Here is a 72,089-nt window from a genome sequence, read left to right on the forward strand (position 1 = left end):
TGGGTATTTTGTTTTCATCATCCTCCCTCAAATCTTTGCTAAAACAAAAGTTATGATAAAGAAAAGTGAATGGGAGAAATAATGATGTATTTTTTGTTTTTGATATAAGAGAAGAAAAATGAGCGAATGCGAGATAATTAATTCAAAACATGCATCATTACTTCATCAATATTACCATTAAAAACAACAATGTTTAAACACAAGCAACTTTTAACAACAAAGAAACTACAAATGCAAAAATAGAAACAAATCAGTCCAACGATTGCCAGTGTTGAGGATGTCTTCCTTTCTGAACAGTATAGTACAGTAGAGTTATCAACTGGGGTTTGCACAAGCTGAGGTTGGGTAAGACCATTTACTGTAGCTAGCATAACATTCTCAACAACTGCAGTCTGCTGAATGTTGTCTTCCTTCTTTGCTAAAACTATCATAGCTTCCACAAGTTGGTCTAGCTGGTTTTTCATCGAGTCAACATCTCCTCTTAATGCAATGTGACTTTGCTCCAATGGATCCATAATCTTTCAAGAGCTACTTCAAGTCTGATATGAGTACCGGGAAATCAACTTTAGGTTATAGACGAAGGATGGATGAGTTTTTTTTGTATTTATTTTTGGGTGAAAAATGATATGAAATGTATGATGATGAATGCAAATGCAATGATATGTGTATGAAGGTAGTGACATGTTCAGGATCACAGGTTCAAAGTGTTTTCAGATATATCAAAATAACGGGTAAATGACAGGTATCTCTGATTAATGGAACCCCATGGGTAGGCTCTACAGTTGGTAGGTTCCCAGAGTCATGGATATTTCTTGAGGACGTCACTGCCGTGACGAAAACTCGTCGGATAATAATATCCTTAAGAAGATCTCGTCTAGGTGAGGTCTTCGTATTATCCAAACAAGGAAAACTCCATGAGGATTCTACTACACGACTCTCGAGTCCAGGGTTCTAACAAGGTTCTCAGAGTCATAGATCGAGGTTGGAAATATTACTGTAAGATAGTAATACGTCCAAGGGATCTCATCTGATTGGGGCTTTCGTATTAACCCAACAAGTCTGACACTTCGTAGGTTAATACTACATAACCGCCGGATATAGTGGGTTAAAAGGTCCCTAGAGTCATTGATCCAACTTGGGAATACTATAGTCGTGACGAAGACTCGTCGGGCAACAATATCTCAAGAGAATCTCCTCTAGGCGGGGTCTTCGTTTCTTCCCAACAAGGAAGACTCCTTGCGGGCGCCCACTACGCAACCACCAACTTAATCTTATGGTTTTTCTCAGACTCGGGTGGAGAGCCTATCTCACAAAGTATTATCAGCCAGAGAATCCCAAATAAGATATAGTCAATAAATCACAATATAATAATTATGACAGAATAATAATAGAAAAATAAAAAATAACAAATAAACAAACAAGATTAACACACAATACAGAAACTGAACTAAATTAGGCTTCACTCTCTTTTGCTTGGAGCTAGTCCCCAGCAGAGTCGCCATCTGTCGCATCTCGAAAAATACGATTCCTCGCGATGGTCGCGGAAAAAATTAATGTTCGAACAGAGTCGCCACCGAACTTTATTTATCCCAATGAAGGGATAGGAAAATATCGATAAAACCTTTAGGAAATGGAATAATGGTCGTCGCAACCATATTCGGGTTCGGGAGTGGATTACGCAAGAGGAAGGTATTAGCACCCCTCGCGTCCGTTGTACTCAACGGGAACCTTTTAGTTCTAATTTGCGTTTCGAGTGTTAATTTATGTTTGTTTGTTATCTTTGAGTTATAAGATAATTAAAAATAGAAATGGATGAGAACCTCAGAAAGGGAAAGGGGAGGTTTTTTAATAGTGTGCTCGCGAAGATACAACAATCTCCTGCCTACGTATCCTTAAATAAGGAAATCAGAGCATTCGAAGTTCGGGGAACTACGGTTGGTTGGTGTTTTTTAATGAACAACTGTTTAGATCGCATCCTAAAGGCTAAACGTTGGCTTGTCTACTCTCGGCGGAGGCTTAAGCATTGGTTTGTTATGCGCATTAGAAAGGATTAAATAGTGTTCTTTTGAAAAGAGTTTTGATCATACGAGGGTGATAAGTTGGATTAATATGTTGGATATTTTTATTGGTTTCGATCGCACGAGGGCGAGAAAAGATAGATTTGATGTGTTAAGGTATTTTGGTTGGATGACGATTACTCGGATAGTCGAGTAAGAAAACTCGTATCCTAATAACCGGGAAAGGGAATAGAAGACTCTAGACCACCTCCCTTTTTCATCCTTAATTATAGAAAGGATTTGATAATAGTTAAGGTGTTTTGAACGGATGACGAATACTCGGATAATCGAGTAAGACAACTCGTATCCTAATAATCGGGAAAAGGAATAGAAGACTCTAGACCGTTTTCTGTTTCATCTGAATATTTATGAAAATAAGGTTGTATATGGTTGACGTATTTTAGAATGAACGACAAGTACTTGAATGGCCGAGTAAGACTACTCATATCCAAGCATTTGAGAAGAGGAATTGAAAACTCAAGACCATCTCCCTTTTCGTATAGTTTTGATTGAGAATGATTTGACTTATGGTATAAGTTGGTGGAAAAATGACAATTGTTCGACTGACCGAGTAAGAGAACTCGTATTCAAACAATTGGGGAGAGAAGTTGAAGACTCAAAGTCATCTCTTTTTTTCATTTCGTTATTATGAAGGTGTTTTTGATTTAATCGGGGTTTGGAAGTTTGTAGAGGAACGACAATTATTTGACTAACCAAGTAAGAGAACTTATATTCAAATAATCGAGGAGAGAAATTGAAGACTCAAAGTCATCTCCCTTTTCGTTTCTTATTATGAAATGATTCGATTTGTTTGTGCTTAGGTGGATAGAAATGACGACTATTTGACTAACCGAGTAAGAGAACTCGTATTCAAATAATCGAGGAGAGGAGTTGAAAACTCAAAACCATCCCCCTTTTTATTTCTAAGTGAAATAGTATTTGATTGTGATTGCATACTTTAATTTGATTTGAATAGAAATACTCGATATTGGATCGAGGTTTTAAATTCGTGTTTTTGTGAATAAATTGGATTTTATTTAGTGAATCAATCATCTACTCAATTAATTAAAATCGAATAGGTCTCATTGTAAGAAAGCCCAAGAGTAAGCTATGTGAGGTTGATGGTGATGCTAAAAGCGATCGATTTACAAAGGTATGAAAAATGGACTTGATGTTAAATCAAGAATTGTATGATTTATAGTGGTTTGTGGTTTGGAAATAATTGTGAAATTGCGAGAAAGCAAAGGTAGGGTGTAATATTAAAAACACTTGGACTCAAAGGTCAATCACACAAAAATTCACCAAATAAAAACTTGAATGGACTCAAAGGCCCACTAATCCTAGTAAATTCGAAAATGTAAAAATAATGAAAAAAGTAGAATTGTTTGTGTAAACTAAATCATACACCAAAACATTATTGGATACACAATCGCACCTAGGACCCATAACACTAACTAGTCATCTTTTTAATAATAATAATAATAAAAAAAATTCATCCCTACTTTCTCAAATGATATCTTTCTCCTATGACAAAAAGAGGGCTAAAGATCTATCATTTAACACTAAAAGAAACTCAGTATTTAGTCCAGGACCAAGTTCTCAGGAGGATACATATGATATAAACAAAACCTGCAATATTTAGGCTAGGCCCTCATCTATATTTATTTACACACTAAACAATCAATAACAAAGAATTTAAAACAAATAATGTCCTTACTACATCTACAGCCAAACATCATTATTTTGCCATTTTAACTACGTGAGATTAAAGAACACGTCCGTAGCCTCATGGCCTAGCAAATGAGAATCGATTTCAATTGAAAATAAATAAATGAATTAAATATGAATTAATCCAAACAATTAACATAATAGTGAGAGTCAAGAAGTAGTACCTAGCTACCATCTCACAAAGTCCAAGTAATAATGGCAAATATAAAACCATGTGCAATTAGGAATCCTTGGTGAGAAATGGTGCAACGTTTCTGTTTCTATTAAGGTCATGGACTTTCTTTTCATCATCCATTAAGCCATTCACTTAATATCCAGATAATATTTAAAATTATAACAAAGCAACACCTAAACATTAAGTAACTCACTAATAAACAATATTCAAGCACACAAAGAAAACATAAATCCAGAACCATCCCTGCAACATACATAATTTAAATCCAAAAAAAAACAGACAACAACATCCTGTACAATATCAAAACTAGTAGAAACAAACAAAAAAACTCCAAAACAAATTGAAAATCGGACAACTTGACTTTGTCAGGACCTCCATAGAAGAGTTAATTTGATGATTACGGTGATAACTAAAGAAGTGCATTGAGAAATTTACCGAGCTAAAACCGAATTATTGTGCGTGGTGATAGAGTTTGCCGGAAAAGTTACTGTGAAAGTGGAAGTGATGTCGAGCGGTAATGATAGTGAGCTAGGAAGTTGCTCGGTTGGAACAGTGGCGGCGGACAAGTTCAGATCGCGGTTGTTGATGGGTTGAAGGTAGTGGGTTATGGAGTCGTGAGTGGGCTAGAGTTGTAGATCTGGTGTGTTTCACCGCCGGAATGGTGGAAGATGTTTTGGAGGTGGAAATGGTGATGTAGCCGGTGGAAGGAGTTTGAAGGAAGGTGGATGGATGGTTTGTGATGCTGACGACGGAAGATTGCTGTGATAGGAGGATTCGTCGGCGGAGGATTTTGTAGGAGGAGTTAGGGTTGGTTCGCCGGTGATGGCGGAGGAGATGTGGTGGGAGGATGATGAACAGTGAGAAAGTGTGGATTCTTTTTATTATCCTCTCTTTTTAGTTTTTCTTTTTCTGTTTTATTTTAGTGTGTAGAGAGAGAAGAGATATTTGTGAGGATTAAGTGTGTGAGCCTGAGAGAGAGTTATGAAAGGTGATTTCCAGCAGAGAGAAATGAATAGAGTTCCGTGTGTGTGTGTCCTTGGAAGAAGGAGAGGGAGAGAGTACTGTATAGTGAGGTGAGTGCCTTTAATGAGAAAGGAAACGTGTGAGAGATAGGAAACGTGAGGGAGAGTGATGAGAGAGACATGAGCTGTAAAGATAGGAATCCAATGTTAAAATATTTATTAAAAATTCCTAAACAGTAATTTTATTTAAATAATAATAATAATAATAAAACAAACTCTAATTTTAATACTAGAACAAAGAAATAAAAGGATCGATTATAAATAGGAGTCGGATGAAAATTTGCTCGAAAAATTAAATCAGACACATTAAAATGATCAGCACAAAATATACTTATTGAAAAAATACAGCGTTTCTTCAAATGTTGAAATAAATTTTCACTAGTTAAAAGGCTCAAGCGGGCCAAAATGCAACTGAAGCAGCCACTGAAAAATACAACGAGCACACCAGGTTAAACTACGTGAATCGTAGATTAATAATACTAGCGTCTGCAATTTTAATTTCGAAACTTTTTATCTGCTTATTTTGTCCGTACTTGAGAAAAGATTCAACCGATTTGTCTATATTTTTAATAAGTTTATCCTGACTGATATTTCAGGTATTATTAATGATAAAATGCATATTATGCTGTACATATGTTGTAAACTGAAAATTAAATTGAATTTATGAAAATTTAAAATGCCCGGACAAAATTGGGGTATGACAAGAAGGAATCGACTTTGACGAAGTTTTTGAACCTGTTGCAAGGATCGAAACAATCAGGTTAGTTGTTGGTCTAGCAAACATGAACAACTGGCAGATGTGTCAGATGGATGTGAAATATGCATTCATGAATGTCCCCTTAGAAGAAGAAGTTTATGTTGCACATCCAATTGGGTCTGTGAAACAAGGCAAAGAAAGAAAGGTGTTCAGGCTGCATAAAGTCATGTACATACTTAAACAAGCTCCAAGAGCTTGGAACAAGAAGATAGATGGCTTCATAAGGGAAAAGGAATTTGTGAAGTGCACAACTGAACATGAAGTATATGTAAAAAGAAGCAAGAGTGAATTGCTTATACTATGTCTCTATGTCGATGACTTGTTGATAATAGGTAGCTGCAAGAAGGAGATCGAAGACTTCAAAGGTGATCTCAACAAGGAATTCGAAATGTCAGATCTGGGTGACATTTCATATTTTCTTGACATCGAATTCTACAAGAGTGATAGAGGTTCGATGATGAATCAAAGAAGGTATACAGGTGAAATTCTCAAGAGATTTGAGATGCAAGATTGCAACCCAACTTCAACTCCAACCGAGCCCAAATTACAATTGTCGAAAGATTCAGATGAAGATGATGTTGACCCAACCCAATATAGAAGATTTATTGGGTCACTTCGATACCTTTGCCACATAAGGTCTGACTTAGCATACAATGTAGGTAGGTGAGTAAATTCATGCAGAAGCCAAAGGTATTACATCTAGCAGTGACGAAGAGGATACTAAGGTATCTGAAAGGAACTCTCGATTATGGAATTTTGTTTCCTGTAGCTGATGAAGGAAAAGAATGCAAACTAGTGGGATACACCGAATCAAGTTGGTGTAGTGATGCTAAGGATAAAAAGTTCACAGTTGGCTATGTGTTTATGTTAGGTGGTGCACCAGTTGCCTGAAGTTCGAGAAAGGAACTAGTAGTGGCATTATCTTTATGCGAAGCAGAATATATAGTTGCTTCCCTTTGTGCATATCAAGCAACATGGATGATGAATCTGGCCGAAGAGATAACAACAAAGAGTCATGGAGCAATTACCATGAGGACCGACAGCATGCCAACTATCGATATGGCGAAGAATCCGATATCACATGGCTGAAGCAAGCACATTGAGATGAGGTTGCATTATCTTCGAGAGCATGTAACATATGGGAAGATGAATGTGGAATACTGCAGAACTAAGAATCAGATGCAGACATCATGACGAAGGGAGTGCAGGTCAAAGTGTTCAGAAGACTAAGAACTGTGATGAATGTAGATAGCTTAGACACAATGAATTAGGTGGTATGTTGAATTGTAATTTCTTGTGTCGAAGCAGGTTGCTCGACAAAAGCAAGGAAGTGTCGAATCACCTAGTGTGTTGAGTTGTATTAATGTTTCGAAGTGTCAAAGCATATTGCTTCACACATGATTTGGACTTAGGCCTATTTTTAATAGTGTTAACTATTTTGGACTTTTATAGTTTTGGGCTTTGGCTTAGGGAGTAAGCTAACCCAAATCTATAAATAGAGGGATTAACCCTTATTCTTGTATGAAGAGAAGAAAGAAATCATAACATTATATTCACATAATTTTCCAATTGCAAAGTGAATAAAGAAGTTTTCCACAAGTTGTGGGCAGAGAGAAAACTCTGCAGAAAATATTTTTCTTCTTCTCCAACATTATTTTCTTTCTTTCTCAATCGTTCTTTTCTTTTCATTGTCATTGCATGGTTGATATCAATCTTGTTCATCAAGATTGATTAAAATTATCCATAGGTTGTGGTGAATTTCTAAGGTTTTGGATGAATATGTGGTGTGTCTCTCACAAAGGTGTTGCTCTAAAAGAAGAAGTCCCACAATGTTCAATGCTCCCTAATGAAAAACTCCCCCAACAATGGTATCATGAGCCTTTGGTTCAAGAAAGGGAACGACTTACTTGTATCGAAAGTCAACGGCGCCACAAGGATGGTGAATAAGAAACGTTTCGTTGAAGAGTGTCAATAGCGCCAGGGTGGTGAATAAGAAACGTTTCATGCGGTACAATAGTTTGTGGAAGTAAAAAGAGCTTCCACTTGAGGGGGAGTGTTGAGAATGTATCAAGTGTGAGTAGTGTGAGTAACAGTCCCGCATTGGTTGAAAATGTGGATACTTGAGCATTTATAAGTGAGAGAACTCACCCACCTATTATCTTAAGGTTTTGGGTGAATATGTAGTGTGTCTCTCACAAAGGTGTTACTCTAAAAGAAGAAGTCTCACAATGTTCAATGCTCCTTAGTGAAAAACTCCCCCATCAATATTCATTAGGTTCTTCATCCCTTACTCAAATACATTAAATTTTCATACACCCTCATCAACTTCCCCAGAAAACCTTCAAACATTCAACATCTCCTTCAAACACCAAACATTAACCTTCACTCACCTCTAAATTAGTTCATAAAAAAATTCGAAAAAATAAATAGCAACGTCAAATTAAGTGCATTGTGAGAAACAAATTACAGCATGAGTCAATCTAAAGAAGAAGAGAAATTTACATGCTAATGAATGACCAAGAAATCACCGTTCATTAACTCATAAACTTTCAACGCCTCATATAACTTTTCAAACCCTAATCGACACCTTTCTTTTCTCTCTTTTCCCGTTTAATCTCCAAAATTACACTATCAGACCACCATCATCACAAGCTATATAGAAAAACGTAATAACAAAGAAATAGAATCTTTATACCTTCAGCATATTTCCCAATTGTTAGGCCATCATGAGGATCATCCACATTAGGTCAAGAGCAACACATTAGTGAGAGACACCATATATTCATCCAAAATCTTAAGATGATAGGTATACAGATCCTCTCACTTATAAAATGTTCAACCTCCATTTTTCTAAACAATGTGGGATTTCCAACTCAAACAACACCAATAACTTTCATACAAATCTTCATACCTTCAATCTAATTTCCAGAAACATTCATATCAATCCCCATAAGTTCAACTCGTTTTCCAAAAATCTTCATACCTTCAACCCCTTTTATGGTAATCCAATTTTTACGCAAATGAGAGAAGAGAAGATAGATGGTCTTGGTGAACATACGATTATGCATAAGAGAGAAGTAGTTGTAGTAGAGTTGAAGTTAACATTGGAGACACAAAAAGTGATTCAGAAAGTTAAATCTTATAAAAATTGGACAAATTTTTTCTCAAATTAAAAGTGTCATCTATCAGAATTTTAACCTTTATTGGTTAGACATTTGGTTGGATGTCAACCAGGAAAATGAAAGTAACAAATTTGATGCCAAAATTGTAATTGGGTGAGCCACCAAGTTAGAATTTTAAAAAATTAAACACAATCTGCCCCCTTTTAATGTAGTAGCAGAAAATTGTAGATTTTTTCACATAACATCTAATTTTTTATATTATAAATATTAAAAATAGTAATTGATCATAACCAAATAACACATGAGTTTAGTGTTGAATTGTAATTCATTGTGTTGAAGCAGGTTGCTCGACAGAGTAAGGAAGTATCGAACCACCTAATATGTTAAGTTGTGTTAGTGTGTCGAAGTGTCGAAGCATATTGCTTTACACAGAACTTCGACTTAGGTCTATTTTACTAGTGTTAGTTATTTTGGGCTTTTATAGATTTGGGATTTGGCTTGAGGTCCAGGTTAACCTAAATCTATAAATAGAGGGAGTAACCCTTATTTGTGTAAGGAGGTGAATAAATCATTCATAACATTGTATTCACAGTATTTTGCAGTTGCAAAGTGAATAAGAAGTTTTCAACAGTTTGTGGGCAGAGAGAAACTCTGTAGAATTATATTTCTCTTCTCCTTCATCGTTCTTTACTTTCTTTCCTTCTCCATTGTTCTTCTCTTTTCATTGCTATTGTGTGGGTAATAACAATCTTGTTCATCAAAATTGATTGAAATTCTCCATAGATTTTGGGGGATTTCCAACATCTGGTATCAAGAGCAACGGTTTAATCGATTCGTGGAAAGAAAATCACCATGGCAACGAATCATCCAAACAGTCATTTTCCAGTAAATCTCCCGATTCTCAAGAACAACAATTATGAGAATTGGTGCAAGCAGATAAAGGTTGTGTTCTATTATCAAGATCTTTGGGAACTTGTGAAGGAAGGAGTAGCAACGCTTGCAGAAGCCGCGAAAGATCAAGAAAAGGATGCATATAAAGAATTGAAGAAGAAAGATTATAAAGCTCTCTTTATAATCCATCAATGTGTTGATGCATATAACTTTGAAAAGGTTAGTGATGCAGAGTCAGCGAAAGAAACATGGGAAATTCTAGAGAAGTCGTTTAGGGGCGCGGAGAAGGTGAAAGAGGTAAGGTTACAAACTCACAAAAGAACGTATGAATTGCTTCAGATGGAAGACATAACTGATTTCTTCACCAAGGTTACGAAATTGGTGAATCAAATGAAGGTATGTGGAGAAGTGTTAACATCAAGATCTGTTGTTGGAAAGATCTTGAGGTCTTTGGCTCCAAAGTTCGACCACGTGGTAGTAGCCATAAAAGAGTCGAAAGATTTGTCAAAATTGACAAAGGAAGAGCCTCAAGAGACGCTTGAATCTCATGAATAAAGAATAGCTGAAAGAGCTGCAGGAAAGTCCAAGAGTGATATGGCTTTGCAGGCTCAATCAGCAAAAGAAAGAAAAGGCAAAGGAAGTTGGAACGACAACAAAGGCAGAGGAAGTTACAACAATTCGACTGGTCGAAATCAGCAAGAAGGAAACTAGTCGAATCATAAAAAACCCTGGAACCAAGGCAACCAAAGAGGTGGTGTTACAGGTAGAGGAAGAGGTGGTGGTCAAAAGTCAGGCAAGAGTCATATTCAGTGTTACAATTGTCAGAAGTATGGTCATTATTCTAGTGATTATCCTGGAAAATTAGAAGAATCAAGAAACTTTTGCAAAGCTGGCGAAACATGAAGAAGAAGAGATGTTGCCGATGGTTACAATAAGAGATGAAGAGAGATTCAATGACCAGTGGTACTTGGACTCAAGATGTTCATCACACATGTTTGGAAGAAAATATTGGTTTGTCAACATAAAACCCTCAATGAAGAACATGGTGAAATTTGAAAATGACAACACTCTAGCAGCTGAAGGTGTTGGTGATGTTCTGATTATGAGGAAAGATGGCAAGAGGTCAGAAATTTCAAATGTGTTATACATACCAGGCATGAAGAGCAATTTGCTCAGTATAGGGCAGTTAGTCCAAAAGAACTACAAGGTGTCGGTCGAAGACAAGATGATGAGAGTTCTCGACTCAAATGGAAGGTTGATCTTGAAGGCTTCAATGTCTCAGAATAGAACCTTCAAGATTGAGCTTAATGTGATGGAGCATAAGTGCCTTGAAACAGCAGCCGGTAGAGATGAATGGATATGGCATTATAGACTTGGTCATCTCAATTTCAAAGACATTAGAGATTTGAAGAGAAGAAATATGGTTTCAGGATTACCAGAAATCGACATTCCAAACGAAGTGTGTGAAGAATGTGTGCAGGAAAAGCAACATAAGAACAACTTCAGTAAGGATGCAGAAAGCATGTCGAAGGCAATTCTTGAAGTCATATACTCTGATGTATGTGGTCCTCTCCAGGTGGATCCGATTGGAGGTAACAAATACTTTGTTATATTCATAGATGATTTCGGTCGAAAACTGTGATCTTACCTGATCTAGAAGAAAAGTGAAGTGATTGAGGTATTTTCCAAGTTTAAATCTATGGTCGAAAGACAGAGCGGTTGAAAGATCAAGATTTTGAGGACTGATGGTGATGGAGAATATATGTCGAAAGACTTTGACGTATTATGTGTGAAAGAAGATATTGTGCATGAGGTGGTGCAACCCTACACTCCACAGTAGAATGGAGTCGCGGAAAGGAAGAATAGAACCATTATGAATATGGTTAGAAGTATGTTGAAAGGCAAGCATCTATCCAAAGAATTATGGGGAGAAGCTGTGTCGACTGCGACATATATCCTGAACAGATATCCGACGAAGAAGCTAGAAGGAATCACGCCAAAAGAATATTGGTCTGGTGTCAAGCCTAACTTGAGTCATCTGAGGGTGTTTGGCTTTATAACACATAGATAAGTGCCAGATCAGTTGAGAAGAAAACTTGATGACAAGTCGAGTCAGATGATCTTGATATGATATCATTAGATTGGAGGATACAAGTTGTTCGACCTAGAGAATAAGCAAGTAGTGATCAACAGAGACGTGATCATAGATGAGCTTAAGGAGTGGGATTGGACTGAGAATGTCAAGAAAGATTCAGTGAGAATATTTTGTGATGAACCGGCTACTGAAGTCGAAAGAGAAGTTAGACAGGACGAAGTTAAAGGTGAAGCAGGCCCAAACAGACCTCAGAGAACAAGACACATGCCTGCAAGATTGCAAGAATGTGTGATTACATCAGATGATGTGGTCGATGAAGAAGGTGAGTTGGTACATTATGCTTTCTATGCAGATGTCGAACCTGTCAATGCAGCTGGGGCATTGAAAGTTTCGAAGTAGATGAAAGTAATGGACGAAGAACTGAAGTCAATCAAAGTCAACAACACTTGGTCACTTGTCAAATTGCCCCAAGACAAGAAGGCAATCAATGTGAAGTGGGTATACAAGGTGAAGTTGAATCCCAAAGGAGAAGTGACTCGACACAAGGCGAGACTTGTGGCGAAAGGATTTCTTCAGAAAGAAGGAATCGACTTCGATGAGGTTTTTGCACCTGTTGCTAGGATCGAAACAATCAGGTTGGTTGTTGGTCTATCAAACATGAACAACTAGAAGATGTGTCAGATGGATATGAAATGTGAAATCCTTAATGGCCCCTTAGAAGAAGAAGTTTATGTTGCACAAACAGCTGGGTTTGTGAAACATAGCGAAGAAAGAAAGGTGTACAGGTTGCATAAAACCCTATACGGACTTAAACAAGCTCCAAGAGCTTGGAACAAGAAGATAGATGGTTTTCTAAGGGAGAAGGAATTTTTGAAGTGCAAATCTTAACATGGAGTATATGTAAGAAGAAACAATAGTTAATTGCTTATACTATGCCTCTATGTCGATGACCTGTTGATAACAGGTAGTTGTAAAAAGGAGATCAAAGATTTCAAAGGTGATCTCAATAAGGAATTCGAAATGTCAGATCTGGGTGACATTTCATATTTCCTTGGCATCAAATTCTACAAGAGTGGTAGAGGTCCGATGATGCATCAAAGAAGGTATGTAGGTGAAATTCTCAAGAGATTTGAGATGCAAGATTGCAACCCAACTTCGACTCAAGTTGAGCCCATATTACAAGTGTCGAAAGATTCAGATTCAGATGATGTCGATCCAACCCAATACAAAAGCCAAAGGTAGGTATGGTGAGTAGGTTCATGCAAAAGTCAAAGGTATCACATCTAGCAGCGACGAAGAGGATACTAAGGTATCTGAAAGGAACTCTAGACTATGGCATTTTGTTTCCTGCAGCTGATGAAGGAAAATAATGCAAATTAGTGGGATACACCGACTCAAGTTGGTGTAGTGATATTGAGGATCGAAAATCCACAATTGCCTATGTGTTTATGCTAGGTGGTGCACCAGTTGTTTGAAGTTCGAGAAAGGAGCCAGTAGTGGCATTATCGTCATGCGAAGCAGAATACATAGTTGCTTCTCTCTGTGCATGTCAAGCAACGTGGATGGTGAATCTGGTCGAAGAGATAACAGCGAAGAGTCATGGAGCAATTACCATGAGAGTCGACAACATGTCAGCTATCAATCTGGCGAAGAATCCGATAGCACATGGTCGAAGCAAGCATATCGAAATGAGGTTCCATTATCTTCGAGAGCACGTAGCATGTGGGAAGATGAATGTGGAACACTGTAGAACTGAAAATCAGATTGCAGACATCATGATGAAGGGAGTGCAGGTCGAAGTGTTCAGAAGGCTAAGAGTTATGATGAATGTAGATAGCTTAGACATAGTGAATTAGGTGGTGTGTTGAATTGTAATTCCTTGTGTTGAAGCAGGTTGCTCGACAGAGTAAGAAGTATTGAACCACCTAATATGTTAAGTTGTGTTAGTGTGTCGAAGTGTCAAAGCATGTTACTTCACACAGAATTTCGACTTAGGTTTATTTTAGTAGTGTTAGCTATTTTGCCTTTTATAGTTTTGGGTTTTGGCTTGAAGTCCAAGTTAATCTAAGTATATAAATAGATAGAGTAATTCTTATTTTTGTAAGGATGTGAATAGAGCATTCATAACATTGTATTCATAGTATTTTGCAGTTGTAAAGTGAGTAAGAAGTTTTCCACAGTTTGTGGACAAAGAGAAACTATGCAGAATTGAAGTTTTCCACCGTTTGTGGGCAGAGAGAAACTCTGTAGAATTATATTTCTCTTCTCCTTTATCGTTCTTTACTTTCTTTCCTTCTCCATTGTTGTTCTCTTTTCATTACTATTATATTGCTATTGTGTGGGTAATAACAATCTTGTTCATCAAGATGGATTGAAATTCTATATAAATTTTAGGAGATTTTCAACATTTAGTTAGTCTCAATTTTTTTTAATCGAATTGATTGGTTGTTTAGTGCTTAAATTCCTCAGTCTTGAATAGGTTTCAGTAGTGGCCTCTTGTTCCATCTAGTTCGGTGGTTTTTAGTTGTTTATGCTACTTTTCTGGTGTGTTTTGCAGCGTTATATCTGCTGTTTGATCGGTTCCGGGCAGCACTTCTTGTGCTTTACAACTTCAAATGCATTTTGACCTTTAAAAAAATTTTAAAAAATAATAACAACGAAAATTGCTACAATTGCAACCGATTCATCAAAATCATTCATTAAATAAACATTACATCAAACGGTTTAGAATATAGATGCACCGAATAGTCCACCTACCACGTTAATAGAATTACCTAGCCACAATGAAAAAACATACAAACCTAATTAAGGGGTAGGCTTGTTGGAGCAGGCAAATTGGAAACTTGTTTTTGAAGTTTTTTTTTGTCCTGTTGTTCCACAACAACTCTCCACATAGTCCCTTTCCCTCTCACAACAACCCCTCTTCTGATTTCCACTAACTATGTTCCTATATCACTTTAACTTGAAAACAATTGGCATCTCCTTTCCATTAGTCTACACCTAACAACAAAGGAAAATAACTATATCTGATTGTATTTTCTAACTCCAATATTATGGAATAAAATAACACATTAAATCCACCAATTACTAGGATCAGTGCTTGTACAACTTTGGTCTCTCATTTTCTTCTTAGGTATTTTAGGTGAGAATCTTGTTTATCCCATTTTTAATTAGTCATTATAGATAGTAATTGGTATTGGCATGGCCCATAGTCAACATAGTTCAACACAAAAAAAACTACTAAGTCTTGCTTTACATATGCATTCTACAATAGTCAACATAGTTCTGACTCAACCACATTTTAATATTTTACTTAGTTGTCTGCTAAAATAAAAATATTTTACCTAGTAGTATACATTTGATTTTAGGATAACATAAATTAAAGTTTAATAAATTAATTATAATTAAAGTGAATTGAATATTAATTTATATTTAAATATATTTATATAAAAGTCAATTCAACAATAAATTTAAGGTTAAAAATCAATTATAACAGAAAAGCTTAAAAGGTTAAAATCAATTTTAAAAATAAAAACTTTTTTTAAATAGCAAAATCAATCCTTTTAAAATTATAATCAACGAGACAACATTGTCATGCATGAACATTCAGACTCTATAAAATATCAATTGTCTCATATATTAAGAAACCAAAAGTGTGAAAGACAAATAGTAAATATTAATTATCAGAACACGTTTTTTCATGTTTGACCACTTTACTTGAAGCAGTTTTGAGAGATGTCCGTGGCACAATAAAACTTCCACTTTAATTGCAATGGAAAAATTTCAATCAAGTTCACATATGCATGTTTTTCCTACCCAAACGTACACTAGAACATACGTTGGTCTAAGTGTCGATATCCCTTCATTTGAGGCAGTCAAGAAATTCGCATGCATCTCTTTCTTTACAAGACATCTTTAAGAAAATCATGTCAGTATTTTAATATTGGAAGTTCCTTACAATGAATCACATATTCCCTAAATGTGTCCAAGCATGTCTTGCGACAAACAGGACAAACTTCATTAATAGAATCATAAGGTGATATCTAAGGATAGTACGATACTCTATAAGTGACATGAGTTGTTGATCTAACTCATAAATAGGAATAACAAAGAGAAAATTATGAGCATATGTTGCTTGCAATCAGTCAAAAAATTGTTTTCTATCTTGTGGTCATATCAAATTTTACATTCATGTCGTGAACATATTTACTAAAAATGACACTCGCCAAAACAAAACAAGTATTTAAAAAAGGACAATGTTCTTGCTAGTAAAACTGGTAAGTTCAAAATTTATAATTGCAAAACTATGACCATTTAAAACTCTGTCAAAATTAGAGTTCATATCATATGTATCACTGTCTCTCAATATATAATCATGTAACATTCAAGATTGGCTCAATGAATCCACAAAATTGTATGAGATAGTCTCTAGTGACGTGTACAATCCTAATCTCTGCCTCTAATGGACAAAGAAGCCACCATCTATCGAAGGTCCCTAAAAAAGGACATTCAGCAACTACAATGTCTTCAACCGTCATTCAAAACTCTTTATCAAACCAAATATTCACTTCCTCTATATGACTAGGCACACTCTTACACACACACAAAAATTGACAATACTCATGCAAGATCGAAGTAGAAGAAACTCACTCAAAAAAAATTTTAATTGTAACAGAGACGCATTAACTCAATAGTCTTGACAAACTCTTTCATGGACAACCCTTTAATAAAATCTTCACCTTGAAATATGTAGCTTAACTATATTTTTAATCTTCATATTTTAATTAATTCACGAAATTAATTTTTATATTGTAAATTCAAATCAATTTGATTTGATTTATATATTTTTTATATTGAAAAAAATAATATATTATTTTTTTAATGACGTGTTACCTATATTATTAATATGTTAATGTAATATTTTTACAAAATAAATGTCAGAAACACAAATAATTAATTATTAAAAATAGACCGGTTTTCAATTTTAAATGTCAAAAATATGAAAGTGATTAAAAATAATCTAAATTTAAAATAGAAGAATTAGTTTTAATAATACGTAAACAAGAAATTGAATAAATTAAAATAGAAGACCAAACTGTAATTAAGTTAAAATATTCAAACATGTAAAAAATTATACCTCTAGGATTAATTTAGACTCATCCAAAAATACTGTAATTTAGAGATAGAGTAATTTAGACCCACCTTTGAGATAACCAACTCTCACACGCCTTAGTCCAGACACAAAGACCCTCACTCACCTGACTTCACCAACCCCAAACCCATTTGGGTAATTTCCACCACATCTGTGGGACCGTATCATCCAACTAACCTTTTGTAGATCACCTACATCCCACCGTCCAATCCCGTTTGTGTATTGTGCATGCTAGTGTGTCAAAGAGTTACAAAAGTTAGAAATATAAATTAACTATTTAAAAATAAATATAAAAATATCAATTTCAGAAAATCACTTTACTAGTAACGATTTAATTAACTTTTTTTTAAATACAATGATGAGAATATTAATTTTGCAAATAATCCATATATGAAAAAAATATCCATCTTATTGCATAAATGACAATTGTGTTTGGAATATTCTGAAGTTTTAAATTATTTTAAAAAGTCTAAATTTAAAATATTTCATTTTTTTATGATTTAATTAAAATACTTTAAAGATATTTTATATCATAAATTAATTACTATAACAGTTGATTTATTTAAAATGTTTTACTTTAATTTTAATTTTTTTTAAATAATATATTTAAATAATTATAATTTATTGATGGTGTAAAAATATCTAGATAACAATTAAGCTCTTTAATTTTAGAATTTACAACTAAATAATTTAAATATGATAATAATTATGTATGAATTTTTCTGTCACGTTATTTTAAAAAAATAAAATTTACTAGTGTTAAAATAAAATGTACAAAGTATACATATACAGGCTTATATTTTCTACCCAGAAAAAAAAAACTTATATTTTCTATAAATACACAAAATCTCTACTAATTCTATTAAAAGAAAAAAGAAAAATCCTACTAAAAACATGAAAAAACAAATACACAAAATCCCTACTAATTCTACCAAAAGAAGAAAAGTAACATATGTCAAAAAAGAAAAGAATAAATAACATCCATAGTAGTCTGGCCCACACTCATTCCTTTGCTTTAGTATAATAAGACCTCACCAACCACGGACCGCACGCCAACCGGTTCAACCAAACACCACAGCATTTTTTCCTCAACCAACCCGGTTCGAACCGGTTTTTTCCTCCCTTATATAACCCTTCTTCTTATCTCCTTCTCAAACAGGCTCCAATTATCTCTTCAACACATAGCAGAAGCTGAAAAGTGTGAAGAAATAAGAAAAGGAAACAAAAACAGTAGAAGAATATAACAATGGCAACCAACGAGGATCAAAAGCAAACTGAATCTGGAAGACACCAAGAGGTTGGTCACAAGAGTCTTCTCCAAAGTGATGCTCTTTACCAGGTACACCCAAATTCACTTCTTTTGAATTTTTCCCCTAAAAAATTGATTATTTAGAATGAATTAAAATTTAAGTTCTTAAAAAATTAATATTTTTTTTAATTATGAACAGTATATTCTAGAGACCAGTGTTTTCCCAAGAGAACATGAAGCCATGAAAGAATTGAGAGAGATCACAGCAAAACACCCATGGTAAAGAAAACTCATTAAATTTTTTTTAATTTGTTTAGTTTCTATGTTTTTTATTACTGATTAATTGAACAAAAAAACACAGGAACCTCATGACAACCTCTGCAGACGAAGGACAATTTTTGAGCATGCTCCTTAAACTCATCAATGCCAAGAACACCATGGAAATTGGTGTCTACACTGGCTACTCCCTCCTTGCCACTGCCCTCGCCATTCCTGAAGATGGAAAGGTAGTATCAGTTAGAGAGATTAGTCTATTCAGTTATGCATGCAGATGATATCTGGTTTATATTAAAAATTAGTTATTAATTATTTATTCTGTAACAGATTTTGGCTATGGATATTAACAAGGAAAATTACGAGTTGGGTCTTCCTGTGATAAAAAAAGCTGGTGTTGACCACAAAATTGATTTCAGAGAAGGTCCTGCTCTACCAGTTCTTGATGAACTAGTTAAAGATGTAAGCTTTACCATTATTTTTTCTAACCCATTTGAAGAAATAAATAAGAAGGTAAAAAACATTAATGGAAAAATTAATGATTAATTTAATTTGTGTGTTATAAATTTTAGGAAAAAAATCATGGGAGCTACGATTTTATTTTTGTTGATGCGGATAAGGACAATTACATCAACTACCATAAGAGGTTGATTGATCTTGTTAAAGTGGGAGGTGTGATCGGCTACGACAACACCCTATGGAATGGATCTGTGGTGGCACCTCCTGATGCTCCTCTCAGGAAGTATGTTAGGTACTACAGAGATTTCGTGTTGGAGCTTAACAAGGCTTTGGCTGTGGACCCTAGGATTGAAATCTGTATGCTTCCGGTTGGTGATGGAATCACTATCTGCCGTCGGATCAAGTGATTCATTTGCGTGTGCATGCACCGCTCCACATTATTGACAATTATTGTGTGGGAATTTATGCATTTATTAAAAAGTCATCAAATTTTAATTTCTTTTTCTTCAAAATATTTGTGTTTGTAATTTTCTCTTCTCATTGACATTGAGATGGCGAATAATTGGAATTATATATATGTTTGGCCTTTTATACTACTAGCTTCATTTCAAAAAACATGTTATGTTTTTATTTTGAAGCCAATTATTCTCCCAGTCGAATTACATTGTAAATTTTGCTATTCTCTCAAAATAGAGGCAAATGGAGGGGTGGCAAACGGAACGGGATCCGTCTCGTTTAGGTCTGTCCCGCAAAAACCCCAAAAAAACGGGACGAGACGGTCATAGTTGAGGATGTGGACCTAAAATTGAGGATTTGGACCTAAAACGGGACGAAACGACACATTAGAGAATGAATATCTAAATCCTTAGTCTGCCCCGTACTAAAGTGCGATCAAAACGAACATGTCCAACGGATCGGATCCGTTTTGCCACTCTAGACCTATGTGAGAAATACAACTTAAATTCTTAATCGTGACGATAACAACATTATGTAGTAGTTGCAACTTGCAACAAATTAGTAGTAGCATCTTTTGTGCTAACAAATTTCTACTTTTTTTCTTCTTCTTGTCACGGTTGATTTGCCTACACTGAATCCCACCCATCAAATTTCAATTTGGTCCATAAAGACTTCTCAACTGCTCCCACTGCATATCTGTTTTGTTATACGAAATGTTAGATTCGGAGAATCGCCGTGAAGGAGGGAATCTCTTCGGCAAATTTTTATGATACTGATATCTATGAATGTTGGAATATTTAATTTAAATATTATAATTTTAATAGTAATATGAACGCTATTATAAAATGAATGATTATGAATCAATTATCAGATTATATATATATATATATATATATATATATATATATATATATATATATATATATATATATATATATATATATATATATATATATATATATATATATATATATATATATATATATATATATATATATATAAACTCTAAAACATCTCCGCTTAATATGATTTCATAAAATATCTCATTAACAACTTTCCATTAATATTCGTACTCTACATCTCATTCACTTCATTCATTTCCTTTATTCATTTTCCGTGGACAAATTTCTTGATTATTTTGATATTTAATCGTCTCCTACCATAAATGTTTGAAAGTCGTTGCTATTCATATCTTCAGGTCCGAGAAGATTAAATATGGGCAGTTGTCATACCTCAAAATTTATCCTTCCTTTTTTCTTTTCATTTGACCTATAACTTGGTTCATTTAATCTCATCCATGTCCCATTCATATTCATTCATTCTTGATTAACAACTGCTAACAGGTATCATGGATTCAGAGTTGTGGTTGATAAAATCAGGGTTTGATTGAAGATTATGGTATTGCACATCATATGGTTTGAAACCCTAGTTGCTGACTATGACATCCTCAGTGGGGTATATATTCAATATTGAGGTTTCATCTGACTCATTTGGTCCATTATGGATGATTCATGTGCTTAGAAGATTTATGGTCTTAATTCATGGAGTAGGGTTCAGTTAAAATTTCATATGTGCATGATCTTTTGTTTGGTTAACATACATCTGGTTTGATTCATAGCATTAACCTAAGTCATTTGGTTCAGGAGATTGTAGTCCACACTCAATTGTCCATACAAAAGTACACATTTTTCACTAGAGTTGACTTTTTGGTCAATCAGTTAACCAAAGTCAATCATCTGACCAAGATCAATTTCCTAGCCCTAACTCATGTTCGTATTCATGCTCACCTGTAAGCTTTGTTAAACCATGCTCATTATCCATTCATATTTCATTTTGAACCGTTTTTTGAACCGTGCTGATTAGTTGAAACCGTTAACGACCATTACATCCATCATTGTGTCTTGACCTTCTTTTCGAATTGAGTTTAAATTCAAATTTGGTTTTAATTGCAATCTAATCCCGGAGGTTCAAATTGACTTTTGGAGGCTCGAATTGATCTTTGGGAATTAAATTGATTTTAAAAGTCATTGCGTCTTCGTTTTAACAAATTAGTTGTAGAGATCATTGATCTTTAGATTTCAAATTGATTTTGATTCCAAGTTGATTTTCGAAATTTGAAGATGAATTAACTTTAGAGGTCATTTACCTTTCAATTTTGAATTTTGGAATTCCATGTTTAATCGGTTAGAATTTCTTTCTTCTTTTTTTACTTTTGGGTCTTGGTGGTTCATTTAGGAATATGCCCATTCTTTTATTTTAGAGGTCGCCATTAAATCATTTTGTTATCCATTCACCAATTTAATAATCCATTTTTTTAAAACCAAAACAAAAATCCATTTGCATATCCATAATCCAATTCTAATTTTTAAAGCCCATTTTAACATCTAATCCACTTAACCAATATCCATTTCATATCCAAATTCCAAAGCCCATTTGCAAATCCATTTTAACTATCCATTAAATTCAATATCCAAATTCATTTTTATAACCATAATCCATTTTTAAATCCCAACCATAATTCATTATCCAAAACATTTTCCATTTATCCAATTCAATTTTAATTAGTACAATCCATAATATTTTACATAAGATAAAATGAAGAAAAAGAAAAACAATTGGAATTGATGAGCAGCATGAAGCCCACGGCGGAACAAACAGCTGCAATCCTGCCAAAGCCAAACCCAACGCCACCCAAAGCCGAAAGCAACTACCAAAAAGCCAGAAAGTTGCAACAGAAAAAGAAAGAACCATAGCAGAAAACTCAAAGCCACAAACCAACATCGACTGCAAGTCCGACGGCACGACACGGTAGCATCCCAAACGCAAATGAATCCAAAGAAGCAAACCAAATTCCCTCAGACTTTCAACCAATTTCACCTACATAAAACTCCAACAAAACTCCACAATTAAAGCCTAAGGGTCTGTTTGGATTGATGGAAAGGGATGGTATGGAATGTAATGGAGTGGAGTTATATTCCATTGTTTGTTTTTGCAAAAAATAAATGGAATGGAATGGAGTGTGATGGAACCAATTCCATCTAATACCACTTTTTAATCCATTTTTGATTCCTCCCAAATTGGAGTGTATCCAATAGGATAGAATCAATTAATAACCCAATTACAATTTTGTCCTCAAAAATTTCAATTTTATTAACTGTTCCTATTCTTCATTCTTCAATTCACGTGACATTTTTCTATTCATTCAGTGTAACTCTTCTCTTTCCAGACCTGCTTCTTCTTCTACCCTGACAAGGTATGTCATATTTCTTCTTATTTTTCCACCTATTTATATGTATGTTCTATTGATTTATTTTCATGCTCATGAGTATTTCAATTTTTAGAAATTAGGTATGATACTCTTGTGTGCTTCTTGTTGCTTTTTCCTATTGTTGTGTGTCTTTTTCTACCATTACTGTTCATGGGTTGTTTTTCTTCATGATTTATAATGCTAGTTAGTACTATATAAATTGGATTTACAAAGCTATATAATACCTGCTACAAAAATTGGATTTGCAACCAAAATTAGATTTGCAGTGCTATAAAAATTGAATTTGCAGTGCTATAATATTTTCGTAGCATACAATAACATACCTGCAATAAAAATTGGATTCTTAGTGCTATAAAAATAGAATTTATTAGCAAGACTTGATTTTGTTTATTAAGTATGGTGTGAAAAACTTATGCATTTGTTAAGTATTTTGTTTATTAAGCTTATATATTTTAAATTTATGACAATATGTTTATTTATTTTTTAAATGTTAAGTTGATATTTTTTATGATTATATGTATTATTTTATTGTGTGAATGTTGGATCTATCAATATTGTAGTGTTTTTTTATCTTAAGTGTTAAGTGTTCAAGGGTATAAGGTCTCATTCGAGCCAAGGAGACAAGGGCCCATGATACCCCTAGAGCACTACAAAGAATCTCTACGTCAGGAGCAGACCCCGAGGCATTTTCTCCCCGCACTTAAGGGAAGCCCGACCGAGAAGACCGGAAAAACCTTTTTGTAACCCTGATTGGGGCGCGGGCATTGACCGACACTAGAGCATTCAAAAGGTCGACACCCCTTGGCACAATTTCCCTTTATCAAAATGTCAAGAATTGGAGATAAAAAAAACAGTCAATGGGCGACAAAGGCACAAGAAGCTCACTGTAGATAACCTTCATTTCCTCTTGGAGTCGACGCCCATCAATAAGCGGGTTTGAATGAGTCGCTTCAAGCGTTTATTTGAGATTTCATCTCGGGGAACGACACCCCTAACATAACTTAACTCTTTGATGAAGGTGGTCAATCGTTTTTTCAAGTAAAGCTCTTTTGGGGACAAGTCATTTTCCTTGTAGACGTACAATCCGCTCCCCGTCAAAAAATGTCCTTGGTTCCAAAACTTGCAAAATAAACGGATACACCTATTCTCAATCTCAATTCCTATAACGGATACTATCGCATGAACCTTTTCCTTTAGAGGGATAACAAAAAAAAATTGATGTTTAAAAAGATGGAAGAAAAGTGATAAATAGGGTTTTCCTCCTAGATAATCCCATTAATATTGGAAGACTTTGATGTTAGCCCAACTTACAAGATTGAACTTCCAAGGAGCAATCATTAGATGGTTAAAAACCTATATTTCGAAGTTGTTCAAGGGCAAACGAAGACCTGAGACTTTAAAAGTGCACTCATAAAAAGGATTAACACACCATTTATACTCATTACAAATTATTTTACCTTCCTCAAGGACCAGTACACCCAAATCTGAAGAAGGACCCATGTTGAGAAAGGCGCTTTCGAGACTACCTTCACGAGCAAATATATAAATAGTTATTGAAATAGCAAGATCAACTCAAGAGACAGAAACATCCTTCATCGATTTTTGACTCTTGAAGGGCACCACTTCATTCGACTAAAGAAAACCGTATCTTGTGGAAATACAGATGACGAAAAGGAGAAATGTAACACCTCAAGAAACTGTATAATTGACTCTACAAAGATTGCATGTTGACTTATCAAAATAAGGATCATAAACATTATAAACGATCCAGATTGCATCAACAAAGCACTTAAGTACTTTAGTTTCCAAAAGGTCATTATGATAGAACCTACGAAAAGACATCTGACACATTTAAGGCACGAGTTCCAAATGAAATTAATGTCACATCTTGGTTTTCCACTCAAGTCAGGTCACGATCGACGGGAAATAACAAAGCCCTTGCACTAAAAAGTAGAGACAATGGCTTGGGGAAAATATTTTGGGCCGGTCAGAAGGCCATATAATTGCGGTCTAGAAAAGATAATAATCCATCAAATCACTCGTAAAGTAGGAATGTTATCCTGGATTAGAGCACTCACATGCATGAAGTTTTGTAGGTTTTATAACCCTCTACTATATAAAGAGGAAACACATTTTTTTTCCAGGTGCAATTCAAATTCAAATTTCATTCACTCACTTCACTCTCATATTGACTTGAGCATTGGAGTGCTATCCTTGCAGGTCAACCTCATTTTCATAATACCAAAAGCTCAAGTTCACCGTTGCAATTCACATTCTTTTTATGATTCCTTTAGCAAAACATATTCTATGGTAACGATAATATATCAGATAGAGAGAAGTCAATCAACTAGACGAAGATGATGACTTAGAAAGACTATAAGAAAAGTTATTAAGAAAGATCTTGAGATCAATAATTTGGATTGAAACATGAACCTATATAAAATATTATAGCAAAAATTAATCCAAGTAGCCGATCTCACTTTTTGAAATTAGGGTTATTATATGAATAATTTTTTCCATTCAAAATATTTCCTTTCTAATTCTTTATTTAATTTCTCATTTTTCTTATTCTTTATCATTACTATCCGTTTTTATTTAATCAACCTAGTTTATAACAATTATACTCTTAATATTTATTATTATATCATCTTATTAATTAATTTAATAACACTCCATATACAAATGCAATTTTCTTAAGATAATTATACAATTTGTCTTATATATAAAAGTTGTTAAGTCTTTTAAGCAATTTTTGACGCCAAAATGAAGATTATTTATATAATTGTATAATTTTAATGTTATTTTATTAATTATTCAATAAAAACTAATTTTCTCTCACTAACTCTTAATTTTCTTCCCCTAACTTTTATATTTATTTAATTTTATCTATTTTTAATTATTTAGTAAAAACTAATTTTTTTCTACTATTTTTTTATATCTCACATCTTTAATTAATTAAATATCTTATATATACAAGTTGTTAAGTCTCTTAAGCAATTTTTGAAACCAAAACTAATGTTTTTTTTTATGTAATTGTATTATTTTCATGTAATTTTATTAATTGTTTAATAAAAATTAAATTTCTCCCACTAACTCTTAATTTTCTTCAACTAACTTTTATATTTATTTAATTTTATTTATTTTTAATTATTTAGTAAAAATTAACTTTCTTTTACTAAATTTTTATATCTCAAATCTTTAATTATTCACTAACTTAATATCATTTTTTATTAATAAAATATTATGTAATTTCCAAAACTACCTTAAAAATTATTTAAAAAAACCCACTCACCCACTCACGCATTTATTTATTTCCACCACAAAAATAATTTTTTATGACACATTTTTATAATTAATTAATCAATTAAATGTATTATAACTTCTTTACATTTTCACTCATTCATTTATTCACTTCATATTATCCTATTAACCAATAAAAACCCCACTCATCCCACGTACGCATTTATTCATTTCCATCTGAAAAATAATTTTTTTATGAGATATTTATAATTAATTAATCCAATAAATATATTATAAATTCTCTACATCTCCACTGATCCATTCAAATAAAAAAAAAACTCTTAAATTTCCAAATATTTAGGGTTACTTAAATAACCCACTTCATAATCATCCCATTGACAATAATAACCACGTGATCACGCGTGATCAATCAATTCAAAATATTATTATTTTTTTCTTTTGATAGGCTATTATTTCTCTCTTTTTTGTTTCTCTTTTTTTATTGGCATATTCTAATAGATAGAAGAATGATATTAATAACTATTATTCTATCTTTAAATAATTATTTATTAATAATAATTATTCCATCACAACCACTAACCTCAGCCTTACCACTAATCATATTTAATATATTTAGGACTTTATTAAAAACACTCAATTAAATTAGACATCACCGTTAAGATATATCTTACTATTAAATAAAATACATATTCCCTCGATAAAATTTAACATTGATATATAATAATAATCATCTCATTCAAATATTTTTATTCAAATTTTATCAAAAACAATATTTTTATTCAAATGTTTAAGTTAATTATAATATATTTTAATATAAAATATATAAATATATATATAAAGTTTTAAATGATATAATTTTAAAAAATAATTATATAAAATTGACCGTGCTAATGCATGATAATTTTCTGGCGCGGTGTAAATACTGAAAGCCCAAATATAAAGAATTTGGGCCGGGCCATGTTACTTTGGACAATACCTATTATCATAAGTTCTCTCTTTGGCTGCCTCGTACAAATTAGGGTTTATTTTCATCAGAGGAGAGAGTAAGAGAAGAAGCAGTAACCATGGAAAAGCTGGAACAAGTTCAATGTTTTGGCCGCAAGAAGAACGCCGTCGCCGTCACCTACTGCAAGCGCGGCCGTGGCTTAATCAAGATCAACGGCGCCCCCATCGAGTTAGTTGAGCCGGAGATCCTCAGGTTCAAGGCCTTTGAACCAATCCTGTTGCTGGGAAAGAGCCGTTTCGCTGGAGTGGATATGCGTATTCGTGTCAAAGGCGGTGGTAAAACCTCTCAGATTTACGCCATCAGGCAGAGCATTGCCAAGGCACTGGTTGCTTTCTACCAGAAGTATGTTGATGAACAGAGCAAGAAGGAGATCAAGGATATTCTTGTTCGTTACGATCGAACTTTGCTTGTTGCTGATCCTAGGCGTTGTGAGCCGAAGAAGTTTGGTGGGCGTGGTGCTCGTGCGAGGTTTCAGAAATCTTATCGTTAGATTATTTATTTGGGAGGAAAAAGAAAGAGGTGTTTTTGGTTTTTATTATAATTCAGTTTTCGGTTCATGTTTTATGCTGTGGAAAACTTTTTCTGTTATTCCTACTACCATTGTTTTGACATTATGTTTGTTGTTTTAGTTGAAATTTTTATTTAGGGTTTTGTATGCGATAACTATCCCATAACTATCCCATAGATCTATGTTTTTTTGGTAATGAATCTCTGAAGATGCCTTATGTTTTATGATCCACCTTTTTCTGGAGATTTTGTTTTGTCTACGTGGATTATATACTGCATCATCAAGCTCTTAGTTAATGCTTCTTGTGACCTTTACCGATGTGGATGAGATAAGTAGTTGTACGATCAAATCTCAAATTTTTTAGAAACGTTTTTATGAGTTTAGAATCAGTGTTAATAATTTGTGTAGTTTTCAGAACTTTGAAATTAAAGCAATTATATTTTCAAGAATTCGGTCTTAGGGTCAAATTTAAGCTGATTTATTAATCAGGGCTCTAACAGTGTTTCTTTGAGATTGATGGATAGTATGCTGCTATCTTGGTTGTCCATAGCGGGCTAACAGCAATTGGTATACTGCTATAAAAGCTTTTAGTGATGTCAAATATGCAAGCTGTGAATTTTTGACCTAAAAATTTGTTGTTCTCTTCCACATTCTTCTCAAATCAGGAGGCATCTATTATTTTCCTCTATTCTTCCACATTCACATTCTTCTCAAATATGTATGTTTTAAAGTGTTTTAGGTCCGATGGAACTTAGTTTTTAGTATTTATGTATTAATATGTTAGTATTTATCTGGTTTTCAAAGCTCACAATAGGGGTCATATGCGCAATGCCTCTATTCTGATCCTTTTATTTTATGATATCCAACCATACTAAACATACCCAAAGGGTTGAATGTGAATATGATTTGAAGTGATGCACAATTTAAGTACAGCAAAGCAAATTTACCATTGTTATTTTTTTCATGTTTGGGTCTACTCGTTTTGTAGCATCAAAATATGGCGCATTTATTACGGAGAAGCTTTCTACCACACACTTAATCAACTTGTGCGGATGAATTTGAGGTACAATACGGTGGTTATTTGGTGTTAATTAATCATACTTTCCAATTGAACAACAGAAGCAAGTGTTAATAATTGATAAGGATCATTTCCTTTTTGTTACATTTTTGCCAATCACATAAAAACTGTATTAAAAACCAAACTCAGTACATATATTTATCAACGCGTTTAATCTGAAATTTCAATTAAGCAAATAATATACATGTTCCCAATCAAAATCTGCAACAGAAAACCTTATAGAATGGGCAAGGTTTATTTCCATTCACAATCATGCCTTGCGTAATAATTTGCTTCCTTTACTCCTCCCTTTCTTTCTTCTTGTAAACAATTTCCTCAGAAAATCAAAACCTCCATATTTCTTATGCACTACAATTGCTTGATTTCTCGTGCCACTGCTTCTATCATTTTGCTCCGAACCATTAACCGTGACATGAGGAGTTTGCAAAGCACTTTCTTTTTCAGATTCAACAACGGAGTCTATCTGTGCATCTTCCGTACTTTTGCTTTCTTCGTTTTCGACACTGGTATGCATCCCTTCTTTACCATCATCCTCGGCTAGCATATGGTTGCGGAGTGAAGCTCGTTTGATCAAGTTCTTCTGAGATGGAATGTCCATAGTATTAGTTGTCGAGTTAACCCTGTCTAAAACTGCTGTTTCACTAGATGAAGCAAGTGCCTTGAGTTGCTTCCCAATGTTGATGATACTTTCTTGGCACTCTGCTAACTTCGATGAAGCTGTTGTGATCTCCCAGCCCTGATTTTTTTTCATCGAGATTTGATGAGTAAGTGTTAACTTCAAACGAGAATATAAATCAAATTGATAACACCGACAATTGATATGACATAGCATGATAGCAATATGTAGAAACATATTTGTTATTATTAGGAGTCGATATGACATAGCATGATAGCAATACGTAGAAACATATTTGTTATTATCAGGAGTCGAGGATAGTTGTTCACGAGATAGAGCATGCAAATTTCTTACAGTTTGATATATCTTTTCTGCTTCGCATTTGCCATCTGTTGGAGAATCCTTCCTCGCAATGCTGTAACCATGTATACGAAATCAGATTCATTAGAAAACTGCAAAATGCTTGAAATCGAAAAGGGTGAAAGGTGTAAAGAAGTTTTTCTTCTTCCTGTTTACCTTTCTAGCTGTAGTTGAAGCTCAAGACATGTTGCTTCTAATTCCTCGCACGAGCTCTTTTTATTCTCAAATTCAAATTCTAGCGACGAGAACTTTTGATAGATGTTATTTAATTTTGCCTGCGCTATTGTAAGTTGTATGTCAAGATCTTCATTTATCATAATTTGTTTTTCAATCTTCTCTTCAACCATAGCTTTTGATTCTTTCAATGTCAATATTTCTGATTCTAAAACTCTGATGCTATTTTGCGCTTCATGACACTCTTTTGTCAAATTATTACTCTCTTCAATAACTGACAGAAGCTTTACCTCCAAGTCTTTCTTCGCCGATTTTGTATTCGTCAGATCATCTTTTAATTTTCTAATTTCTTCAACAAAATTATACTGACTACTCTCATCAGACCGATCATCTGGATACACAACAGAAGGCGTGCGAAAAGATTGTTTATCATCAACCTCGATTTGATTTTCATTTACTGACAGAAAAGAGTTTAAGCGCTTCTTTATCTTATCCCTTGCAATTGAAGCATTTGTGGAGTTAGCGCAATTAGTAATGCTCCAGTCCAAAGCAAATGCAACTTCCTCGACAAAATTTTCGAAATCGGCTCTCCCTGTTAGTAAATTTTTGCAGGTGTGAACAAGTTGATGCAATAGTGGATTCAAGTCTGAAACCTTCCATTGGAAAACATGAACAAAGTAATCTTTGGATTTCGGTGATTGAGACGATGCGTCTGAATTTTGATTCTCCTCCAAGCAATCTTGACCATTGTTGCAGATAAATGACTTTGGAGCAATTCCTTCAATGAGCTTGATGATTCTATGAACTGCTTCTATAAAACCACTGAAACTGTTAACATGAAAAGGATCAGATTCTCCCGGATGAATGGACTTTCGAGTTATATCGGATTTGCAAGCAGTTGACTGATTTATACACCCGAGCGCGATTTTTATGTCATCAAATAATTCATCGAGACTTCGTTTCGATATGCGTTTCTCCTCCAACATGGCATTCAAAACAATTTGAAGCCAATCAAATGGTCTTTTATTCCTCTCACCAATGCCAAAATCTTGTTCAACTGGTACTATCTCTCTTCCAGTTACATCAGATAAGTATCCTCCTCCTTCCGGTGTATCAACCGAAACAATAGCTCTTTTTTCCGTCTCAACAAAATCATCCATTGAATACATGTCATGATGAACTTCCAATGCTTTATTGTTCTCGTAAATTTTAGCCTCCGAGACTCTTAAATGTTCGAGTTCTGAAATAAGCGCGTTCGCCCAGGATCCAGAAGAGAGAGCCTCATCATCACTAGAAATGTCGAAACTTGACATTAAAGGAAGTTCATTTGACGCAGCATTATACCTTGCTAGCTTCATGGACTTGTGATTTTCAGAAAACTTTCTAAGCAGAGTCTCCGCCTGTGATAACCTGGAAGCTGTTTCACCATACATAAATCTCGAAGAATCGAGTTCAGAGTTTTTCTTGGTTAAAACTCTCCTGAGTGCCTTGTTTTCCTCATCCAAATCTCGTAAACGTTTGATCATCAAGGCATTACTCTCCTCTGATACTCGTGTAGGATTTGAATTCTTTCTTCTCGTATCCGTCTCTCTTCTCATCACTCCAGTTTCACTCTTCCTTCTTTGAATCATGAGACGGAGTCTCTGACACTCGGATTCTAACTCCGAGGCTTTCTGAGAACTCTCGAGATATTGTTTGTGTGACGCGTCCGCGTACTGACGACTATAGTCTATCTCCTCCTTCCGTATCTCAAGTTCCTTCTCCAACATGTGAAACTCATATCTCAAGAATGCATTTTCCTTTTCTGTAGAATCTAACCTTGTCATCAGTGTCTTAAACTCAGCATCTGCTTCTTGTTTACATCGAAGAATCTCCCCGATAGATTCCTCTTTCAAGAATAACACATTCGTTAAACAAGTATTCTTATCAGTTAACTCATCTATCCTTTTATTTGCTTCCCTCAGCTTCTCTTCCAATTCTTTCTGAACCTTCTCATGCTCTTTCGATATCTTTGAAATGGAAACACGCGGCGCTTGCTCTTGTTCTTCTTGAACACAGGTTAGTGGCTGCAAAGGTTCCGGCAATGTTGCATCGGTAGGAGTAATAGCTTCAGTAGACACTTCTTTGTCTAAATCTTCATCAGACTCTATTTCAACGGGAGAATCGAGGAGGACTTTTGCTAACTTCTTGTTTAGACTTTGTGACAATCTTCCCGATCCGCGTACCGTATCTGTTGAAAGATTTTTTTCCTGATAAAACGTAGTATTGGTTAGTATATTAATCCAATCATACATATCTCTAATGAATTCAGTTCTCTAGGGAGAATTATGACTGATTAACACTTGGCCAAAACTTAGCAGAAGATAATGGCTTAACATGTTTCTGGTTTGCAGAATAAAAGGCTTACAAGAGAATGTTTAATGTAAAAATGAGTGAAATAAAGCTTTAGTTACCTCTTTTTCAATGACTTGAGAAGGACTGATAACTTTTTCATCTGCAAAGATTGTCTTCTCTATGGATTTTTTCCTCCAATGCCATGGCTTGTGACTCATGATTCACGACGCTATTCATGCACAGAAAGAGAAAACTTCATGCCACTGTACAAATAACTATCAAGCCAATTCACTTATTATTTACTAGCCTTAGACACACGTTTATCCGCTTTTATCAACGCAGAGTCATGTGACTGGTCACATGACTCTGCGTTGACTCGGCGAGGCAAATTTGTGGTGTCATATTCACTCTTTATAAAGAATTATTATTACAAGTGAACTAAGAGCAATTGATTTGGACCATCTGAATTTTTTAGGGACAAATACACACATGTTTCCATGCATATTTTTTGGTATGTTGCACTTCAATTGAAACATTGTTTTCATTTAAAACTTACAGAGGTTATAATCTACCACAAACAAAGAAAAAAAGAACACTGTTGCTAACTGATAAAAAAATGCTCTGCAGTGAAAAGCTATAACAGCTGGTGGTTAGCTACAACAGCTAACTACAAAATGGAAGAAAAAAAGTAGAAGAACAAACAAGTACAGTAAGAGGAGCAAAGAGAAGGTAGTGCTAGAATTTGTACCTTGAAAAATGTAGCATGAAGAAGAAGAGTAGTTTAACAGGTTTTGTAAGGCTTTTGGTGTTAAAATGGTGTTAGGAGATAAAAGTAAAAGAAATGAGAAAAATGGAATGGCTGGTAGAAAAAGTACTGCCAACGGACATTTGTCATAGGATGCTGAACATCTCCACCGACAACTACAAAACCTGCTTTTTAATGTAACATTAATTATTTAGATGTTACCATAAAGTTAAAATAAAAATCATATTCATATATTATTATATTAATATTATAACATGTTGTGATGGAGTGAAAGAGAAGCTAGTAACAGTGACTATAACTCTTTATTGGTAGAGGAAACTCATAATGGAAGCAGTTGAAGTATGACTCTAGGTGAGACACACGCCTACGTTGATTCATAAAGGCTATGCTTTTTTTTTGTTTGGTTTTTGTTGAGACATTGATATTCATATTTCACTTCTCTACACTAAAATCACAATTTTGACATTTGTCATGCTTAAGGATTCCATGGCTTTAGCTCATGAGAATAATTTAATAGAAACATAGCTATCAAGATAAAATCTTTAATCATGAAAGATATCTGTCTATACATGAATGCTTTTTCTTTTCCTTTTATTTATGGATGAGGCCCATGGCTACTTGCTTAGTAAGGGTACATTCACTCTCTTCACCATCAAGGACAAATAATAAAAGAAGTAAAAGGATAAAAATAGATTAACCAGATACTCTCTAATTACGTGTCATCAACTTTATAACATCGATATTTCTGGAAAAAATATTCAATTGAGTTATGAGAGAAACGTTCATATTGGATCAAGAACAATTATAGCATCTGATAAAATAATAACAACGTTAAATATCTTACTTATGTAATATAATACTCCCTCCGTTCCGTTATAAGTGTCACTTTCTCACAAAAAAAATTTGTTTCTTTTTAATTGTCACTTGCAAAGTTTAAGGTGGTATTAATTGCAATTTTGTCAAAATTACCCCTAGATAATGATTGCAGAGAGAGAAAAAATAAAGTGAATGTAATAAATAATTAAGGGTATTATAGATAAAAGAAGAATTATTTTTAAAAAGTAACAATAATGATTAACTTTCTTGGTATGTGTAAAAAGTAAAAAAATGATATTTAAAAAGGAATGGAGGGAGTATGTTATTAGAGTTGACAATTGAACCAACCATTTTGTTGCTTAGTAGTGAGTTTGTAACTAAGTTCCAATAAAACACTTTGCGTGATTGGTTGTTTTGATTAGTCAGGTAATAAAGTTAACTATTTGGAGATTGGTTTGATTTATTTGGCATGTGTCCCCATATGACCTTCCAATAAGCTGCTTTAACAAAAGTGAGAGCATAATGCGAGGATACTTTTGACTTTGAAAACCATAAAATGCATTACATCGATCAACAACAAAAATAAAAAATAAAACAAAAAAATGCATACTTTATTTGACAGGGTAAGTTTTTGTAAAGTGGGGAATTGTGTTGTGTATTTCCTAAACAACATGATGATGGTTACTGTGGTTACTGCAGTTTTTGATTTATTACTAGGGAATCACTTTTTTTTTGTTATTTAATTTATTCTTTCTCAATATATCAAAGATAAACATGCTAAATTGGTGTATGATTTAGTTACTAATGGTCAAAAACCTCATACTATACAATAAATTATTTTGAGTTTATATTTTGCATATGTTTTTATCGGGAGTTTTTTCTCCGATCTTAAATATAACCAATAACAAAATTTTTAATGGTCTTAAATATAAACAAAAATTATTTATAGTTATTACATTTAAGGTTACTATTTTAAATATATTATTATTATTATTATTCCATCCGTTTTTTTTAAGTGTCATTTTTTGACTTTTTACATCTATCAAAAAAGTAAATTATTATTGTTACTTTTCAAACAATAATTCTTCTTTTACCTATAATACCCTTAACTATTTATTACATTCATTTTACTTTTTCTCTCTCTGTAATAATTATCTAGGGGTAATTTTGACAAAAGTGCATTTAATACCACCTTGAAATTTGGAAGTGACAATTAAAAATAAACAATTTTTTTTCAAAAAATGACACTTAAAAAGGAACAGAGAGAATATTTATTTTACATTTTTATGTTCGTAACTATTTTCAAAGCAAAAATTATGAGTAAAATTAAAAAGAACGTAAAAATTAAATGTATTCAGATATTTTTCTTAAATAGTACATTAATGCAAGACACTAAATTCATCTTTGGTATCAATTTTTGTACACCAACATTCTTTTCGTTGATAATTGTTGCAGTTATAGTATTTTTGTCGGCTCTGTCTAGGGTGAGAGATCATAATAATGTTGAGAAATAAGGGTGAGTTTTAAGTTCCGCATTGCTGAGAAAAGTGGAGATTGAACACTTTATAAGTAAGAGGATCCATACACCTACCACCTCAAGGTTTTGGATGAATATGTAGTGTATCTCTCACTTGTTTGGGTGAGTCTTTGACCTTTACGTGAGTGTTTGAATCAATGTGAATGCATTTCTCTCATGATGACACAACAGTGATATCAGAGCCGATGGTTCGAGTAAGGAACCGACTATTTGTGTCAAAAGTCTTTTTGACATGGTGGCCAGACGGTGTGTTCCATTGAAGTGCCCATGACGAGATAGACGTGTCTCTCAATGGCGGTACAAGCATGCAGACGATAGAGCTACCGCTTGAGGGAGAGTATAATAGATGGACTCACATTTGAGAGAAAGATTGTTGAGAAACAAGTGTGAGTTATAAGTCCCACATTGCTTAGAAAAGTGGAGGTTGAACAATTTATAAGTAAGAGGACTCATACACCTATCACCTTAAGATTTTGGATGAATATATAGTGACTCTCTCATTTGTTTGAGTGAGTCTTTAACCTTTAGGTGAGTGATTGACCCATTGTGAATGTTTCTCCCGCATGATGACCCATCAAATAGGTCTTTCACCGTGCATAACATGATTTTTGTTTTATTTTTTAACAATATAGCGGAGGTTTTAAATCTCCACAAAACTTTTAGTGTAGCTTTTTTGGTATTCAACCATTTAGCGACGATTTTAAACCCCTGCAAAATAAAAATAATCGAAAAACGAACTCGCGCATGGTAAGAGACCTATTAACATTTACGCCAAGTACTTTTACTTACAAACGTGTAACATTGCACAAACTATTTGATTGATCAATATTCCTCAACAAATTTATTGGAATACATACTTTCAATGTTAACCGATGATTTTTTGTGATATAACATTTAATGTCATTAAAAAATTCATAAGTAAATCATTCTCCATGTATGTTTGAGTTATCAAATCTTCGCGGGATATCTAAACTAAAGTACTATTTTTCTTTCTCATGTATCAAAGACAATAAATTATGTAATTTTGTTCTACACTCTAAAATTGGTGCAAATATTGTTTTTCTTCAAATATGCTTTGATTTAAATTATTGTATAATATTTTAGGATAAACAAAGTCAACCAAAGCTTTAATATAGTTTTTACATTTTAGAATACACAACTATGCTTGTGTATAATATTTGTAGAATTCAAGTGTAAGTGATTAAATTGCACATCGATCAAAAATGATGGAAATATTAGATTTATAAGAAAATAAACTCATACTTTTTTTTTAATGATTTTGGATGAATATGTGATTTCAAAGTCTCTTAGATTATGTATGTTTAGCCCATTGATACTTTTGGTGCTCGTCGAACTTCACAATAACTGGTATATGAGATTTTGACTTGATCCGGGGATAAGAGTTCTTAGTATGCTCTATGACGGTAATTTTGTCTGATTTTTCACATTAGAAAAGAGAAGTTGTATTGTGAAAATGTTGTTGAGGTACAATCACAAGTTCCGTTGTGCATTTTGGGATAGAGAAAATTGATAGAAGAATTGATTTTGGCATGTGGTAATTTTAAGTCAAAGTTGTGTTGATACAAGGTGTTGGATAATGAATAGTACATAAACATTAATTGACATTGATATAAAATATGTTATGAGATTTTGTCGTTGACTGAAGAGCTTCCTGTCAACATGGAAGTTTCACCATAAGTTTTCAACCTGATTTTTGACAAGTGGAAATTCTTGGAGTGATTTAGCTTTAATTGAAGAATAATCTTCTTCTAGTGGAGTGTGATAGTTTTTGAACTATGATAGTTGATGAAGTCAATATGAAAATTATTGGTGTAGTGTAACTTCAAGTGAATATCCTATTTATAGTGGAGTATGGTAGTTATTTTGAACTATAATTGTAGGTGAAGACAATGGAATTTCATGTAGTATTTTCAATCAAGATAGAGATTGTTGTTGTTGGTAAGAAAATATACATGTTGAAGATGTTCCACATAGCTCAATTTTGTAAAGGAAGAGAGAGTCGAAAGCTATATAAAGATTCTAGTTACTCATTACAAAATGCACCAGTAAAAAACATTTTAAGCTTTATTTATTCTCTTATAATCTTGCGTTATAGTGTTGTGAGATGTAGTTACATATCTGCTTTTTTGTGGGGGTGTATTAAGGGCACGAGGGTTATTTAGGGTAAATTATGTGTTATAATAATTTTTATATAGTGTTATTCTCTACTTGTCGTGTGACAAAGATCATGATTTCTTTTTTAATTTTGGAGTTTCCGTTTGAAATTCAGTTTGGTCAGTAACAAGATGTCGCACATAATATTAAAACAATGTTTGAGACAAGATGATCCGACATAATCAATAAACAATTAAAAAATAATATATAATAGACTCAAACAACTAGTAACCCAATTAGGTGCAATCATTGCCTACGTGTGGAGGGTTGTAGCCAAAAGGAAAGAAAATTCACTAATTATAAATAGTCAATAGTACACAACGGTCTCATAAGAATTTTCTCAGTTCTGTTCCATTTTTTAATACTACCTGTGATCAATTTAGATTCTCTCTAAATATGATATCCCTCACTTCCACTTAATCACTCTCCCTAGAATAAATTCTTTAAGATGTGAAAAAATTCACAAGTACAAACAAAAAACTATATCTTCCATTAGTAGAAAAGAATGACAATGATAGAGTTTTACACAAGAAACGCAAAACAAAACTCAACACCATGAAACTGTAACGACATGAGTATTCTCTCAAAATATATATGCCACAAGTTGAATGATCTCTTTATATAGAGATATCAATCCATACAAAAAGTCCAACAATAAAAATAAACCAAATCCAATCTTTAGCGAAACTCAATCTTTTAATTAAAACAAATCAAATCTTCAGCTAAACTCAATCTTTTAATTAAAGAAAATACACCTTTAGATGAACTCAATCTCTTAATAAAAAAAAATCCAATTTAAATATTTTCAAGTTGATTTTGCTTGATAAATCTTTGCTAGTATAAACATGAACCAAATCAAATCTTTATGAATTAAAGTTGGAATCAAACGAAGTGAAAATAAATCTTTCCAAAAAGTGAGACAAAGAAAAATTGAGCCAGGATGTCTCAATAACATTTGATACATCTTACTAAACATGCTTCCTACAAAAATATTTCAACAAACTGTAATAACAAACTCCCCATATTTGGCTATTTTTAGGAAAAAAAATATATTTAAACACTTCAACACTTCTTCTAGAACAAAATAACTCATTAAGTATAACGCACCACAAATAATAAAATATTAAACATAATCAAGATTAGAAGTTGTCTTTTCTCCCCCTATTTGTCTTAAAAGAGCCAAGATCAAAGAGAATCCAGTGGCAACAAAATCACAACCAATAGACGAAGAGGATCAACAAGTCTAAAAACAAATCAATCCACAAATCAATAACAGACTAACAAAAACATAAAAGAGAATTAATGAGACGAAGTAGCAAAGTCACTATCAAATGTGTCTTCATCCATATCCACCAACATCTTCATTTCCAGAGTTGGACATACCTTAAGACTGATCATCATGAGCTGCATCTTTTTCAAAACCACGAGCAGTAGGTTGAGATGAAAAAGATCCAATAGATTAAGGAGTCAACATTTAACATTTCTACATCTAGACCATTTTCATCAACATGAGCAAGAATGGGTATTGCAATGTCACGAACATGTTTTCCAATATCTAACTTGTAACTAAAATTTAACACACCTAGGGAAACATAAACCTCATCCTCACCAGTAACAATATCATTCTTTTGACTACTCAAACTACCACATATTAAAAAGGGAAAACTATAGTTAGCTTGACAACATAAGACTCAACATGCTTAATAAATTGATCATAAAGATATTCTCCAAAATCAAAGGTGGAATAACTTCCTACTTTGTATAGAAGATCAGTGAGGCTAGTGATGATATATGATTCACGAGAGGAGGGATCCCAATTAACCACTCTAATCTCGTACAAGATGACATACTTTACACTATGATTGACAACTACCAAAAGGCCTTTTGAAGGTCAACCCTCATGAAAATTTCCAGTAATTTATCGATCTATGGTCTTCAAAGAGGGAAGACATTCAATATTTATAAATCTTCCATGACTAAGGTATTCGTTAATAATTTCCAGAGAGTATACAAAACAAATTCCTTTGACATGGACTTTCCTATATTCTTTACTCTCATAATTATTAAATCCATTTAGAGGATTAACAACAAATTATTTCACCGACTTTGGATAATAGGGCTCATCATTCATCACAGTCTTCAACAACTGAGCATCACTAAGGAGCTCTTTAATTTCACTGCACCTTTGTGCATTCATAAAGAGTTCCATTTAAAGAATGAAAAGAAACATTATAAAGAGGACATGCATGAATGTTCTTTGGAAGCTTCTTCCCTTTAATAAACATTTTAACACGCTTTTCAGCTTGCCTAACCAAATCCTCTTTGTCTTCAATGTCATCCAAGATGTCATTGACATGTTCTTCAACATTATACTTCTCAGTTCTAGGAGCAGACTTGTTTCTTTTTACAACTTTGTTATTGTCAGCCAGCTTCTTTTTTAACTCTATTTTTCTTCTTCTTATCATCACCTTTCTTCTTCTTTTCAGTATTTGTATTCTTTTTATCATTACTCTTATTCTTTTTATCATTACTCTTCTACTATTACTTCTTCTTCTTCTTCTTCTTCTTCTTCTCAACCACAACCATTTTCTTACAAATAATAGTATTCTTTATTTTCTTCTTAGATCCAGCTAATAAGGACAATATGGTTTAATCTTCAATGAACTTCTTAGTTTTCATGGGGGATTTTCTCACAATAAGAGATTCATGAGCAGTGTCATCATTGACAAACTCATTTGCATCATTATTCACATATTTAATTACAAAATCACCAACTTTCTCAATAACATTTTCATTGATATTCTTACGGACATCTTTGTTGACATGTTGACTTACTTATTCATTTTCATTATCATTGATATCTTTATTGACATATTTACTAGCTTCTTCATCATCATTGACATCATTACTAACTTCTTGACTTGCTTCTTCATTTTTATTAACACCGTTACTTACATATTCACTGGCTTCTTGACAAACTTCTACATTTACATATTTATTGTCATTAACATTGTTGTCTTCACTGACATATTTAGTGACATATTTACTATCATTTTTACCAACTTTTTTAGGACCAGAGTGAGTTGTGGCCTCATGCACGAGGTTATTAAGATCGATTTCAACTGTGAGAATCTTAATACTCAAAATGGTCTCAAACACATTATCACTAGAAGGATTATCACACTCATTAAGAGCCTCTATTGTTTGATCCAAGTTATCAGACTCGTATATAACATCATTTTAGACCTCTATTTGATCATATACAACCTATTTATTATTACTAGCAACATTAGTCTCAATAGTGAAAACAGATTAGAAAGGTTTACCTTAAACTAAATTAAGAGGACCATCAATCAGAGGGCTTACCTTAGGCTTGGCGTTAAAAGAAACACCTTGGGACTTATCACCGGATTCCTTCAATCGTTATGTCATTCATACTAACTCCATGAGCATTGACAACAACAACACCCATTTTATAGATTTTCTTCTTCGATGTCTTATTTTCATTTTCAGAAGTGCATATCCCTCTCCTTGTTCCTACCGTGCTGTCTGAGAGATTCAACAAATTTATAGAGGAAACTAAAGGGTCAGAGATAAGTTTGAGGCATGAAAGCGAAAAATCAACAATACAAACTTTTTTTTGGATATTTAAGGAAAGTTAATTTTACTTATATCTTTGAAAGATATAAGTGACATCACTCTTGAGATGTGTGGGGCAATAAAGATCCTAGTAGGACCAAGAGAAACCATTTAACCACACTTTCAATAATTGCTATAAGTTGATAATTCAAAGGTCTAAAGTTGATAGAAGATTCTCAAATTGGATTGCATAAAGACCTTTTATGAACATATCATTTAATTGTTTTCTTATTTTCAACGAGTTCCCTAAAAAAATGATGATGAATATCAATATGATTGGTTATGTTGTGTTGGGCAAGATTTTTATAGATATTAATTGCACTCAAGTTGTCACAATACAATGTGTCATACCCCAAAATTTGCCTGTTAATTTTTATGATAAATTGATTCATGCATGACATTCATTTCACATTTGCATTCATTCATTAGCATACATTCTCATATAAATTATAAATTTTAATTTATTTATTATGTGATACAGATATAAAAAATAATAATGATTTTGGTTATCTGTATGATATAAATAAATTATATATATATAAATAAAATAGTTTTAATTTAATGATAAATAAAAATAGATTTGAATTTTAATTGTATAATTAAAATTTTAAATTAATTTTATTTGTTAAAGCTCATTAAATTATAATAATTATTTTTTATAATTTAGTGACTCATGTTCCACTTATTCATTATTTATAAATAGTATTTATTTAGTAATTCACGTTTTTTACTTAATAAAATTTATTTATAAGAGTAACATTTTTTTAAAAGCCCATAAATTATAAAATAATTTTGGTTGATATAAGTAAGAATAATTTTGATTTTTTTTATGATGAAAGTAAAAATAGAAATAGGTTTAAATTTTAATTCAATTATGTAACTAAAATTTAAATTAATTTTTATTTGTTAAAAGTCATTTGAATTATTCATTATTTGTATTTAATAAATATTTAGCAAGGTTAAACCCTAACTCTCCTAAAGTATAGGAAGAGATCCAAATATTTAGCAAGGTTAAACCCTAACTCTCCTAAAGTATAGGAAGGGATCCAAATATTTAGCAAGGTTAAACCCTAAAGTATAGGAAGGGATCCAAATATTTAGCAAGGTTAAATCCTAATCCACACCATTATAAATACTTCATATGGCTGCAGCGAGAGGGAAAAGACGAAAAAGAGGAGAGATACAGCAGAAGAAGATACACAAGGCAAGGTAGAAGCAAGAAGATTCAGGGGCAGGGAAAAGAGAAGCAACCATAAAGCACTCATAGCCTGAATAAGAACAACACACATACAGTGAGCAAGCTAGAAGAATCAAATCCCCAGTAAGTGTTCATTATGGAATTTGCCTCCAGCATGATTACCTTGCAATACTCCTTAATTCATGCATGAATAATATTGGTTTAATATATATATTGAGATGATGTATTCATGGTTTGGTGGATGTTGATATTGCTTTATTCAAGTATGCATCTGCTCTTGATATGTCATAGCATGTTGGAGAAATTCTGTTTGCATGATTAAAGAATTATATCTGCCATTTAATTATTATTATATGAGTGTTGTTTCTAGCATGATTATGTTTATTTCACATGCTGTTATTACATAATAATAATGATGATGATATAATGGTGATAATATAAATCCTTGGTTGTCTTTAACATGTATGTGTAAGGTTTGTTTTATCATTATCACTTGCAGTAAAGAGAACTAATACATGAGTAAAATAATATAAGCTTCTTGATTTGTGCATGACTATTTTTATTATTGCATGATGATTACATATGATCTTATTTTATGTGTGTGGTTTGATATAAGATGAAGTTACAAGTTTGTTGTATTCACATGAAAGAAACAGCATGAGAAAAAATAAAGTAGCTTGCCGTAAGAGAGAAAGCTGTAACATGCATGGTGGTGTTCTGTCAAAATGGAAAAATCCATGCAGAATTAATATATATTTTAATGAAGGCAAATAAATAACGAATGGACCAACATGGCATGTTGGTAGCTCCCCCCTCACTACAACGTAGAGGTCCCGGGTTTGAGCCCCCAGGACCTATTTTTTAGGATATATTATATTAGTTATTTAAACTAGGATATAATTTAATCTAGTTTATTAATTAAATTTTCATATATCACTTAATTAATTAAAATGGGCTATTTTGAATAATAAAAATCTAATTATATATATATATATATTTTTTTATTTCTTTCTTTTTAGTTTAATTAGGTTTTATTATTTTGTATGCCCTTTTAATTTTGTACTCGTTAATTAAGATTTAGATATTTTATATCCCCTTTTAAATTATGTACCCCCATCCCGAAGCCATGTAATAGCGTAGTCTTATTTTTCGCACTTTAATATTTCCATACTGTGAATATAACTGTCTAGATGTATGCTAATAGGATTGCATGGAAAGATAAATAATCGAACTTAGATAAATTAATTCAAGATAACATATCCGAATCCAATCATTTCCACACTTGCACCTCTAGGGTAACCCTCTCTTTGTTGCCTTACGATATTACGGTCATGTCCCGCGAATGTGGGGATACCCTTAGCAAAGACCCTTTCGATTAAATCATCATCATCCCTAAACAGATAAGTCATAGTCCCTTCGATCAAAAGGTCAATGTCCCTACAAGATAAATCATAGTCCCTCGAACGTTGCCTTCGAATATATGACCTTGTCTCTCGAACGTTGCCTTCGAATATATGACTTTGTCCCTCGATGACCCTTCGTTGTAGCCTACGATTAAATGATGATCATCCCTTCGAATGCTAAGGTATCCTTACAAATGTTGCCTTCAATGACCAATCGACGACCCCACGATGTCCCTTTACATCCAAAGGATAAGACTACTTACTTCTCAATAGTAAGGACATTTTTACCCTCCTAAGGATAGGAAATACCTATAAAGACCTTGGTTAGGTATAACTCTTAAATGCTTGCTCACAGCTTAAAATACTTTTCACACCTCACACTTTTCAAAACATCTTTTAGAAAATCACCACTTGGTATACATTCGCACCAGAATCATCGCCGAGTTATATTTTTCTAAACATCTTTCAAAATCAAACGAGATAAACACTTTGTATACATTCGTACAAGAATCATTACAAAGTTAAACTCTCCTTTCAAAATATTTTCTAAACACACCATATTTCTCAAACACTTTCTCAAACAAGGAAAACATAAGTGAGTTAAGCAATTAAGAGCCCATGGATAACCATGGATACAAAGGGTGCTAACACCTTCCCTTTGTATAATGTACCTCCCGAACTCAAAATCTAATCAAGGTCTTTCCTGTTCTTTTCCGCCTTTCCTTATTGGATAAGAGAAAAGTCGGTGGCGACTCTTGCTATCCGCAACATTGCTTTTCAAAGCAAAAACACAAAGTCAGTTCACCGTATCACAGAACTGGCGACTCTGCTGGGGAATCTTAAAAAGAGAGGTTACCTTAAAGATAAGATCACTTATGTTTTCGAATTGTTTCTTTGTCTGATTTACTTTTAAGGGATTGTTTGGGTATTCTATGCTTGAGTGAAAGATCCTACATCCGGATCTAGTGTACCTTAGGTAAGTAGCAAGAGATCATCGCGATTGTCCGGCATATACTGGAATGGTTAAAATGATGGCTACGATTAATGTGACACTTTGGATGTCCTGATGTTCCTCATGTTTACTTGAGGAAAAATTTGGCGTCTGCGTGGTGTCATCAAAGCATTAACCAGACCTTTAGAACCCTAATTGACTCATCCTAGCCATTAGAAAGTAGTGAGATAACTAACTTCGGTTCCGACTGGGGTTGGTTGATACTCGATACTACACTCTTTGAGATTGGACTTTAGGGAAATTTTGGTCAACCGCTTGGTGTTGCACTGAAGTGGACTTAAGGAAAGGTCAATGATTTGAGATCCTTCTAGAACCCGGTTACTATTCTAGGACAGGTTGAACCAACCAAACTTTAGTGGGGAGGGTACTTACCTATGGAACTCATGCAAGCCTTAAAACCTAGGAATGATTGTGGTGTGACTTGTTTGTGCTTGTTACTTACTTGGCATCATAACATCATAACATCATGACATCATGGCATTGTACTAACCATTTCGAGGACTTAGGGATTTAACTTTGCTCTGTTTTGTAGGGCTATGGCTTCCAGGAAGACCATCCGGATCAATTTTGTAGCGACCTCTCCTCAACTCAAGGATTTAGTGTCGGAACTTCCCAATCATGCTCAGTTCATCAAGAAACATGGTTATCTCCTCAATTTAGTTACCACCGCTTTCAAGGAAGATATGATGAGAGTTCTATTCCAATTCTTCGATCCTAAACATCATTTCTTCAGCTTCCCAGATTATCACTTGGTACCCACATTAGAAGAATTTTCCAGGTTGCTTGGGATACCTATCCTTGATCAAACACCTTTCAGTGGTTTAGAAAAGATTCTGAGGTCTGAAGAGGTTGCCGCGGCTTTACACATGACAAAGTCCGACATTGAAACTAATTGGGTAACAAGAAGTGAAGTTAAGGGTTTACTTGCGAAATTTCTGATAAATAAGGCCCGAGAATTCCTAAAAGCTATGAGTGTCCACGCTTTCGAAGATGTTCTAGCATTACTAATCTATGGTTTGATGCTATTTCCTAATCCGGATCAATTCATAGACATGAATGCTGTTAAGATATTTCTCACTCATAACCCTGTGCCCACCTTGCTTGGAGACATTTTGCATTCCCTTCACACTCGTACTATGAAAAGGCAAGGGACTCTCATGTGCTGCGTACCTTTATTATCTAGGTGGTTTATTTCGCACCTTCCTCAATCAGTCTTGAAGAATGAGCAAAATTTGAAATGGTCTCAAAGGATAATGTCGCTCTCCCATTCAGACATCCATTGGTGTCCCAACCCAAAGAAAATGTTATCATCATTGACCGTTGTGGAGAATTCTCTAACGTACCACTCCTGGGGATAAGAGGAGGTATTACTTATAATCCTGCTTTAGCCCTACGTCAGTTTGGTTATGCTCGAAGAGATGGTCCACATGAAATAATTATCAAGGCACTGTGTTTGACTATGACAACGATTCTCAAGGTCTCTGTCAAAGGTTTGTACGAGCTTGGGGCATGGTGAAAAGAAGTACTTTAGGATAGAAAAACTCTATTCCTATGGAACCTTATCTCAGATGGGTACGCGCCAGAGCTCATGAGCTTATCATGCCATATCTTGCAATCGGACCTCTGATTGTTGAACCAAAAGTTGAAGGAGGTACCCCTCAGATCATTCCTTATCCAGATATGCCTACCAATGTTGAAGAATTGAAGAAATCTTGGATCCAGTTGAGAGAGGAAAGTGATACTTTTGAAGCTCAGTTCTGTGCTGAAAGGAAGAAAGTATTAGAGCTCACCAGCCAACTTAATGAGGAACGAAGTCTCAATGCATACCTCCGCCCAAAAAGAAGCCGTCCCTGGGAGACTTGAGCTTTCATTTTTTCTTGTAATGAACATTGATTAAAGAAATTATTAATAAAAGTTCCCCTTTTTGGTGGTTTACACAAAGTTAAATTCCAAAAGTCCTTGAAAACATTTCATACATTGCATAGCATAACATAACATTGCATAACAGGTACTCTAAAGGATCAATGTTCTCACGGTCTTCCTCTCAAACAGAAAAATGGCCCTCGAACAAACTGTCAAGGATCTCCAGGCTCAGAATGCTCAATTCCAGGAGATGATCTTGAACTTATCCAAGGGGCAGGAGGAACTGAAGACTCTATTGCTCGAGAAGAAGAAGGACAAGAAATCTGTGAGTTACATTAACCCAGGAAGAAGGCTTAAAGGACAGGCTCCAGGAGTCAAGATTGGAATTCCGAAGGATAAAGAAGATGAGACAAAAAATGATTCGGAAGATGAGAATGCTGATCCCTTCAACCCTGAGGACGACTATGAAAATTATGAAAATGAACAGTACTCTCCGAAAGATGATAAGTATAAGTTGCTGGAAGAACGTATGCTAGCTATGGAGGGTCAGAAGGCGCCCGGTCTGGATTTCGAAAGCTTAGGTCTGGTCTCTGATGTGGTCATTCCTCGCAAATTCAAGGTCCCCGCTTTCACTAAGTATGATGGTGCGTCTTGTCCTCAGATGCATCTGAGAGCTTATGTGAGAAAGATCCCTTCGTATACCACTGATAGGAAGCTATGGATCCATTTCTTCCAAGAGAGTCTGTCTGGCACACAGTTAGAGTGGTATTATCAGCTCGAGAGCTCTAACATCCGCACCTGGACTGATTTAGCGACAGCTTTCTACAAGCACTACCAGTATAATTCTAAATTAGCGCCTACTCGGCTACAACTGCAGAATATGACTATGGGCTCTAAAGAAAGCTTCAAAGAATATGCTCAAAAATGGAGAGACTTGGCTGGCAGAGTCAAACCCCCTATGACTGATCGAGAATTAGTGGACATGTTCATGGGTACACTAACTGGCCCATTCTACAGCCATCTATTGGGAAGTTCCTCATCGGGTTTCACTGAACTTATATTGACGGGTGAACGTGTTGAAAGCGGCATTCGAAGTGGAAAGATACAGGCGGCTACCTCTGCAAGCACCAAAAAGTCCTATCAGGGGAAGAATGAATCAAATGCTGTGTACGGTCAAAGGGGTCATAACAAGAAAAATCGTGACCATACTGTTGGAGCAGTTACGATTGCAGCACCGCCATCTCAAAACTTCCAACACAGACAAGACAGGCCAAGAAGGCAGTTTACCAAGATCAATATGATTTTAGCACAAGCATTGCAGGGTATGCTAAAAGCAAATTTAATTACCCTCAGAGATCCTCCTGCAAATCCCAACACTACTTCTCCTCGTTATAATCCCAATGCCAGGTGTGCATATCACTCCGATAGCCCCGGGCATGATACAAACGATTGTTGGTTGTTGAAGAATAAGATTCAGGATATGATCAACGCTGGAGAAATTGAATTTGATCCTCCGGAGACTCCTAATATCATCACTGCTCCTATGCCTAATCATGACAAGACTATTAATGTTGTGGATGACAATTCTCACATTACTAATGTAGCTGACTTAGCATCTCCTCTCCTGATCATCAAGAAGAATTTATTGCAAGCTGGTTTATTTCCAGGTTGTGCTGAAAATTGCGATCTATGTATACTCCGACCCAATGATTGCTTGAAGTTGACGAATGGTATTCAACGGCTGATGGATGATCGTACAATTCTCTTTGAAAAGATTCCTAAGGTGGAAAACCCTATTGAAGAAATATCTGTGATTGCTAGGTCCAAAGTTCCAGTGAAGATTACCGCTATTAGAGTGCCTGTGAAGATTACTGCTGAGCCCAAGGTAGCTCCCCTAATTATTACTGCACCTGGCCCAGTACCGTATTCCTCAAGCAAAGCCATTCCGTGGAATTATGGAGGTGATGTTTACATCCACGGCATAAAGCAAGATGATAATTCTGCTAATCCTAATGACGTTGACATTGTTGGGACTAGTAAAATTAATCCTGTCCTTCTCAGTCATTTGAAGTAGTTCTTCCAACCAGTCCTGTCCTTAAGCCAACTTCCCATGTGCCCAAGGTTATTCGTGCTCCTCCTGCTATGATTTCTCTGAAAGATGCTCAAGCCGTGGTTGAAGATGGTGGTCGTACTGGCCGGGGTCAACTGATCGAGGTACCGTACAAGTCTGATAAATTTGGACTGGGGTTTAGCTCTGAAAAGATAGTCAAAGATCAGATTAATGCTGTAGAAGATGCTGATAGCGATTGCGACTTGGATAACTGGATTTTCCCAACAATTGGTGACAGACTCAATAATTGGAAGGCTGAAGACACTATCCTGATTTCCTTTAGTCAGGAGTAATTGTTATTGCTTATTTTAGTGTTTCAAATTTTGTAATTTTTATTATGAACAATTGAACTTCTTAAAGCATTGTGTCTATGCCCGGGGCACAATAGCTAATTTGTTAAGGGTTTTGCCATTTTCATAAGCATATTCACATTCAATAAATCAATGGACTTTTTGCATTCAAATATTGCGCTCTTTATCTTTCCTGTTGTCATACCCCAAAATTTGCCCGTTAATATAACAAGGCATTTCTAAGGCACTCCAACTTGTTTTCCAAGACATTGACCGTAAAGGAACCAAGACCCAGCTCACAAATGGCCCAATTCAGAAAATGGCCCAAACTAGCCTGCTCGCTAGGCGAGTAATTCCTTCGCCTAGCGAACACTTCGTTATGACACTCGCCCCAGCGAAGCATCAGATCCAGTAAAAGCCCAAACTAGCTTGCTCGCTAGGCGAGCAACTCCTTCGCCTAGCGAAGCTTGCGAATATCAAAATTTCTGGGCTTCATTCTGAGCCCATTAGGTCACAACAAGAGCATTATAAATAGCCAAGCTTCAGGGACGAAAACGGGGGGGAAGACAGAGGAAGACAGAGGAAGACGGACGGAAACCCTGGCACAGAAACCCTGGAGGCTACTTTAGAGAGTTCCGAGTGAAGAAACCCTGAAGGCCGCTCCTCCGCTCCGAAGCTACCGCCGCCCAACTCCATCCGATACCAAAAGCGATCAGTCTCTTCAACATAGCAGCTTAGTTGCAAGCAGGTTTGCGCATCACTATTGTTTTATGCTTTTAATCGGTAATCTCTATATACATAAAGCATCATGATTGAAGTTTCGAATATGTAATTTGATTTCACATGCGAATTTAAATATGCTTGAATATCATGAATGTTTGTCCATGCTATTCCTGTAATCAAGTGCCATACAAGTTCAGGTTTTCGGAGGTCATGCTGCTGTCAAACTCCAAACCCGTGGCCGCTCGCTAGCACATCGCTAAGCGAGCCTGTAGCGAGCATTCGCTGAGCCTTCGCCAGGCGAAGCAGAGGCGAACGGGACAGTGGCTGCTTTGTTTCTTTTCTATTATGCCTTATGTCTATCTAACCAAGACTTATTATAATTCTGCATCATTTGGCCTGAGTTCATGACTGTTATGTTTATTTTATGGTGCAATTGTCAAATTGTACTTTATCTCGATGCTCTAACCCGTGTGCTGAATTGTGTAAAGGTTACCTATTCCCGAGGAAACGGCCGGCTAGGTATTCCACTTTAGGTGTGGGATACCCTTATGGAGATGGATTCTGAATTACTTAATTTTAATGTGGAGTTTCATCCTCAATTACCTAGCTTATTTTAATGTATTGATTTCATCGACTTTAATGTGGACCTAATTACTTAATCGATTACGGCCATCTAATTAATTGTAAAACTTTGTCTTTAAATAAGTGATCTTGGACCTCTCTTTGTTACCCTACGACTACGGTATTACGGTCATGTCCCGCGAATGTGGGGATACACTTAGTAAAGACCTTTCGATTAAATCATCATGTCCCTCTAAAATAAATCATAGTCCCTCGGATGTTGCCTTCGAATATATGATTTTGTCCCTCGATGACCCTTCGGTGTAGCCTACGGTTAAATGATGAGCGTCCCTTCGAATGCTAAGGTATCCTCACAACTGTTGCCTTCAATGACCAATCGATGACCCTACGATGACCCTTTCACATCCAAAGGATAAAACTACTTACTTCTCAATAGTAAGGACAGTTTTACCTTCATAAGGATAGGAAATGCCCGGAAAGACCTCATATAGGTATAACTCTTAATTGCTTATTCATAACCTAAAATACTTTTCACACCTCACACATTTCAAAACATCTTAGAAAATCACCACTTGGCATACATTCATACTAGAATCATTGCCGAGTTATATTTTTCTAAACGACTTTCAAAACTAAGCGAGATAGTCACTTTGTATACATTCATACAAGAATCATTACAAAGTTAAATTCTCCTTTTTTAAAACATTTCCTACACATTTCTCAAACACTCTTTCAAACTGGAAAAACATAAATGATTGAGCAATTAAGAGCCCATGGATAACCATGGATACAAAGGGTGCTAACACCTTCCCTTTGTATAATGTACCTCCCGAACCTAAGAATCTAAATTAAGGTCTTTCCTGTTCTTTTCCACCTTTCCTTATGGGATAAAAGAAAAGTCGGTGGCGACTCTTGCTAACCGCGACATTGCGATTAAAAACACATCAAAGTCAGTTCACCGTATGACAGAACTGACGACTCTGCTGGGGACTACAAAGAGAGGTCACCTTAAAAAATCATTTATGTTTTTAAATTGTTCCTTCGTTTAAGGGTATTTTTGGGTGAAAGATCCTACACCCGGATCTAGTGTACCTTAGGTAAGTAGCAATAGATCATCGCGACTATCCGGCGTATACTGGAATGGTTAAAATGATGGCTACGGTTAATGTGACACTTTGGATGTCCTGATGTTCCTCATGTTTACTTGAGGAAAAATTTGGCTTCCGCGTGGTGTCATCAAAGCATTAACCAGACCTTTAGAACCCTAATTGACTCATCCTAGCCATTAGAAAGTAGTGAGATAACTGACTTCGGTTCCGACTGAGGTTGGTTGAGACTCGATACTACACTCTTTGAGATTGGACTTTAGGGAAGCTTCGGTCAACCACTTGGTGTTGCATTGAAGTGGACTTAAAGGAAGGTCAATGATTTGAGATCCTTCTAGAACCCGGTTACTATTCTAGGACAGGTTGAACCAACCAAACTTCAGTGGGGAGGGTACTTACCTATGGAACTCATGCAAGCCTTAAAACCTAAGAATGATTGTTGTGGGACTTGTTTGTGCTTGTTGTTTACTTAACATCATAACATCATAACATCATAACATCATGACATCATGGCATTGTACTAACCATTATCAAGGACTTTAAACATTGAAAACATTTCATACATTGCATAGCATAACATAACATTGCATAACAGGTACTCTAAAGGGATCAATGTTCTCATGGTTTTCCTGCAAACAGAAAAATGGACCTCGAACAAACTGTCAAAGATCTCCAGGCTCAGAGTGCTCAATTCCAGGAGATGATCTTGAACTTATCCAAGGGGCAAGAGGAACTGAAGGCTCTCTTGCTCGAGAAGAAAAAAGACAAGAAATCTGTGAGGCACATTAACCCGGGAAGAAGGCAGTTTACGAAGATCAATATGACTTTAGCACAAGCACTGCAGGGTATGCTAAAAGCAAATTTAATTACCCTCAGAGATCCTCCTGCAAAACCCAACACTACTTCTCCTAGTTATAATCCCAACGCCAGGTGTGCGTATCACTCCGATAGCCCCGGGCATAATACAAACGATTGTTGGTCGTTGAAGAATAAAATTCAGGATATGATCGACGCCGGAGAATTTGAATTGGATCCGCCTGAGACTCCTAATGTCATCACTGCCCCTCTACCTAACCATGACGAGACTGTCAATGCTGTAGAAGATGCTGATAGCAATTGCAACTTGGATAGCTGGATTTTCCCAATAATTGGTGACGGACTCAATAATTGGAAGGCTGAAGACACTATCCCGATTTCCTTTAGTCAGGAGTAATTGTTATTGCTATTTTTGTGTTTCAAAGCATTGTGTCTATACCCGGGGCACAATAGCTAATTTTTCAAGGGTTTGTCATTTCATAAGCATATTCATGTTCAATAAATCAATGGACTTTTTGCATTCAAATATTGCGCTCTTTATCTTTCCTGTCTTTTTTTCAAACAAGCTATGTTTTCTTGCACACACTCACATAACAAATTGCGTATCCATATCCACTCTGGATCCTGTTGATAATAGTTCTGCTACTGTTAATTATGACTTCGAAAATCCGATCTACCAAACCGACGATGGAAGTGAGGAAGATTGTGAAGTACCTGGAGAACTTGCCAGACTGGTACTACAAGAAGAAAAGACTATACAGCCGCATGAGGAATCAATTGAAATTGTAAATCTGGGTACTGAAACAGACAAGAAAGAAGTCAGAGGTTTCTTGGGACACTTGAATTACATTGCCCGATTCATCCCACACTTGACTGCTACCTGCAAACCCATCTTCAAATTACTGAGAAAAAATCAAGAGATGGTATGGAATGATGAATGCCAAGAAGCTTTTGACAAAATCAAGAAGTATCTCCAAGAACCTCCAATTCTGATGCTACTAGTTGAAGGAAGACCTCTAATCATGTATTTGACTGTGTTAGAAAATTCAATGAGGTGTGTGTTGGGGCAACATGACGAGTCTGGTCGAAAAGAGCATGCCATATACTGCCTTAGCAAAAGGTACCGACTGTGAAACAAGATGCTCATAGCTCGAGAAAGCTTGCTGTGCTTTGGCTTAGGCTGCTCGCCGACTAAGACAGTATATGTTGAATCATACCACTTTATTGACTTCTAAGATGGATTCTATCAAATGTCTATTCGAGAAACCTGTTGTCTCCTGAAAGAGTTATCACTGACAATGGTACTAAACTGAATTCTGCACGCAGTTCAAAATAAAAAACCATAACTCTTCTCCGTACCGGCCAAGGATGAACGGCGCCGTGGAGGCTGCTAACAATGTCCAGAAGCTCATACAAAAGATAGCAGTAACATACAAAGACTGGTATGAGATGTTACCCTTTGCTCTCATGGTTATCGCACTTCAGTGCGCACCTCGACAGGGGCAACTCCCTTCTCTTTAGTCTATGGAACGGAAGCCGTTTTACCAGTGGAAATTCAGATGCCCTCTCTAAGAATTATGAAAGATGCGGGCTTAGATGAAGATGAATGGATTCAGACTCGACTCGATCAGATAAATTTGATTGATGAAAAGAGACTTGCGGCTGTTTGTCATGGGCAGATATATCAGAAGCGCATGACCCAGGCATTTAACAAAAGAGTCAAGAGACGGGTGTATCAAATTGGCGACTTGGTGATCAAGCGTATCATTCTACCACGAGGTGATTCTAGAGGCAAATGGACTCCCACATACGAAGGGCCATTTGTAGTTAAGAAGGCATTCTCTGGTGGAGCCATGATGCTTGCTACAATGGACGGCGAAGACTTCCCGCATCCCGTGAACGCAGACATAGTCAAAAAATACTACGCATAAAAGAGACCCGCTAGGTCGACGTACCTAGGCAAAAGTAAGGGCATCCCGGCGAACCAAAAGGGTTCGGGCAAAAATTAGGGACTAAAGCGTACGACTATGTTCCGTTCTCTGTCAGCTTCACCCAAGTTCCAAGGACTGAACAAGCCAATCACTTCCATCCGACAGCAAGGGATGAGATGCTTGAAGATATAATGACAGTAGTGGAATTAAAATCAATAGGACTTTTTCTGCATGGCTTTCTCTTTGTGTTCCAGACGATTTCCTCTTACTAGGATTTCTGTCTCCTTGTACACGAATTGCCTGCTTATAGGCCCTCTTTTAAGATCAATACAATTTTATTTCGAAAAAATGCTGTTGTTTTACTTCCTCTGTTTTGTTTGCATAAACGTCCATTGATTTAACTTGAACTGATATATGCATTTGAATATGATCAATGTTTATCAAAATACATGCCTAAAATAGCAATAGCAATTACTACACGACTTCAGGAGCGAGGAGAAGGTCTAATCACGCTTCCCAATGAGTCCGCTGCTAATTCTATTCCCCGGCAACGCCAGTTATTCCCCAGAAGGGGTCGGCAACACCAGACAGACAGGTCATCTCTTCCATCCCCAGCCAGGCTCTGTTACATATCGCTGCCATCAGATAAAAGTCAAATACCCCCAGCTAAGAAAGGGTCATCAATACAAATATCTCCAACCAGAAGACTGAGATTTATTTCCCCAGTAGAGTTCCCTGGAAGAATGTTTCAGACGCATAATGCACTCATTACATCATTTCACATCACATACCTGCATACAATGTTCACGTTTATTTCATTCCGCATCGTATACTTTATATCCTTTCATAGCATGTATATGCATACCATGTTCGCAAGCATAAAGTATCTCATGCATCATGACATTGCATGAAACTAACTTTATGTTTCAAGTTAATTATCCTCCTGATCACATCCAAGATTCGGACCATTTTTCAGATAGAATCCAGATGAGTATCCATTCTGACAAACGTTCTGACATCTTCCTAATGGTGGCATCCCTAAGCCCACCCCAAATATTCATTGCAAGATACGACAACAAATGTTATCAGATACAGCCTAACATACGGTTCATTCTGATTCAGCCCAACATACGACTCCTTCAACTCAGATACGATCTAACGTACGATCCATTCTGACCTTCAACAGCTCCAATACGGTCTAACGTACGACCCATTTGGATCTTTATTCCTCAGATGCTACCTAGCGTGCGGTACATTTCTGAAGTGTAGTATATCATATGACTACCCCCTTTTATCATCAGATTCAGCCTAATGGACGGCTCATTCTGCTCAGATACGGTCTAATGTACGACCCAGTTAGACCTTCATCTCCTCAGATGCTACCTAGCGTGCGGTACATTTCTGAAGTGTAGTCTAGCATATGACTACCCCCTTTTATCATCAGATTCAGCCTAATGGACGGCTCATTCTGCTCAGATACGGTCTAATGTACGACCCAATTAGACCTTCATCTCCTCAGATGCTACCTAGTGTACGGTACATTTCTGAAGTGTAGTCTAGCATATGACTACCCCCTTTTATCATCAGATTCAGCCTAATGGACGGCTCATTCTGCTCAGATACGGTCTAATGTACGACCCAATTAGACCTTCATCTCCTCAGATGCTACCTAGTGTACGGTACATTTCTGAAGTGTAGTCTAGCATATGACTACCCCCTTTTATCATCAGATTCAGCCTAATGGACGGCTCATTCTGCTCAGATACGGTCTAATGTACGACCCAGTTAGACCTTCATCTCCTCAGATGCTACCCAGTGTACGGTACATTTCTGAAGTGCAGTCTAGCGTACTACTACCCCCCTTCATCATCAGACACAGCCTAACGGACGGCTCATCCTGCAACTCCAATACGGTCTAGCATAAGACCCGTTTGGATCTTCAACTCAGATACGATCTAGCATACGATCCGGTCTGATCTTCTATCCCCAGTGAAATCACCCGCTTAATGGAGGTCTCATGTTGCAACTCAGAGACGATCAAGCGTACGATCCATTCTGATTTTTCATCCTCGGCAAAGTCATCCGCCTGATGAACAACTCACTCTGGTATTCAGATACGGTCTAGCATATGATCCATTCTGATCCCTTATCCCCAGCAGCGTGTAACACACTCTGACTCCCCAGCGAAGTCGACAGCATAATGGATGACTCACTATAAGGTCTATCGTATGACTCGGTACGACATCCATGTCTTCAGATATCGTCTAATGTACGACGCACTCTGAAGTTCTCATCATCGAATTCCCTGGATGGCATCTTTAAGCCCCTCTCCGTCAAGACTAATTGACAAACGCAAATTTTTGGGGCATTCTAGTGTTCAATAATCTTCCACCTCCAGACCACGAATGGCGTACATACCATTCTAACTCTCTCGGTTCAAGAATATTGAACAGGGGCAGCTGTCATACCCCAAAATTTGCCCGTTAATATAACAAGGCATTTCTAAGGCACTCCAACTTGTTTTCCAAGACATTGACCGTAAAGGAACCAAGACCCAGCTCACAAATGGCCCAATTCAGAAAATGGCCCAAACTAGCCTGCTCGCTAGGCGAGTAATTCCTTCGCCTAGCGAACACTTCGTTATGACACTCGCCCCAGCGAAGCATCAGATCCAGTAAAAGCCCAAACTAGCTTGCTCGCTAGGCGAGCAACTCCTTCGCCTAGCGAAGCTTGCGAATATCAGAATTTCTGGGCTTCACTCTGAGCCCATTAGGTCACAACAAGAGCATTATAAATAGCCAAGCTTCAGGGACGAAAACGGGGGGGAAGACAGAGGAAGACAGAGGAAGACGGACGGAAACCCTGGCACAGAAACCCTGGAGGCTACTTTAGAGAGTTCCGAGTGAAGAAACCCTGAAGGCCGCTCCTCCGCTCCGAAGCTACCGCCGCCCAACTCCATCCGATACCAAAAGCGATCAGTCTCTTCAACATAGCAGCTTAGTTGCAAGCAGGTTTGCGCATCACTATTGTTTTATGCTTTTAATCGGTAATCTCTATATACATAAAACATCATGATTGAAGTTTCGAATATGTAATTTGATTTCACATGCGAATTTAAATATGCTTGAATATCATGAATGTTTGTCCATGCTATTCCTGTAATCAAGTGCCATACAAGTTCAGGTTTTCGGAGGTCATGCTGCTGTCAAACTCCAAACCCGTGGCCGCTCGCTAGCACATCGCTAAGCGAGCCTGTAGCGAGCATTCGCTGAGCCTTCGCCAGGCGAAGCAGAGGCGAACGGGACAGTGGCTGCTTTGTTTCTTTTCTATTATGCCTTATGTCTATCTAACCAAGACTTATTATAATTCTGCATCATTTGGCCTGAGTTCATGACTGTTATGTTTATTTTATGGTGCAATTGTCAAATTGTACTTTATCTCGATGCTCTAACCCGTGTGCTGAATTGTGTAAAGGTTACCTATTCCCGAGGAAACGGCCGGCTAGGTATTCCACTTTAGGTGTGGGATACCCTTATGGAGATGGATTCTGAATTACTTAATTTTAATGTGGAGTTTCATCCTCAATTACCTAGCTTATTTTAATGTATTGATTTCATCGACTTTAATGTGGACCTAATTACTTAATCGATTACGGCCATCTAATTAATTGTAAAACTTTGTCTTTAAATAAGTGATCTTGGACCTCTCTTTGTTACCCTACGACTACGGTATTACGGTCATGTCCCGCGAATGTGGGGATACACTTAGTAAAGACCTTTCGATTAAATCATCATGTCCCTCTAAAATAAATCATAGTCCCTCGGATGTTGCCTTCGAATATATGATTTTGTCCCTCGATGACCCTTCGGTGTAGCCTACGGTTAAATGATGATCGTCCCTTCGAATGCTAAGGTATCCTCACAACTGTTGCCTTCAATGACCAATCGATGACCCTAAGATGACCCTTTCACATCCAAAGGATAAAACTACTTACTTCTCAATAGTAAGGACAGTTTTACCTTCATAAGGATAGGAAATACCCGGAAAGACCTCGGATAGGTATAACTCTTAATTGCTTATTCATAACCTAAAATACTTTTCACACCTCACACATTTCAAAACATCTTAGAAAATCACCACTTGGCATACATTCGTACTAGAATCATTGCCGAGTTATATTTTTCTAAACGACTTTCAAAACTAAGCGAGATAGTCACTTTGTATACATTCATACAAGAATCATTACAAAGTTAAATTCTCCTTTTTTAAAACATTTCCTACACATTTCTCAAACACTCTTTCAAACTGGAAAAACATAAATGATTGAGCAATTAAGAGCCCATGGATAACCATGGATACAAAGGGTGCTAACACCTTCCCTTTGTATAATGTACCTCCCGAACCTAAGAATCTAAATTAAGGTCTTTCCTGTTCTTTTCCACCTTTCCTTATGGGATAAAAGAAAAGTCGGTGGCGACTCTTGCTAACCGCGACATTGCGATTAAAAACACATCAAAGTCAGTTCACCGTATGACACCTGTCATCTTTCAAATAAGCTATGTTTTCTTACACACACTCACGTAACAAATTGCAGATCCATATCCACTCTGGATCCTGTTGATAATAATTCTGCTACTGTTAATTATGGCTTTAAAAATCCGATCTTCCAAGCTGAGGATGGAAGTGAGGAAGATTGCGAAGTGCCTGGAGAGCTTGCCAGACTGTTACTGCAAGAAGAAAAGACTATACAGCCGCATGAGGAATCAATTGAAATTGTAAATCTGGGTACTGAAGTAGACAAGAAAGAAGTCAAAATAGGAGCAGGCTTGGAAAACAGTGTCAAAGAAAGATTGATTCAGATGTTACATAACTATGTAGAGATTTTTGCTTGGTCTTATGAAGACATGCCAGGACTGGATACTGATATAGTAGTACATCATTTGTCGATGAAGGAAGATTGTCATCCTGTTAAGCAAAAGGTTCGTCGCATGCCTCCTGAAATGTCTGAGAAAATCAAAGCCGAGGTTATGAAACAATTTAATGCAGGTTTTCTAGCTGTTACTTCTTATCCTCAATGGGTTGCTAATGTGGTACCAGTGCCAAAGAAGGATGGTAAGGTGCGAATGTGTGTAGATTACAGAGATTTGAATAAAGCAAGTCCCAAAGATGACTTTCCACTTCCGCACATTGATGTTCTGGTAGATAACACCGCTCAACACAAGGTATTCTCATTCATGGATGGATTCTCAGGTTATAACCAGATTAGGATGGCACCTGAAGACATGGAGAAAACTACGTTTGTGACGCAATGGGGCACTTTCTGTTACAAAGTAATGCCATTCGGTTTAAAGAATGCAGGGGCAACATACCAGCGTGCTATGGTGGTGTTGTTCCATGATATGATCCATCATGAAATAGAGGTATATGTGGATGACATGATAGCCAGATCTCATACTGAAGAAGAACATCTCGATCATTTATACAAACTGTTTGAGAGGTTGAAGAAATACAAGTTGAGATTGAACCTGAACAAATGCACCTTTGGAGTAAGATCCGGTAAGCTCTTGGGATTTATTGTCAGTGGTAAAGGAATTGAGGTTGACCAGGCTAAGGTGAGAGCTATTCAAGAAATGCCAGTTCCCCGTACAGATAAAGAAGTCAGAGGTTTCTTGGGACGCTTGAATTACATTGTCTCCCATTTGACTGCTACTTGCAAACCCATCTTCAAATTACTGAGGAAAAATCAAGAGATAATATGGAATGATGAATGTCAAGAAGCTTTTGACAAAATCAAGAAGTATCTCCAAGAACCTCCAATTTTGATGCCACCAGTTGAAGGAAGACCTCTAATCATGTATTTGACCGTGTTAGAAAATTCAATGGGGTGTGTGCTGGGGCAACATGACGAGTCTGGTCGAAAAGAGCATGCAATATACTACCTTAGCAAAAAGTTTACCGACTGTGAAACAAGATACTCACTACTTGAGAAAACTTGCTGTGCTTTGGCTTGGGCTGCTCGCCGACTAAGACAATATATGTTGAATCATACCACTTTATTGATTTCTAAGATGGATCCTATCAAATATATATTTGAGAAACCTGCTCTCTCCAGAAGAATAGCAAGATGGCAGATGATTTTAACAGAGTATGATATCCAGTATACTACCCAGAAAGCAATCAAAGGAAGCGTGTTAGCTGATCATTTGGCTCATCAAGCAGTTGATGATTACCAATCTATGAATTTTGAGTTCCCTGATGAGGATGTTATGCTTGTTACTGATTATGAAGAACCTGGACCAGATGAAGGACCCGAACTGGGATCCTGATGGACTATGGTTTTTGATGGATCTTCTAATGCATTGGGCAATGGTGTTGCTGTTGTAATTATTTATCCCAAGGGTTGCCATACGCCTTTCACTGCTAGACTATGTTTTGATTGTACCAACAATATGGCTGAGTATGAAGCATGTATTTTGGGACTCAGAGCTGCTATAGACCTGAGAATCAAGTTTTTGAGTGTGTACGGAGACTCAGCCTTAGTAATCAGTCAGATCAAAGGAGAATGGGACACTAAACATCCGAATCTTATCCCTTATCGAGAGCGGGTGTTGACATTAATCCCATACTTTGAAGAGATTACATTCGAACATATTCCGCGAGAAGAGAATCAGTTGGCAGACGCATTGGCTACCATGTCATCTATGTTCAGAGTCAGATGGGACAATGAAGCTCCCATGATCACCATTGAACGATTGGATGAACCAGCATATTGTTATGAACTTAATGCTGATGAAGTAGAAGAGAAACCTTGGTTCCACGAAGTAAAAAGATATTTAAAAACTCAGGAATACCCTGAAGGGGCATCCATCAATGACAGAAAATGTCTGAGGAAGTTCTCCGCTAAATTCTTTTTGAGTAATGGAGTATTATACAAACGTAATCATGATTCGACTTTGCTTCGCTGTGTGGATAAAAGGGAAGCAGAAAAGATTATGAAAGACATGCATGAAGGTATTTTTGGGACTCATTCTAGTGGACATACGATGGCCAAGAAGATTCTGAGATCAGGGTATTATTGGTCTACCATGGAAGCTGATTCCCACCATCACTCCAGAACTTGTCACAAGTGCCAGATCTATACGGACAAAGTACATGTACCTCCTGCTCCATTGAACGTGTTGACAGCCCCTTGGCCCTTTGCAATGTGGGGCATTGATATGATTGGAGAGATTAAACCTACTGCTTCTAATGGACATCGTTTCATTCTTGTTGCTATTGATTACTTTACGAAGTGGGTAGAGGCAGCCTCATTTGCTTCTGTCACCAAGAATGTGGTGGCACGGTTCATCAAGAATAGTCTTATTTGTCGGTATGACATCCCTGAAAGAGTTATCACTGATAATGGTACTAATTTGAACAACAAGATGATTACTGAACTCTGCACGCAGTTCAAAATAAAACACCATAACTCTTCTCCATACCGACCAAAGATGAATGGCGCCGTAGAAGCTGCTAATAAGAATATTAAGAAGATTATACAAAAGATGACAGTAACATACAAAGACTGGCATGAGATGTTACCATTTGCTCTTCATGGTTATCGCACTTCAGTACGCACTTCGACAGGGGCAACTCCTTTCTCTTTAGTCTACGGAATGGAAGCCGTTTTACCAGTGGAAGTTCAGATTCCCTCTCTAAGAATTATGAAAGATGCAGGCTTAGATGAAGATGAATGGATTCAGACTCGACTCGATCAGATAAATTTTATTGATGAAAAGAGACTTGCGGCTGTTTGTCATGGACAGATATATCAGAAGCGCCTGACCCAGGCATTTAATAAAAAAGTCAAGAGACAGGTGTATCAAATTGGCGACTTGGTGATAAAGCGTATCATTCTACCACAAGGTGATCCTAGAGGCAAATGGACTCCCACATACGAAGGGCCATTTGTAGTTAAGAAGGTATTCTCTGGTGGAGCCATGATGCTTGCTACAATGGATGGCGAAGATTTCCCGCATCCCGTGAACGCGGACATAGTTAAAAAATACTATGCATAAAAGAGACCCGCTAGGTGGACATATCTAGGCAAAAGTAAGGGCATCCCGGCGAACCAAAAGGGTTCGGGCAAAAATTAGGGATAAACATATAAAAATGTACACCCGGCAAGTCGAAAACCTGAAAAGGCGGCTTGGGCAAAAAAGGGTATCCTGGTGGACTGAAAACCTGAAAAGGCGGTCCAGGCAAAAATTAGGGATTAAAGCGTATGACTATGTCCCGTTCTCGGTCAGCTTCACCAAAGTCAAAGAGACTGAATAAGCCAATCACTTCTATCCGACAACAAGAGATGAGATGCTTGAAGACATAATAGCAGTGGTAGAATTAAAATCAATAGGACTTTTTTTTCATAGCTGTTTTTTTTCTTTGCTTTCTTGACGATTTTCTCTTACTAGGATTTCTGTCTCCTTGTATTAAAATTGCTTGTTTATAGGCCCTCTTTCAAAATCAATACAATTTTATTTCCAAAAAGATACTTTTGTTTTACTTTCTCCGTTTTGTTTGCATAAATGTCCATTGATTTAATTCGAATTAATATATGCATTTGAATATGATTGATGTTTACCGAAAATACATGCATAAAATAGAAATAGCAATTACTAAAAGACATTAGGGTCAAGGATAAGGTTTAACCATGCGTTCTAACAAATCCGGTTGCAAATCCTATTCCCCAGCAAAACCAGTTATTCCCAGAAGAAATTGGCACTACTAGACAGACTAGTCATCTCTTTTATCCCCAGTCAGGTTCTGTTGAATATTTCTACCATCAGACAGAAATCAAATATCCCCAGCTAAGAAAGGGTCATCAATACAAATATCTCCAACCAGAATATCGGGATTTATTTTCCCATGGCAAAAATTTTCAGACGCATAATTCATTCATGCATCATTTCACAGCATATACATGCATGCAATGTTCGTATTTATTTTCAAGAGCATAAAACATCTCATGCATCATGACATGGCATGAGGCTAACTCTTTTTTTTTCCAGGTTAATTATCCTCCTGATACAGTCAAAATAAAGATTCATTCAGACAGATATCTTTATCGATTACATTCAAGATTCAGATACATCTTTCAGATATAATCCATATGAATATTCATTCTGACAAGCATTCTGATATCCTCCTAATGATGGCATCTTTAAGCCCATCCCAGACATTTATTGCAAATACAACATATACAAATATTATCAGATATAGCCTAATGTACGGCTCATTCTGATTCAGTCTAACGTATGGTTCCTTCAACTGTTCCAATACGGTCTAGCGTACGACCCATTTGGATATTCATCCCCTCAGATACTACCTAGCATATGGTACATTCTGAAATGTAGTCTAACGTATGACTACCCTTTTATCATCAGATACAGCCTAATGGACGGCTCATTCTGCTACTCAGATACGATCTAGCGTATGATCCATTCTGATCTTTTATCCTCAGATACAACCTAATGGACGGCTCATTCTGCAACTCAGATACAGTCTAGTGTACGACCCAGTCTGGCTCTTCTCATCAGATACTACATAGCGTACGGTACATTCTGAAATGTAGTCTAGCGTACGACTACTTTTTATCGCCAGATACAGCCTAACGGACGGCTCATTCAACTACTTAGATACGATCTAGCGTACAATCCATTCTGATCTTTATTTCTCCAGATACAGCCCAACGGACGGCTCACTCTGCTACTCAGATACGGTCTAGCGTATGACCCATTCTGATCCTTATCTCATCAGGTTCAACTCACCCTAATATCACCTAATGGATGACTCATTATACGGTCTAGCGTACGACCCAGTGTGACACCCATGTCTTCAGATATGGTCTAATGTACGACGCACTCTGAAGCTCTCATCATCAAACTTTCTGGATGACATCTTTAAGCCCATCTCCATCAAGACTATCTTTTAATTAACAAGTGCAAATTTTTGGGGCATTCTAAGTGTTCAATGATCTTCCACCTCCAGATCACGAATGGCGTACATACCATTCTAATTCTCTCGGTTTAAGAATATTGAACAGGGGCAGCTGTCATACCCCAAAATTTGCCTGTTAATTTTTATGATAAATTGATTCGTGCATGACATTCATTTCACATTTGCATTCATTCATTAGCATACATTCTCATATAAATTATAAATTTTAATTTATTTATTATGTGATACAGATATAAAAAATAATAATGATTTTGGTTATCTGTATGATATAAATAAATTATATATATATATATATATAAATAAAATAGTTTTAATTTAATGATAAATAAAAATAGATTTGAATTTTAATTGTATAATTAAAATTTTAAATTAATTTTATTTGTTAAAGCTCATTAAATTATAATAATTATTTTTTATAATTTAGTGACTCATGTTCCATTTATTCATTATTTATAAATAGTATTTATTTAGTAATTCACGTTTTTTACTTAATAAAATTTATTTATAAGAGTAACATTTTTTTAAAAGCCCATAAATTATAAAATAATTTTGGTTGATATAAGTAAGAATAATTTTGATTTTTTTTTATGATGAAAGTAAAAATAGAAATAGGTTTAAATTTTAATTCAATTATGTAACTAAAATTTAAATTAATTTTTATTTGTTAAAAGTTATTTGAATTATTCATTATTTGTATTTAATAAATATTTAGCAAGGTTAAATCCTAACTCTCCTAAAGTATAGGGAGGGATCCAAATATTTAGCAAGGTTAAACCCTAACTCTCCTAAAGTATAAGAAGGGATCCAAATATTTAGCAAGGTTAAACCCTAAAGTATAGGAAGGGATCCAAATATTTAGCAAGGTTAAACCCTAAAGTATAGGAAGGGATCCAAATATTTAGTAAGGTTAAACCCTAATCCACACCATTATAAATACTTCATATGGCTGCAGCGAGAGGGAAAAGACGAAAAAGAGGAGAGATACAGCAGAAGAAGATACACAAGGCAAGGCAGAAGCAAGAAGATTCACGGGCAGGGAAAAGAGAAGCAACCATAAAGCACTCATAGCCTGAATAAGAACAACACACATACAGTGAGCAAGCTAGAAGAATCAAATCCCCAGTAAGTGTTTATTATGGAATTTGCCTCCAGCATGATTACCTTGCAATACTCCTTAATTCATGCATGAATAATATTGGTTTAATATATATATTGAGATGATGTATTCATGGTTTGGTGGATGTTGATATTGCTTTATTCAAGTATGCATCTGCTCTTGATATGTCATAGCATGTTGGAGAAATTCTGTTTGCATGATTAAAGAATTATATCTGCCATTTAATTATTATTATATGAGTGTTGTTTCTAGCATGATTATGTTTATTTCACATGCTGTTATTACATAATAATAATGATGATATAATGGTGATAATATAAATCCTTGGTTGTCTTTAACATGTATGTGTAAGGTTTGTTTTATCATTATCACTTGCAGTAAAGAGAACTAATACATGAGTAAAATAATATAAGCTTCTTGATTTGTGCATGGCTATTTTTATTATTGCATGATGATTACATATGATCTTATTTTATGTGTGTGGTTTGATATAAGATGAAGTTAAAGGTTTGTTGTATTCACATGAAAGAAACAGCATGAGAAAAAAATAAAGTAGCTTGCCGTAAGAGAGAAAGCTGTAACATGCATGGTGGTGTTGTGTCAAAATGGAAAAATCCATGTAGAATTAATATATATTTTAATGAAGGCGAATAAATAAGATGTATGCTAATAGGATTGCATGGAAAGATAAATAATCGAACTTAGATAAATTAATTCAAGATAACATATCCGAATCCAATCATTTCCACACTTGCACCTCTAGGGTAACCCTCTCTTTGTTGCCTTACGATATTACGGTCATGTCCCGCGAATGTGGGGATACCCTTAGCAAAGACCCTTTCGATTAAATCATCATCATCCCTAAACAGATAAGTCATAGTCCCTTCGATCAAAAGGTCAATGTCCCTACAAGATAAATCATAGTCCCTCGAACGTTGCCTTCGAATATATGACCTTGTCCCTCGAACGTTGCCTTCGAATATATGACTTTGTCCCTCGATGACCCTTCGTTGTAGCCTACGATTAAATGATGATCGTCCCTTCGAATGCTAAAGTATCCTTACAAATGTTGCCTTCAATGACCAATCGACGACCCCACGATGTCCCTTTACATCCAAAGGATAAGACTACTTACTTCTCAATAGTAAGGACAGTTTTACCCTCATAAGGATAGGAAATACCTATAAAGACCTTGGTTAGGTATAACTCTTAAATGCTTGCTCACAGCTTAAAATACTTTTCACACCTCACACTTTTCAAAACATCTTTTAGAAAATCACCACTTGGTATACATTCGCACCAGAATCATCGCCGAGTTATATTTTTCTAAACATCTTTCAAAATCAAACGAGATAAACACTTTGTATACATTCGTACAAGAATCATTACAAAGTTAAACTCTCCTTTCAAAATATTTTCTAAACACACCATATTTCTCAAACACTTTCTCAAACAAGGAAAACATAAGTGAGTTAAGCAATTAAGAGCCCATGGATAACCATGGATACAAAGGGTGCTAACATCTTCCCTTTTTATAATGTACCTCCCGAACTCAAAATCTAATCAAGGTCTTTCTTGTTCTTTTCCGCCTTTCCTTATTGGATAAGAGAAAAGTCGGTGGCGACTCTTGCTATCCGCAACATTGCTTTTCAAAGCAAAAACACAAAGTCAGTTCACCGTATCACACAATGTTATGATATCTTGTGTCACATTATACTCTTTGAGCATTTGTTTCATCAACAACAGTTGAGTTTAACTACTTCATGCCACAATTTACTTTGCTTATGTAATGGAAATGGAAACACAATCTTTCTTTTTATTGAACCAAGAGATAAAATTATTTCCTAGAAAGAAATAACCACCAGGTGCACTTTTTCTATCTTCAACATTCCTGACCAATCACCATCACAATATCCCACCAATGAGGAGTTTGTATTGAAGGAATACAAAATTCCATAGTCAAATGCTCCACTTATGTATTTAATGATAAGTTTGAATTGAGTGAGATGGATAACCTTAAGATTAACTTGATAATAAGCATATACTTCCCCTAAAATGTAATGTCATGTCGACTATCATTGAGAGATAAAAAGCTATAAGTCATACTCGGGTAAATTATTTAATCAATAGAGACTTGTCGCTCCCCGGATTTCCCGAATCCAAGTACAAGCGCGAAAAGAGTGGCGGAAAAAGAGTAGAGTCGCCAGCTATGTACTTTTATCCCAAGAGGAGGGAAAGGTAGTACTGCATAACCGAGAGGGAACGGATAAAACAAAGTCTCGAACCAAAGAAAACCGAGTAAGGGGGCCGGTTACGTGAAGGAAAGGTTATCACACCCCTTCACGTCTGTGGTACTCCACAGGATCCACGTTTGCTATTTATGTCTAAAGTGTGTGTATAAAAAGTCCTATATGCGATGCGAAAGAGAGAAAATCAAAGTAGGGAAAAGAAAGAGTTATTGCTCGCACAGGCCCTACCCTGCTGCATACGTATCTCAGGAAGGATTGAGAATCAGAGCACCGTAGCTCGGCTAACCTATTTTTGTTTGTTTTGTGTTTTTTAGATGAACGGCGTTACTACGCAATCTACCGGATGCTCGACCTTTGGAGACTTACTCGCCTGTAGTAGAAAGAGTTAACGTGTTCTTAGGAGAAGAAAAATCAAAGAGTTTGTTTGTGTTTTAGGAATGCTCATGCAAAAAAGGAAGTCCTAGACGAAGGAACCGTGCTACCTTAATTGATATGCAAACGAGAGACTATACGAAGCCTAGCAATCCTATGGGGAGACGATCACACCACACAAAAAACATATAGCATAAAGTAAACACACCAACAAGGGGGGCTCAAACATACATGGGTAGGGCTTTAGTCAAGAGGGGTCATATCAACCTCGACAAACAAGCCATGGAAGGGTAATCAAACGGGCTCTTAACCACTGACACTGAACATCAGGGTGAGCAGATCAAAAGGTAATGAGGATAAGACCTCATAGCTCTTAACCCTGGACAGGGTGAGCTCATGATAAAAAGTGGGGATTCAGAAAGGTGGAACCCTCTCCACTGACTGACCGGACAAAAGATCTTGGGCTTTTGTTCTGAAGCATCGACACGTAGTGCGAGCATAAAGAACGACACACTGAATAACGAGGGATTGACTACTAATCCCTTTTATCCGTCAATTGCCTCTTCATGGAGGTCTTTAGAACTGGTGCCTCTTTTTGGAGGTCTTTGGGCACAAAAGTAAACACACAAAAACATTGCCTCCTATCGAGGTCTTCCAGCTAAGAAAGCGGTAAAATGCTGAAAAGATGTAAAAGGGATCAAGAGATCTACCACACGGATAAAGATCCGAAGTAACGGCAACTAAAGAAATAAGAAACCCAGAGATCTCTCAAGCTAGCACCATCAAAGAAAGCGAGTCAGCAAAGCAATCAGAATAAACCGTCAAATGGTATCCCACAAATAAAGTGGAATACCAAGCAAGCTATCTCTTCAAGAGTCATGTGAGCCCTCACAAAAACTCAACAAACAAGTTAGAAAAACAAGATGGGGTGCAATCAAAATGTAACCACATGAATCATGCCATTAAAGTTCACAAAACATTCACAAAAACACCCAAGGATATGAGGCCTAAACCTCTTGTCAAACAAATGCATCAAAAAGGTATCAAAACTCAAAGTCAGGGGGCAACGATCCACACGTCAAAACATGACATATATACTTAAACATGTGCCCGAGTGCAATAGAAAGCATGTCATAACAAACACAAAACAGATTGGAGAGAAAACGGAAAAAGCAGCTACTGTCGCGATCGCTACTGCTTCGCTTAGCGAAGCTTCGCTACATGTTCGCTTAGCGAGGTGCTAGCGAATGTCTGCGGGTTCTGGGTTCTTCTTTGATAACAGTGCGATTTCAGAAACCCCAAACCCTATGGTGCTCATTTCAGAAACTGAGTGATCAAACATTCAAGGTATTGTTACATATTCATGCATATCTAAACCCGCATGCAAAACCTAACGATACCCACTCTTCTAAATTCAACCAAAATACCTCATACATTCAGAAATTTCAAATTGAAAGCATAAAGTAATGGAAATAGGGCAAACCTGATTGGAGAGATCGATTGAAATTGAAATGCACGGTTGGGTTTGTAGAGCAACCTTAGGGTTTATATGAGATGGAGTTGGTAGAGATGATTCTGTGCAAATGAGTTTTCTTCAGTGTGTATGGAGGCTGCTCTGAACTCAATTAGCTTCTCTAGGGTTTTGTTTCAATGAAATTTTGAATTTATACTCTGATTTTCGTGGCTGGGTGGGCTCAAATGAGAGAGTCCAAGTCCATAATCATTTCTGGTTATTTTTGTCTTTTAACTGGCAAGCTCGCTAGGCGAGTGAGGTAGCGAAGGGTTCGCTAGGCGAGCGCTCAGCGAACACTCCCAGACTTGGATAAAGACACAGCTAGCACTTACTCGCTAGGCGAGCATCCAGCGAGCAATTCCAGTAGCACATCATCACGGTTCGCTGGAGCGAAGGAGGAAGCGTGGGCTTCGCCTAGCGAAGGATTGCTCGCCTAGCGAGCATGACAGTTCAGGAACAGACCTCTGGGCGCAGGTGAATCTGGTGGTTTATCTCAGGGCTCGCTAGGCGAACCATTCTGCTCGCCTAGCGAGCATGACAGCTCATGAACAAACTTTTGCTCCTTCAAGATTAACGTTTTGAATAATGAATAGACCCCATTTGAACATGTTGGAAGCATCTCAAGTCATCCCCTAGCCATTTGACCTTCAGTTGACCAACAATTGACTTTTGACTTCATAGTTGAATTTTGAACTGTACTGAGCCCATTAAGCTTGATCCTTTGAAGAAAATCTCTGAAAATGAAACCCTAGCTCCCGGGAGCTCTATAAGACCTTCAAATCAATAATGCATCTCAATCCTCGAGGAACCCTACTTTGACTTTGATACCCAAACGAATACAAACTTCCTGGAAGACACTCTCTTGGAGCTAAATCTAATTGACATGATGAAATGCAATATGAAATGTTAAATGACCTAAAAATGAATGCATGAATGAGGAGGGCAAATTTGAGGTGCTACAAGACTCCTTCTTCATCTTTTGATAACTTGACATGAGTGGCAACAAATGCATGCTTGTGTCCTGCATTCTCTAAGCCAGATTTTCCTTAATGTTCTTTGCATATTTACTTTGGGAAATAAAGATACCATATTCCATTTGTTTCACTTGGAATCCAAGAAAATAAGTAATCTCACCAACCATTCTCATCTCAAACTCAGCCTACATTTTGCTGATAAAATGATCAACTATCTTGCTTGACATCCCTTCAAACATAATATTATCAACATATATCTGAGCTATTATAAGATTCCCATTGTCCTTCTACATAAACAAAGTCTTGTTAATACCATAATAATAAATTATGCGAGTTTCTCATGTTGGGTAGGAATATGGAGCAGATAAATGATCTAGAGGGGGGGGGGGGGGGTGAATAGACTCTTTTAAAAATTAGATCGATTTTCAAAATGAAATATCAGAGTTTTTCAACACGGAAGTCTTAAAGCAAAAAATAGAGACCCTGTTCTTGAATTGGAAATTAATCACGAATACAAATACACACTTAGCAAATATCTCATATTGATTAGAGATTATATCCAAAGAGTTGCAAACTACAATTAATTAAAATGTTCTAAATTACACGAGATGTGTTCTTTACAAACTAAAAATTGTTGTAAGTTCTAACACCACTAGTCCGCAAATTTTAATCAATACTAAAATAAAAATAGGTTCTGATTCTAACAAAATCTGAACTTATGTAATAAATTGCTACCAATAGGAATTAATGATAAATTACACTAAGAAATGAATGCTTAAACATGTGATAATCTACGAAATTTAAAATGAGAGAGAAAGAGAGAGAGAGAGAGGGAGGGATATCACATGTTTAAGAAATGAATGCTTAAACATGTGATAATCTATGAAATTTAAAATGAGAGAGAAAGAGAGAGAGAGAGGGAGATATATATATATATATATATATATATATATATAGAGAGAGAGAGATAGATAGATAGATAGATTGATAGATAGATAGATAGGGAGCACACCGAGATGTATAATGGTTCGACTCTATCTTCCTCACAGGAGCCTACTCCATTCTCCAATGGTTTCCTATTGAAAGTTTTTCTTCCATTATGCTTTAACCAATATTACATGAGTTTATACAATCACTAATCCATAATAATCTTGAGAAAAATGAATCTCCTATCCAAATCTTAACTTGTATATAGCCTTTATGCCAAACTCTATGCAAAATCTTTACTCGATTATCACTTCTTGAATTTTCCAGCTTCACCAATCTACTTTAAGTCTTAATGCGTGGAAATCACCTTTGACCCCAATGATTTTTTGAGTGATGAACTGTCCAAATATTTAGAAGAACTTCTATCTTGTTTATAGGCTTCCATACAACACTACCATGGTCAACCTGAACCTCCTTCTTTTCACTGGAATTTGTCACCACCAGTCACAACAACCACAATCTTGCAAGCTTCCTGAAAATATTTACCAAACCTTCAAGAAATATTGCTTTTAAGACACATCTCCTTCAACAAATACAAATCTTCATAATCAAGATCTGAATCCAAACTAGAGGTTGAAGATGAAATAAATTTTGCTTGCAGAAGATTTTGAGTTTTCAAAAATGGAGGTTGTTGATTTCTCAAAATCACTTTGATTGATGTTGTGTTTTTTTTTGAAGAATGAGATGACAAAAATAATTTATATGTGTTTGAGATTATGCATAAAAATAGGTGAGAGAAGGTTTTTAGATCCGAGTCAAGAACATTTGATGATTTGAGTCAAATGAGCAAACAAGATCAACATAAAGAAAAGTGACCCATTTTATGTGATTCGAGTCTTTTTGTAACTCTGATTCGAGTCATGAAGGCTCATG

At 35.7% G+C, this 72,089-nt stretch overlaps 3 protein-coding genes across 3 annotated transcripts; 2 read left to right on the forward strand and 1 right to left on the reverse strand.

Annotated features, from left to right (window-relative positions):
* The first annotated feature begins 18,051 nt into the window (after nt 1-18,051).
* On the forward strand, nt 18,052-19,576 carry LOC127106290 (caffeoyl-CoA O-methyltransferase). Its single transcript, XM_051043594.1, has 5 exons — nt 18,052-18,338; nt 18,448-18,527; nt 18,610-18,754; nt 18,852-18,983; nt 19,094-19,576. Exons 1-5 carry the CDS (start codon nt 18,246-18,248, stop codon nt 19,385-19,387), a joined length of 744 nt encoding a protein of 247 aa, XP_050899551.1. The 5' UTR covers nt 18,052-18,245; the 3' UTR covers nt 19,388-19,576.
* A 7,349-nt stretch (nt 19,577-26,925) lies between these two features.
* LOC127106293 (40S ribosomal protein S16) lies at nt 26,926-27,703 on the forward strand. The gene has a single exon (XM_051043596.1). The coding sequence runs from the start codon at nt 27,030-27,032 to the stop codon at nt 27,459-27,461; it is 432 nt and encodes a 143-aa protein (XP_050899553.1). The 5' UTR covers nt 26,926-27,029; the 3' UTR covers nt 27,462-27,703.
* Nucleotides 27,704-28,587: 884 nt separating this feature from the next.
* LOC127106291 (filament-like plant protein 7) lies at nt 28,588-32,956 on the reverse strand. Its single transcript, XM_051043595.1, has 5 exons — nt 32,790-32,956; nt 32,161-32,270; nt 29,690-31,956; nt 29,528-29,588; nt 28,588-29,293 (listed from the first exon to the last, which is right to left on the reverse strand). The coding sequence occupies exons 2-5, from the start codon at nt 32,257-32,259 to the stop codon at nt 28,808-28,810; spliced, it is 2,913 nt and encodes a 970-aa protein (XP_050899552.1). The 5' UTR covers nt 32,260-32,270; nt 32,790-32,956; the 3' UTR covers nt 28,588-28,807.
* Between the last annotated feature and the right edge of the window lie 39,133 nt (nt 32,957-72,089).

The sequence above is a fragment of the Lathyrus oleraceus genome, chromosome 7, assembly GCF_024323335.1.
Source record: "Lathyrus oleraceus cultivar Zhongwan6 chromosome 7, CAAS_Psat_ZW6_1.0, whole genome shotgun sequence".
NCBI classification, from domain to species: domain Eukaryota; kingdom Viridiplantae; phylum Streptophyta; class Magnoliopsida; order Fabales; family Fabaceae; genus Lathyrus; species Lathyrus oleraceus.

What these genes read in the sequence shown, in the direction of transcription:
- LOC127106290 (XM_051043594.1), top strand. Translation starts at nt 18,246, where the DNA reads ATGGCAACCAACGAGGATCAAAAGCAAACTGAATCTGGAAGACACCAA. An exon ending in ATCACAGCAAAACACCCATG is followed by an intron (nt 18,528 to 18,609) that starts GTAAAGAAAACT and finishes AAAAAAACACAG; the next exon opens with GAACCTCATGACAACCTCTG. An exon ending in TTGATGAACTAGTTAAAGAT is followed by an intron (nt 18,984 to 19,093) that starts GTAAGCTTTACC and finishes TATAAATTTTAG; the next exon opens with GAAAAAAATCATGGGAGCTA.
- LOC127106293 (XM_051043596.1), top strand. Translation starts at nt 27,030, where the DNA reads ATGGAAAAGCTGGAACAAGTTCAATGTTTTGGCCGCAAGAAGAACGCC.
- LOC127106291 (XM_051043595.1), bottom strand. Translation starts at nt 32,259, where the DNA reads ATGAGTCACAAGCCATGGCATTGGAGGAAAAAATCCATAGAGAAGACA. An exon ending in CTCAAGTCATTGAAAAAGAG is followed by an intron (nt 31,957 to 32,160) that starts GTAACTAAAGCT and finishes ACGTTTTATCAG; the next exon opens with GAAAAAAATCTTTCAACAGA. An exon ending in CTTCAACTACAGCTAGAAAG is followed by an intron (nt 29,589 to 29,689) that starts GTAAACAGGAAG and finishes ACATGGTTACAG; the next exon opens with CATTGCGAGGAAGGATTCTC.